Source organism: Perna viridis, chromosome 9, assembly GCF_037379345.1.
Source record: "Perna viridis isolate PV_CMFRI_1.1 ecotype Kerala chromosome 9, ASM3737934v1, whole genome shotgun sequence".
NCBI lineage: Eukaryota > Metazoa > Mollusca > Bivalvia > Mytilida > Mytilidae > Perna > Perna viridis.
Genome location: NC_142453.1, coordinates 42,483,437 through 42,547,473, shown reverse-complemented (window position 1 = coordinate 42,547,473; position 64,037 = coordinate 42,483,437). Strand labels below are relative to the sequence as shown.

General features: G+C 33.5%; 2 protein-coding genes and 1 pseudogene across 5 annotated transcripts; 1 reads left to right on the top strand and 2 right to left on the bottom strand.

Annotated features, from left to right (window-relative positions):
* Positions 1 to 3,511: 3,511 nt before the first annotated feature.
* Positions 3,512 to 6,949, bottom strand: LOC148608611 (uncharacterized). Its single transcript, XM_088543608.1, is given in 6 exon segments — positions 3,512 to 4,934; positions 5,212 to 5,280; positions 5,283 to 5,342; positions 5,458 to 5,655; positions 6,135 to 6,350; positions 6,893 to 6,949. Coding segments are annotated over 5 exon segments (768 nt in total). The 5' UTR covers positions 6,331 to 6,350; positions 6,893 to 6,949; the 3' UTR covers positions 3,512 to 4,689.
* A 7,629-nt stretch (positions 6,950 to 14,578) lies between these two features.
* LOC148608609 (uncharacterized) lies at positions 14,579 to 50,030 on the bottom strand. 4 transcript variants are annotated; one of them, XM_088545471.1, is made up of 12 exons: positions 49,987 to 50,030; positions 32,851 to 33,016; positions 31,340 to 31,410; positions 30,514 to 30,810; positions 21,839 to 22,120; positions 20,853 to 21,125; positions 19,874 to 19,981; positions 19,620 to 19,647; positions 19,023 to 19,063; positions 18,439 to 18,645; positions 18,009 to 18,076; positions 14,579 to 17,798 (listed from the first exon to the last, which is right to left on the bottom strand). In XM_088545471.1, the coding sequence occupies exons 3-12, from the start codon at positions 31,389 to 31,391 to the stop codon at positions 17,574 to 17,576; spliced, it is 1,581 nt and encodes a 526-aa protein (XP_088401597.1). In that variant the 5' UTR covers positions 31,392 to 31,410; positions 32,851 to 33,016; positions 49,987 to 50,030; the 3' UTR covers positions 14,579 to 17,573. The 4 variants fall into 4 exon arrangements, with proteins under 4 accessions (XP_088401597.1, XP_088401598.1, XP_088401596.1 ...); XM_088545472.1 differs by lacking the exon at positions 32,851 to 33,016 and having other exon boundaries at positions 49,987 to 50,014; XM_088545470.1 differs by lacking the exon at positions 49,987 to 50,030 and adding an exon at positions 49,465 to 49,968 and having other exon boundaries at positions 31,340 to 33,016.
* On the top strand, positions 40,109 to 41,101 carry LOC148608610 (uncharacterized; annotated as a pseudogene).
* Positions 50,031 to 64,037: the final 14,007 nt, after the last annotated feature.

Sequence of the window (64,037 nt, the reverse complement as noted above, 5' to 3'; positions counted from 1 at the left end):
AAAAAAGGGATAAATGATACCATCTCCAGGGTAACTATTATTCGGCAATTCGTTATGTCGGAATGTGTAGAATAGTGAATGTAAACTATTACGAGTTAAAAAGAATTTATTAGTTGCTATAAACAGATAGTTAAATTAGTTAAAACAAGAAGCTTTAAATGAAAAGTGATATTATTGTCATGATTAATTGTTGCATGATATTCTTAAAAAGTGAACAATCTGTTTATATGGTATCTAGCTTTGCATTTAGAATAGTACAGTCATATAATAAATTCATGGCATTTACATTTAATGTCATATTCAGTGCATAAACTAAGTTTCTCGAACTTCTTATATTTTTTTCTTGACAAAATTTTATTAAAAGTTCTTGTATAACAACAATTATCAGATAATATGATAATCTGTTCATTTGAGATCTACATTTATTTACCTTCATTTCTATTGAGCATAAAATCAATTTTACCCTGTAAATATATGATAACGTCATTACATATCATTGCATGTGTACCTATACATAACATATCTACCTTTATTGTTAACTATGAGTTTTGTTTGGGATCGGAGTTAAATGTTTTGGCTTTATTTTAGGAACGGGAATACCCGATACTAACAAGTTTATAAGAGTGGAATTAACATTATTTCGTGTAAAATAATGTTTATACACACTAAAGTGACTCCTAAGCTGATAAAATCAAAATGGATGAACATATGGAAAGAACTGCTCAGCAATTCGGACGATACTTGAGGCGTTATGGAGATGACTTGAATGAAAGAGCAGAACAGCGACAGAACTCTTCATTTGTGTTATTTATTGTTGAGATCGTACACAAAACGTCTGAACAAGTTCTATATATGGCTGGCATTTTTGCAGAAGTCTTGAAATACGCATGAAAGTGGAACCAATGAAAAATTACATTCACTAAACTGAGGCAAGAGTGTATTCTAGAAATAATGGTTATCATTGAAACAGAAGACTTGTAATTATTGTTCTTAAAAATGGATACGTCACAAACAATTGCTTCCGCTTCATCTCAGTGACTCGGAAATCTGACCACATTACACGGATAACAAATATAGTTTATTCTTATAGATCAAGTGCTTCCAAACCGATAAAGACGGCTTTGTAAACGAAAGAAATAAGAAAAAATAAACGGACTTGCCAGTAGCTGATGACACTTAATATACTGTCACAAAATAATAATGGAGATATTATATTGCACTTCTCAAAAAAGAGTTCAACGCAAATTACGATTGGTTTTGCAATCATATTGAAGAAAAACCTTTAGCTACGTTAGTATGACATTTACTGTTCAATATTGTTCTTGTTAACTAAGTTATTATTGTATTCCAAATGATCTCATTAAAGTAGCAGGTATGTGTTCTATCTATGTGTTCTAAAAGACATATTGTCCAACTGCATGTAGTGCACTTGTTGGAATGATGTGATATATGGTGTACCGTACTGGTCATATTTTGATGTTTTTATTAATGCTGTAAACGATCAACTTCAGTCATACTATGTTTTTGTTGACTATATATACATATGTGTGTGAGTGTACCTCGCTTTGTTATTTATTATATAAAATTATTGAAAGTTTTTATTTTCTCACTTAAATGGTTGTCTGAAAAAATAAGAGGTTAATAAAAATATCGGAGGTACCAAAGAAAACGGGGAATAACAAGGAAAGTATATCCATGGGAAGGGCAGCATGAACCTCAGCAAAAACGAGGTATAAACTCAAGTACAATTCATATCTTAACAACTTAACAACAGCGACTGTAAATAAAAGAAAAAGTAAAATGGAAGGGCAATCTGATCAGCGAACTACAATGTACGTGTGTTCATATATGTACAGAGTAACTGCACAGAAAGAGTAATCCAAGGAACCAAGATTCTAGCGGAAATCAAAAGAATGAAATCCAGGTACCAGACGTGAAAAACTGACAAACACAACAAATGAATCAAAGAACATGAAATAATCAAAACAATACATACAAGGTAACAAAAATAAATGAGAAACTCAGAATCCACTAAAAGCGGAGCATGGACCAGGTGCACTGGTAGGGTAAGCGTCCTCTGCTTTTCTAGACAAATCAGCTTTTATGGTGAAGATGGATACACCGAGTTCATGAAGACGACCCTAATTTTCTGTAGTGATTACTTTAATCTTGTAGTAACATAACCCAGTTCGTGAACCCCAGTTGTAAGAAGTCTAGCGCGATAAAAACATCTGTGTACTTACGGCAAGCTCTGGCATAACATATAAGTTATGATATGAAAACTCCACACCCAGGTTTTGAAGGGATGTGGCCATAGACGAAAGGAAAGTTGACGATACGGAACAAAAAGTCATCGCTTTTGTCGTATAGTTTGGTCGATAGTTTTACTTTCCCATCGATCTCTTAGTGTAGATCAGGATATGGGGCTGACTTTACACTGTCTGTAGTATCCTTTATCTCAAGTTCTTTTGGGTAGACACGATGTATAAAATCCCCAAAACTAGGATTGTTCAAAGATAATACGTCATCCATATAGCGGAAACTGAGATAAAAGGATGTAGCTAAACGATATTCCTTCTTTCCTTTGGATAAGATCAGCTTTAAAGCCAGCCTGATAAGAGTGAACGAATATGTCAGCAAGTAGAAGAGTGCACCTAAAAGACACCCTAATCTATAGGCGCAACCTTGGCATACGCATATACATTAATTCAAAAGAAAATTCAATTTAGAAATTAGACTCTACAAATCAGGAGGTTTCACGAAAAAACACTTCCTACAGTCCCTGTATTGGATAAACTTCCCACTTGCCCCATGCCCCATTCCCCATAGCCCACCCCCATGGCCCCATCCCCCATTGCTCCATTACCTTATTCCCTTTAGCCCTATTCCCCATCGCTCCATCCCCCATTGCATCGACTTATTTCCCGTTGTCAAATGCCTTTCCCTTAATCTTTTTTGGAATTCGGCGCTGGAGATATTTTTTGTTTTGACCACCACCGAATCCCTTAAAATGCCCTATATGTCGTATTCGGGAAAATTCGACCTCCCCTCAAACCGGGACGGATTGCGCCGACAACAGCACGCCAAGGATCCAGGATGGTAAATGATTCGAAAGTAGACATATTTTGCTATGTAAGTTTATCAATTTGAATACCGAAGTCCACCTTATTCGTTAGCTACAGCGCGTTTTTCTCGGACGACCGCTTCAAATTGTCTGGTCGTCTGAATATAGCTGGCTGAAATATTGCTGCTCGGACGTTAAACCCCAACAAACAAACAAACAAACAAACAAACAAATTGTCTGGAGGCCGCCATCTTTGTTTGTATTTAAAACTGATCATGTGACAAACATTGTCGTAATTTAAATATTATAGTCTGTTTCATTACGGGAGTTTTCTCCTACCAAGGCGACCGAGTTTGGAAAATGGATTTTTCGCATTAAACAACGGCATATGAAGGATTATAACATTTTAATGTTTCGAACTTAATTCTACAAAGGAGAAAAAGAGGCGACATCATGACTTTTTTTTAATTATGAAGTGAAAAAAGAAGTGTCCATATATATTAAATGAAGTCATTTCCACATGAAATGAAAAACAAATCATGTAATAAGGTGTTCAATATTTATATATAGATGACAATCATGTTCTTGCTCAAGGTAAAAAGTATTATTAAATAAAAGTAAGATATAATAGGTAATGTCTACGAAAACATTGTTTTCTGTCTGTTCAGAAAAAAAGTCTGTATCTTTTGATTCTAAAACTTTACATAAAAAAGTAGGAACTCCTACTTACACATGAATAAAATCAAGGAACAGAATATTTGACATAAAGAAATATCTTCATGGAAGGAATATTGGTAACTACGTATATACCAGAACTTGAAATAAAATCTGCATGTAGAATTGTTTTACCACTCCAATCTCTAAATCAAAACTATCTATTCCAGTCTTGATCTGTCCACATATACATCTGTATGCTCTCTTTTCTATTGCTCAACATCTCTCCAATTTCCCCACACCCTCTCATATGTTTATAATCCATCCATTAATATGTTAAAAAGTAACAAATAATTTATGATAAAATGGTCCCAAAGCTGTTACTACATACTATTGGATAAATATGGAAAATTTTGTGGATAATGGGGAACATAGATATGTAAAGTAAAAGAAATTAGACCTGCATATGGGATACATTTTTGGCTTTAAATACCAATACCTAAGCAGGAAAAGTTTTACACCTTTTGCAAGATAATTTAAACCATCTTCTTTTCAAACACTTTGTTAATTTTTCTTAACAAACAAGCATATTTCAACGGTGATTATAGGTATACACTGACATTGCAATATAACATCTGTATCATATTTATTTTTAGGTACAGGTAACATAATTAACAAGTGTCTTAAAATTTAAATGAATCAATAAACCAATGCAAAACATACATAAACACATTTTTGTACATAAAGGCTTAAATCAAAATGATGTTAGTTTACCACTAACCAAAGGGACAAACATGTTTCATCAATTTCTTTAGGCTAACAAAAGATTTTAAACACAGATAATGATTGCTTTAAATAAATAAATTGCATTCTGATTTGTAATTAAAATAGTTAAGAGGCTGAAAAAGGGCAATAACTAACATTTTAATTTTAGCCTAAAAATAAAGTTCATCACTCATATCACTTATGACTTACAACAGCGTCTGATTTTGTCTAACCCTCCCTAGGGATAAACTAAGTAAGTTCTCTTTCCCGACAAGTTTCACAAATGTTTTTAAGTCTTTTGACATGTCAAGTTTATTTCTTTTAATGAGGTCTTTTTCGTGCATCTCTAAAGATTGGGTAAAGATCCTGACTTTACCCATGCTGCCAACCATCTGGCTGTGGTGGGTAACTGTTTCATCAGTTTTATTGCCCATGGCATCTTTCAGTGATTCTAAAAAGAATGACAAAGGTTCAAGAAACAAAGGCAAATTCTGTGGAGTGCATGTACATGTGCTTGTAAGCAAATATTTTATATTGTGTTCAGAGTAAAAGCATCTAAGTTACAGTGTCCATGACTTTTTCCACCAAAAATCAGTAGGAAACAGAAAATAACACTATAACATCCATAATAACAGGAATAAAAATTTATGAGTTCCTTTAACAAATGAACTATTCCATCATTTTATACTAAAACAGTTAAATCTACTTTGTTAAGGTTGTTCGCATACCTTTAAATTCTTTATTTGTAAATTCATTCACTAAGTCCGCCGGTAAACTTTGACCAGGACCCCAGCTATATTGACTGTTCTATTCCATATTTAATCATATTTAAGTCTTTCAGGTAGCCATCCTGCTACATCTGAAAATGAAGGAAAATTAGTACAAATTACTTTGTCTTTGTCATTAAGAAAGCTGAAGTAACAAATTGATATTCATTTGCAAGTACATGTTATTGAAATTGAATGATATCCTACCTGCCAACAATCTGTATCCCAACAAAACATACTTGGGATGATGTCTGTTATGGAAGAGGGGCATGTCAAACCTCCAATGGTTCATCATAGCATTTCTATCATTTTCTCTTACTGCATCTCTTCGTACCAAGTCCATTGCACCACAGAAAGTCAAACTGGTGACATAATTGTACTTGAAGTCGTCTTTTGCACTGTTGTCTGATTTTCCCTATTTTCCCTCTTTACAGTTTGTGCAGAACCATTTGCCACCCAAGAACATTGGGTCATTTTCAGTATAGAATTTTATATTATCTTATATTAACAGCATGTTATCCTATTCAATATCAGCTGTATCTGAATTATAACAGCTTGAGTCATCTCAGTGACATATAAACAGGACGAAAAAAGAAAAAAAAACATCAAATCAAACAACTTGAAACAAAATGTAAAACAAGCAAGCATCTCAACAACATACATGTAACATTTATAACAACAGATTGTTTAAATTGTAGGTTCATGTATTGTTATAAAAAATAACTTTCATCTATTTCATTTTTATACTGACAGCGTGTATAAGCAATTGTTTCTTTTAAATAATTAATGAAAGTATAGTTTTTTTCATGTATCAATCATGTAACAAAACATACGTGGAACTCTTTTCCACCCTACACACTGCATGTGAAATCATTCTTGTGGGCAACTTGGATTGTCACATGCAATCATTGATTCACTGTCTCCCATGTCAACATTACAACAATATGTATAAGTCACCCTCCTTCTACACTCCGTGGGACAATAGAAATCATCATCAGGTACCTCATCCTCATCCATTTCAAGGCACTCCAGATGGAACCAGTTGTTCCCAGGACACCTGAATCCCGTACACTCTATCATTGGTGCTTCATCACCTAGATCTACAATAAGACAGAGGAGGACAAATCAAATTTCATGATTGATTCAAAATCTGATGATGGCTGACTTTATCACTTATTGAAGGATTGTTCATTGGGAGGAACAATATGACACTTCTAAATATTTGTTCTCCTGTACAACGCATAAATTAATTTTGTATTCTATATTTGGTGGACTGTACTGTTTACAACTGATTAAAGAATAGACCATGAATTAATGTAAAACAATTTTAAAATATGTCATGAAGTTGTTAAGATAGTCACCGTCTTTGCAGTTACAAATACTGTTGTCTGTGGGCAGGTAACTAGTATCTTCTAATATATTTGTGTAGTCCACATTAAGCCAGAATAGGCCCACAACCTTTTTAGCCACAGTTTCTAAGTAAGCATGCCTGTCTACAATAGCAGTCAGACCAATAGGGTTATTATCGATCGTATCCATGGATAAAACTTTCCTAGCAGTCAAAATAGTGTACCCATATGTAACAAATCTCTGAAATTCTGAAGCGTGGTTAAAAGCCTCACCAATATCTTTCTATACAGACCTGTGACAGAATACAGTTTTAAGTGTCCCTTTATCTATGGCTGAACTGCCACTAAAGAATGTGTCCCTAATATTCTAAAATGAGATATGCATGAGAAATAAAATAACATATCATATGACACGATATACTGGTATGTGTAATAAGCTTATTCTTTAGATGTACAATTGATTATGATACCATGCACAAATTAAATGTCGCAAATGAAAGTGCTCCCTATCTCCTAAATGCATCTAGCTAGCAAAATAAATCTCTACCTTGCTTTTGGATAACCAGGTTTTATATTACAAAAAATAGTTATGTCACACACAACCTCTTTTTAGGGTGTCCAGAATATACAAAATAAATTATTACTGCCTGCACAAAATTAAAGCTTTATAAATTATAGATCATAATAGATTTTTATCAAACCATGTGATAAAGCCATGCTTTTTTTCTCAGTATAGGTTAGGAATCCACCCACCAAATATGAAAATTTCTGGATTTGCAAAGGTTGAGTTCTGGTGTTATACACTAATAACCATATTTTCATGTACTATACCACTTTTTGTAGCTTGTAAAAAATACCGGTAGTTTGAAAATCATTCCAAATGACAAGAAGCAATGTCCCTCTCCACAATTGATATCAATGACATTTTTAATTTTGGCCTCCTATGATTATAATTTCTTACAGTTGAGTTATGTTTTCCAGTTAAGTAAAATATTTACTCACAAAATTGCTTTCTTGAGAAGATTCTCTCCAATGTTGGTGCCTGATATGATTTATCACAATAGAGAAGTTGTCTTTAAAAAATGGCACTTCTTCCAAAATAATTTTAGAAACAATTATTGTCATTCTTTCCTTAATTTCTGCCAGATCGTTTTCCTTGCAATGAAATTATATATTGGTATATCAGCAGCCAACGTTACAGTTCTGTCATCCAGGTGACTGGCGAATACTCTATTCTCCAATGCTTGACTAAGTGCCCAAAGCAACATCTTATTCTGTCTCTCAGAACTTTGATGTGCAGCCTTTACCATTTTCCAACATTGTCCCATACCAGTGTATATCCTGGAGATAACTTGTCAGAAGTAAATTGTCCTTAATGAAATATAATTCTTCGGCAAGTGTTTTTTAGTGGAAGAACTACAATGTATGTACAGAGGTGAAGTAATATATCTTATTACATACATTGTTATCACAAACCATTACTTTTAATAATAAACATACCAGTGGACATGGAAACATCTGCTGATGTCGTATTACTGGAATCATCTGCAGCTTGAGTATCTGCTACACTCTCTGATGTTAAAAATTGATTGCATTTCACAGATTCCAGAACTAGTTTCAGTTCCATTGTTTATTTCTTCTTCTTCCTCCGTGATAAAGCCATCTGTATCATCTTCTGCCCCTTCAGGCGGTTTTATGTCTGACCCCACTGCATCCTTCACAAAATAATATGAACGCATATTTAGCCTATAAAATCTGTCAAGATGTAAGACTACATGATTATCGCCGTCCACATAAAGACCTGACAAATAATTTCTTGACTTGAGTCTTTGACTATTTCATTAAACCATTTCTTATTATTTGTGTATTTCTATGGTGTTAACCTTCTATAAATTTAAGATGTATAATGAAATTTAGACTAGTACTTTTTCCTGAAACACAAATCCTAATCCAATAATTTGTCTGGCCTTAAAAATCTACTTGTCTTGATAAACTTAAAATTTACCTGCACATTGCGTCTCCATTGTAACACACCATTATCTGCTAGCACTTTTATGTTGGACAGCAGTTTCTGAGCAGTCGGATAACTGGTGCATAGTCCAAGTTTGTTTAAATGATAAAACAACTGAAATAAAGACAGTGACATAGAGATTGGAAGAAATATTATTCACAGTGTTCGCATTCTCTCCACATATTTAATCATAACCATTCTTGATGATTAACTTTTAAATCATCCTCGCTGGAGATTGTTCTTCATTCCAAATCATTTCTTCTAAAAAAGATGGTACACCTAGATACAAATATATAGTTCTTGGTAGAGATTCCTCATACTTTGTAAGAAATAATTCCAAATCATCTTCCACATATACAGAGGAAGATATTTACAAAACGCTGGAATTTTTTATCGACAACATATTTGTCTAGTGTGGTGGACGTGTTTTTCAACAAACGGTCGACATTCCAATGGGAACAAACTGTGCTCCTTTACTTGCTGACCTTTTCCTTCACTCTTATGAGGCTGACTTTATAGCTGATTTGACCAGAAAGAAAGAATATCGTTTGGCTAGATCCTTCTATCTCAGTTTCCGCTATATAGATGACGTATTATCTTCAAACAATCCTAATTTCGGGGATTTGATACATCATATCTACCCAAAAGAACTTGAGATAAAGGATACTACAGACAGTGTGAAGTCAGCCTCATATATTGACCTACACTTTGAAATCGATGGTGAAGGAAAACTACTGACCAAACTTTACGACAAACGTGATGATTTTTCATTCAGAATTGTCAACCTTCCTTTCATCTGTGGAAACATTCCTTCAGCACCTGCGTATGGAGTGTTCATATCACAACTCATACGTTATGCCAGAGCTTGCCGAAACTACACAGACTTTTTGTATCGCACTAGAACTATAACAAATAGGCTTCTGGAACAGGGTTATGTTGCTACAAGATTGAAGTCATCACTACAGAAGTTTTATAGTCGTCATCGTGAACTCGTGGATCGTTATGGTGTATCCATCTGCACCATGAAAACTGATTTATTCAACGGGTCAGAGTTTTCCTTTCCTCGTTTGTTTACCCCGGACTTGACTTTTTATGAGCAACTCGGCGAGGGTTTCTAGAAAAGCAGAGGACGCTTACCCTACCGGTGCACCTGGTCTATGCTCCCATTTTTAGTGGAGTCCGAGTTGCTCATTTGCTATTGTTACTTTGTATGTATGATTTTAATTACTTTATGTTCTTTGTAGTGTATGTCTGTTTTTCATGTCTGGTCTTTGTCCCTGGATTACATTCTTTTGATTACCGCTATAAACTAGGTTCTCCTGATTACTCTTTCTAAAAGATATATCCGTATTTTCCCGCCAATTATTGAATGACCTTAAATATTGAACACCTGTACTTACCTTCATCTGTGCACCGCACCTCCATAGATATAGTGTTTGCATGCCCTGAACAAATTTTGCTATGTGTGGAGCCCTCGGATTCACCAGCATTGCCGAAGAAAGAGCGATAGCCGGGGTCAATGCTTTGTCTTTGGCCATGCAGAAGTCATCAATATTATACAAACAGAAAATCACACATGTACATTGACTAGGCGTTGAAACAAATTAAATGTATATATAATAACAAACATAAATATTATTATTGAAAACCAACAAGCACTACTGTTATGAAGAGAGGTCTTCAAATGAATACTAGTAAACAACTTTGCCATTAGCATTAGCTGAAATTAAGTACTTACCCGATCAAAGTCTTTTCATTTCCCTCTGTTGTGGCTGCTTATTCAGGACACATTCTTTGTCTTTCAACATAGACCTCACACCTTTTCTAATATGTAGCTAGCTGCATAATGTATTCCACAGCTATTCTGGCACCCGCAAGTTGTTGTAAAGATAGGTGAAAGCTTTCTTATACTCATAATGTTCAATGCATCTTGCTGCATAACCAACTGATATTGTAGGCTGTTATAAAAAACAAAATGAATAAAATCTTTAAATACAACTTATTTTCTAACTGTTTAGTGGAACCTTCATACACCTCACACGTAAATCTTTAACAACTTTAATTAAAGGTCAATGCTAAAAAACTGATCGCAGTTGGGGAGTTTATTGGAATTTAACTTAACTCATTCACTTAATACACATCGTATAGTTGTACAAAGTTTCGTGTAATGCACGTGTGTACTGCGTCCGCCATAAACAGTACCTAAACTTACATATGTCTCTGGTTTATACCAAATATCTGAATATATACATGTATTGTATGTCTCCGAATAAACCTTATTGCAAGAATTAAATTTTCATTAACTTTTCTATCTGCAAATGCTAGAACATAACTTTCCCAAGCCTTTTGTAGATTGAGGCTTCCTCCACTTTCTTGGAGTGGTGCCCGATGGTCTGTATATCTTAATTTTCCTTGGCGTTTTCACTGGCGTTCCCAGTGGTCTTTTCTCGCTCATTTTAACGGCATACAGTTTATCGATAGAATGAACACTGCACGGATCCGTAGGATGAATCCATTTCATTGCGGAGTGTTTCAAGTAATGCAATATCGCTGTATTGCAATAGTATTGAAATCGGTGTTTCTGATTTTAAGTTTTGATGTTTGCATTTAACAACAACATATTGTTTTATTCTATTTAATTTTTGAGACCTTTACTTGGTTTGTTTCCCACCCCTCGGTATGAATGGTTCATTCCTCGCCGATTGAGGAGTCCAATGAGACCATACGATGGAAGAAAAGGATTTATGTGAGTATTTTGAAAGTTCGAAATCTTTCTACCAGCTTGAATTTAGTTTATAGACCGAACAATTGAATGTTCTATTGGCAATATTGAATGGACAGAATGTATTTGCTGTATTGCCAACTGGGCATGGAAAGACGATGTGTTTTCGCTCAATGTTGTTGGTTAAGGTAGTTATAATTTTCATTTTAAAATATTTTTCTTCGTCTTCAGTCAGAATTTGTGGCAACTGACAAATTTAGTTGATACACTTATTATCTGACAGTGTGTACTATTTACTGAATAAACTAATTATCTGTGTCCTATTTGCATTTCATTGAGTGAATTTGGAATTGGAAGGTCGATAAACCACTCGGTAAACCGAAGACGAAAATAATTCATGTTTATGGTTATTTAATCACATGGCCGCAATATATTTCTGTTTTTCCCAAAAAGGCCACCACATTACGTACTCCCTCCTCTCGAAATTAAAAGTGTCATTGTATATCCAAATATCAGTATACTGTAATTTTTAGATGGATTGGATCATAAATCACATCGCCATTGTGATTTTCCCTTTAAAAGCTTTAATGCGTGACCAGGTTGTTCAGCGTGGAAGCTATGGGATTCGAGCTGTATCTGTAGATCCAGAAACAGCAACGGAAACCTTCAATGGTAAATCTCTTCTTACTTTTGTACGATTGTTAAAGGTTAATATTAATAATTATAAAAGACTTCGTAATTAAACTCGGTAGAAAGATGGTATGTCCTCTCTTCGGGCGCCCTTTAATTCGTGATCCAATCCAGAAATTCTTTAATGATGTTCTAGAAGATGTTTTCAGGCTATTATTTGATCTTTTGTCCAAATTTTGGGAAAAAATATATTCCTACGCGTGTCCAGTGCAAATATAAGAAAATGCATGTATTTCCTATTGCAAATATAAGATCTGGCAAGTTTTTCGTTGTATTTCTTTCTCCTGAGATGGCAACTTCCCGACAGTGGCGAGAAATATTTTTGAGTAAGATATGGTGTCAAAGATGTGTTTGCTAGCTTGTGATGAAGTTCATTGTCTCTCTGAATGGTGGGTTCACAGCTATTGTGTCAAGAAATAATGTAATGGCATGTAAATTTTTATCCGAGACTACAGACGCGGTTGTTTGATTGTGGCACGAATGTCAGACAACATGCCATACATTTACAGCACGCACATACAGTATACATAGTGGACACGAAAAGGTGATCTTTATGAATGTATATTTCCACGTTAATTAAATGCTTAGAACTATGTTTATAATTTTACATAAAAGTGAATGATGAATTTATTAATATCAGAGTGTGTTCATTATTTTTTTTTTACACTTTTAGGTCTGTGAACACTGCTGCCAATCTGTACAATTTTGTGAACGATTACCTCATACAAAACAATGATGGAAATGTAATAACCTTGGCAAAAATGTAATAAATGAAAAGCAATGTTTGAGACATGGCATACTGCAGATATTGACAATCAAGGCAATGGCTGTAGGTTTGAAAGAAAACACTGGTTGTGATGGTCTTTGTGTTGACAAATGCTCATGTGACTTATGTAAATGTTATGTAAACTGTTTTGAAATGTGTAAATGTGGCAAAAAGCTGCAATTTTGGGAAATAATTAGAACCCCTCATATAAAATGAGTACATGCTGGATATGATTATTCACGAGTGACTGCTCAGCTATTAAAACAAATGACATTTCATTTCATGCTCCCAGTTTTTAGTGGAGTCCGAGTTGCTCATTTACTTTTGTTACTTTGTATGTATGATTTTATGTTCTTTGTTGTGCATGTCTGTTTTCCATGTCTGGTTTTTGTTCCTGGATTACATTCTTTTGATTACCGCTATAACCTTGGTTCCCTTGATTACTATTTAACAATAAACTTTGACATATTGACCCTATGTGTTGTAAAATGTTTTTCCTCTCACATTTTGTGAAATATTGTGTATATATGGTCGAGATTATCGTGGAAAAAACACTAGAAATTTCGGTATGAGAAAAAACATTGAAAATGACTTCATTTAAGATGCATAGGCACCTTTTTGATCAGTTTTAAATATAAACAAAGATGGCGGCCTCCAGACAATTTGAAGCGGTCGTCCGAGAAAAAAGTGCATTACTAACAAATAAGGTGGACTTCGGTATTCAAATTGATATACTTACATAGCAAAATATGTCTACGTTCGAATCATCTATCGTCCTGGATCCTTGTCGTGATGTTGTCGGTGCAATCAGTCCCGGTTTGAGGGGAGGTCGACTTGTAAAATTTTCCCGATTACTATATATAGGGCGTTTTAAGGGATTCGGTGGTGGTCAAAACAAAAAATATCTCCCGCGACGAATCCCAAAAGGGATTATAGGCATCATATGTTTGGCTGTGATATATTGATTTCAGTTCACTTACCTAAAAATGACACATTTCTGAATATTGTTAGGATGCGAACAGTTTTAATTTCAATAATGGTCTAAAATTCGTGTATAAAATATTAAAAACGGCAAAATTGTTATTCTTTTCGAGGTTGCGACGAACGACATACTTCTGCCAATTGAAAGCTAAGGGAATAAACATTTAAATATTATTTTTTTATAATGGTCTTGTTATTATTGCTTAATGTGTTTAATTTGTCAATATTAAAATCATACGACACAAAATTATTTCAGTATAAATATTCAAAAAAAAAATTACGTTTAGAAATCGTATGAGCACGAACATTTTCAATCAATAACAAATGTACTTCCGGTTAATATTTAAAACAAAATGTCAATGAATAATGAACTGCGACACCTGTAATAATTAAAACATTACTCTAAAACAATCTTGTTTAAAAATTATTTTAATTGCTGTGATAGAATTATGATATGTACGTTGCTTGCGGAAAAAAGGCAGAACAGTTTGTTTGATTGACCAATAAAAATTATTGTCCCATTGCCCTATTCATTTACCCCATTCCCAATGCCACATTACCCATTGCCCCATTCCCCATTGCTGCATCCCCCATTGCCGCATCCCCCATGCCCTATTGCCCCACCACCATTCCCCATCGCCCCATACCCCATAAAATGGGAAGTTTATCCGATACAGGTACTGTATTTAAAAAAAAAAAAACATATAGAAGTTCTTTGGTACAGCCCTACTTGGTGAGAATAAGAAGAACGGAAAAGCCAACAACGAAAGTAATATTTTTTATTTTGCTTAACATATTCAGCACAATTATAAATACTATATAAATATAAAATCATAAGCTTTCAAAAAAAAAAAAAGCTTGCTCACCGTTATAATTTTTTTTGTAGTGCAGGATATGTTTTTACCTGACTTGATGGTGGTTTAGTAAGTCCTATGAGCGTTTGGTCATTTAATTACAAAATGATATACTCAACTGTAGTTAAAGATTTGATGATATTAACAACTGAAAATAGTTCATGAAACCAATTTTCCGTTGTTTTTTTACGGACGACATTTGACGTCAGTTTTAATGATCCATGCACATCTGACGTTACCGTCGAGAACCTACTTAACCAGGAAAATAGGAATCAGTCATATCAACTTTTATCATTCACGTTTTACAATTTTAAACTGCTGTCTAAAATTGGATTAAAGTAATATGACCCTATATTTGAATGTTCTTTTTCCCTTCTCACTATATTATTTTTGTTGTCATGCCAATTTTTTATATATATATGGAGCTGGTTAAACAAATGTAAACTACAGGTTTTGACAGAACGCCAAGAAGTAAAGTGCTATATCATGACAAAGGTGATTAATGAAGTTGAATACTACAACAAAGGTTTTGACCTTTGGTTCTATCATTGTCGTACGTCATTGTACGATGATTCATCTTTTTAATTGTCATTTGAATCGATACTTCTAAACTAAATGCTAACGTTTAAAGTATTTTATCATATTCGAATGTTCTAATTGAGAACTTCCCTTAACAGTTTCTCATCGTTGAAATATATTTTCAATTAAAATATGATATTTTCAGAACTGGCATGTAAACACACTTGTTTTAGGTTATTCGGTCATGTTATCTAATTTCGGTCTATTCTCTTCAGTCTTGATTTAAACATTATTTCAGTAAAATAATGAATAAACGGAATAAAAAAAAAATAAAAATAAAAAATAAAAAAAAATTACAGTAATGTTCAACCTGTCGCATATGGTCGCTTTAATTTATAGTTTGATACTCAGTTTGGGGCATATGCATGACAAATTAAGGGTGTGTAATGTCATGTTGCTTATTCAACTATATAAACTAAATACCAATGACTGAACACGAGTTGTTAAGTTTTCCACAATCTAATCAAATAAGAACATTTTACATTAAAACCTTTAAATATAATTTCAAAGTCAACAGACCGTTACTGCGGGGTTATTTGCACGAAACAGATATGAAACTGTAATTGAGTGATGCCTATACAAATGCGTATTTGATATGATTGACTAGCGTCAGTTTTGGTGATGGGTTTTTCTACACCATGAATCACTTTACCATGGACAGTGTCTGAACTGTAGGTTGACTGGTACTTAACACTTAATTTGAGATGGATTCATTAAAGCACCAACATACATTGGTAAATGTGTAGGTATGATAATTATGTCAACTAACGATGGCTAAACAAAGTAAATACGTTTGACCAGTAATTAGGTTTTATTTACAGTTAAACATTTGGTGGAGTGCAACCATTTATACCAGGTATAGTTAATACAGAACAAAGGATAGATCACAATGTAATGTATTCAAGGCATCGAAAGTAATTCTTCAAAGTGATATTAAATTGTGATGCAAAGTTGAAATCAAATTTTCTGAGGTTTTTCATATTATCATATTGCAAAATAATTTATTTGTAAGCAAATACCACTTCCTTTTTCCCCATTACTGTTCTTGGTATGTCGATGCCCTTTTCTGTGTAGTTTTAATTTAAGACAAATATATAACTATCATGGTATGTCTTGAAATAACTTTTTTTCTATTGAAATATAAACAAACTGCGGAAAAGTAAAAAAAGAAACAATATCGACAGTAGCAATGAAATTCACAATGAATTCTTGTAAAAGTGTAAATGTATGTTTATGAAAAGCATTTAGCGTAACAAATACAAAACTGTTACTTTTAACTCGCGTCACATTGTTATTTATATTGCGTAGAGTTTATCAGTTATTATACTTCATTTAATGTTAAAAAAACAAAACAGTGATAAATCGCATTCCTACAACCAGTATTTATTGACTCTATGAACATAAAATTATTGCTCCATTTCACAACGCAAAACACATGGAACACAATATGTAGCAAATTATCAAAAGAACAGACAAAATAACGAAATATGAGGAAAGACTGAAAAATTGAATCACGATACCCACAGGAAAAAAAAACACACAACACCAACAGAAAAAAAAACACAAACAGAAAACCAAATGAACCAAAAATATTATGATCAGAACCGAGGAATTATGTATTGTTGGCTCTAATTGTTTACATACTAGCAAGCATGATGTTTCTATACATTCAAATGTATCGTTTTCCTCATAGAAGATTTGTGGATCTATATACAACTGTTACTGAACATTTTTCTGATAAAAATATATAAAGAAACAAAAGTATACTGTTGAAGTCTATAGATTATATAGATTTGTACAATGTAAGCCGTTAACTTCGTCTTCAACTCAATACATTGTTGACACTGAAAGTATTATTACGGATGTTTTTAGTTAATATTATATTTTGTTCCGCTTGAGGTCACGACAATTAAAATTTAGCAGATGGCTATTTCAAGTGTTTCCGCCCGTTCTCAAACATCATCATTGCATGACTATAAACCACCAGGAAATTAATGGGAACACATATCATATCCTTTCAAAGGGAATGAGTTTTAAAAACAATGTTCATTCCTTATAAGCAGTGACCTTTTATATCCTGTTTTATTTGATCAATAGTTTCCTCTAAACTACTCTGGCTCTTTTATCGTGTAGTTTTGAATATATTCTATTTATACATATTTTTATTTTATTTACTCATTTGTTTTATTTGACGTTCTATTTTTTCATATGCATAAATAGTTTCTCGTTTTACTCAACCGAGAAAACAAAGGAATATACAATTTGTCAGAATGCACAACAACATGTGCGTACCAAAATAATATCAGTCCTTCAATATTATTTTCACCATGTAAATATAAGACAAAATAACTTTGATTACAATAGCACGGCATCACTCCTGCAATTTTGTCTTTCTTTTCATCTTGTTCACTTCATATGCAGTTTCAAAATCATCATCACTGTCATCGTCATCCTTTGGTTTAGGCAGGTTACGTAACTTTTTTGTAAAATCTATATCAATGTAGTCAGTTTTGGGTTGATGTCCATGAATCCTTAGTTCGTTGGCCTCCGTTTTTGGATCAAACGTCACTTCAACGTAATTCAGTTCGTGAGGTTCCTGTTGAACAAATGCAAATTCAATCTTTTCTCCAAGTGACAAATGCAACAATAAGAAAAATTGTTTGCGCCCTTAAATTGTTTACGCCTGATCAGATTTGTTTTATAGCACAACAAATGCAGTAAGCTAACACATAGGCGGCAAGATATTGTTTTAATATACTAAGAGATCACTGCTTTTTAAAGTAAATAATATTTTTAACAACAATACCTGAGTTTCAATACCACTTGCAGAGTTCTGACCTGTAGTCTTTGTAGAGGGTTGATCATTTTGTTTTGCTGTGAAGGTAAAACGGTTAAAATTCAGTATGAATGCTGGATGAATAAAATGAACAAGACTGAAACATTCCCGAACAGTGGTTGAAACCCCATATCAGTACACATTATGGATGGAGTGTGTGACTATAATATATGAATAACTTTTAATTAAATTACGTGTTTTATTAAGATAATTTAAAGCTGACTATTATTTTCACGGAATAAATGATATCGGTTTGTATTAATGCGTTTTTGGTCAAAAACCATTTCGAAATGCTGAATCCAATCACTGATAAAAAAGGAATGTTGAAAACAACTTATTAAAATGTATTCATTTCTATAAAAAAAAGACCTGAAAAAATTTGTATTTCTAATATGTCTACCTTTTGCTTTTTTTATGCGAGTCCTGTCTGTTCTTGGCTTTGGTCTAACGTCATATGAAACAGCATGAGCATGAGAAGACAGTGTAATGTTGTGCCTTCTGTCGAAAGAAGAGTAAACCTGCACTTCATTATTCTGCTCACGAGGTGGAAGGTTCGGTGGATGCCCATACATATCGGCAATTGCGCCAGGTCCAAAGTTTACGATGCCTATCAATTAAACGGGGAAATATTTGCTTAAACTTATACACATTTATTTTCAGCTACTTTGAAATATGGTTATCAATCTTTTAGTTTTGTTTGAAAACTAACATGACATATAATGACATCGCACCAAAAATCTACGAGGAAAAGCATAACTGGCCAATTATATGTATATCTGAAATATCGTATAAATGTCACATAATTTCAGTCACCCCTTAACCCTTTTGACTACTGTGCTAGTTATTACAGCTATTCGTCCTGATGAGATTTGTATCAAACATGTTTGGTTGAATAAGTCTGTAACAAAACTGTGTGAGAAAATTTATATTTTGTTCACTTTAAGATATTCACTTATTTAAATTTGATCTTAATTTGTAAAATACCATTCTGTTCTTGTTGGTTCTCTTCACCACGTTTCAAACAGCTGCAACACAAGAGAACTGGAAGTTACACTAACAAAGATACCAATAATTATATTAACAACATCACGTAAAATTTGATAGATAATGCAAATAAATAAATTAAGCAGATATTATAAATTAAACGAAAAACTCCATTTTTTGTATTTTTCATCGAAATTGGATAGCATTTTTTCATGTTTATCGGTAAAAGTTTTTTAAATCCTGAAATGAAGACTCACAGAAACATAAACAAGTTGCTAAACAGGAAGAGTAATATGATGTTCAACAAAGGCTAAAAGAGTGAGTTAAAACATATCTTGCTCTAAAATAATTAATATACAGAAAATCTGTATATATATATATCATTAAAAAGAGAAATAATATGTTAAATAATATAATTTGTTACAAGGTTAGATTTAAAAGGAAGAAGTTTTCATACAAACCTCTTATTATGAAAAAAGTAATTTCATTGAATAGGAGAGCTTTAAGTGTTACAAAATGCATATTATTTATAAAGAACTATTCACACGCATAGAGAAATAACATGAAGGAGCTGCCCATAAAGTTAAAGATTTATACCTGGTTACTCTGCATATCAAGTCTTTTGCTGAGAAATTGGTAATGTAATATGCTTTTAAATTCAAACAAAATATCAAAATTTGTGGTGAAAAATGAATTTTATTTGAAAAATGTAGATATTGACAAGGTTTCTCCTACAGAATAATACCAACAGCAAATAAACAAAACAAACCGCTTGAAATTTAAAGTAAAAATATAAGTAATTCCGTGAAATATGACTGTTTGCGTAAGTTATGATAATTTATTATCCTTACCTCGAAGGATAAAATATACAAGTAAGAAAATGATGACCAGTCCAGGAATGGACAGGAAAGCGTAATACCCGATAGTACTTGGACTATTTTCATGTTCTTCCTTTTCCTCTGCAAGCAAAAAAATTTTCTTAAAACGCATACAACATTCTTTACTTTGAATCCACCAATACAACTGAATTATCAAATATTATAACTATCAAGCACATCAGAGATAATATGCAATTTAAATGAGTTCAAGTAACTTTACAACATCATTTACGTTTTAACAAGGGAAACTAAAAAGGTATCAAATATAATCGATTTTTGGTATATAATCTGATCATTTTGTAAGTTAAACGGATCTTAGAGCATCTGATTCCGTAAAACGCACCATCCATAAACTGGGAATGGATGCATCATTATGTGGGTATATATATACTAGGTACAGGTCTCACTAACCACTTCTAACGTTTCCATTAATTTACATGTTAAAAAAGTAATTTTCACTGTGAATTCCCACGACAAATAACATCTTGAAGTTGCATACCGTTGCGAAGCTTGGAAAATAAGGCTTCCAAAATCATTATGCTAATGGTACGATGATAGTAGAGATTCTTCACAAAATTTACTTGAATAAATAATACTGAAAATCCACATTTTTACCTGTTCTGCTAACTGACAGCATGGAGGCAAATTACTCACACATGTAAACAATATTCATACACTTTTGTAGTTAATTACATATATGACTTTAAAGTACACATTCTCAGCTTCATTTTGACTACTTTTAATCATAATACACACAAATAATGCACTTACAATGCATATGTCTAGGTTCAGTGTGTTTTTGGTACTACATAGGGGGTGGCCATTTGACCCGGAAGTGGTTAGTGAGACCACAGGCTAAAATAAAAATAGTGTATATCCGACAGAGATGAGCAACTCTTACACTAGATCTTTAATTACTGCTTTTGATTTCTTTTTGAAACAGTGTACTTACTTGTTCTAACATTCGTTTCCTCAGTATATTCACTTCTATTTATCTTATTATACGCATACATTCTAATAACATATTGAGTCCAGGGATATAGATCTTCGAGGAATATTTCATTTTCGTCAACAGTTTCAATACTCATCCACGTTTTCTCATCGTACTTTCTGTATTCAACTTCAAAGGTCAGCTCATAACATCCATTGTAACCTGGAATCCAGGAGATCTTCACATCTGTAGACGAAGGTTCAAACGTCAACGATGTCGGTTTGAATGGTCTGCCTGTCAAAAGATTTTGCTATCTGTCATTACTTAATAATAATAATTGGTATAAAAAAGCTAGTCTAAAATTAATGTACGTTTCGCGAAACGCGGGCCAAGTCACCTTTCATGTGCATATTGCTTCAAATTTCTGACTCTCCTAGCCACCTAAGACGTCAAAATATTACAATGTCCTCCATTTGGACACGATTTCCTACTCGATCATTCCAATATGGATGCCTTTTTCGGAGTTTTGAAAATTTTCGGTTAATGATTTGTGAAATTCCGTTTCTGAGAAATTTTCCTGAAAAAGTTCATAATAGGAAGCCAGAAGATAACGGAAATATAATAATAATAATAATAATAATAAACGAAGTGGAAGCAATGAGACACCGACATTTCGTTATCGGTAACTTAGTAAAAACTAAGTAAAAACAATGAGTCACAACCAAATCTTGGTCGGTGACTTTAAATAAGTCAGGTAAAAGATCCAATTAACTTGAATTATTATATATTCTCACATTAATAAAACAAATATTTGAGGTGACATACGGTTAAAATATTTATGGCAATGAGTACTCGTAAGTCCGAAGAGATACCGAATGCTGATATGGAAGTGGGTGACATTTTAGTTATATTGATTGCTTAATCATTACGAGATATAGAATATGAACAGTGCAACTCCAATTATTTCACTTATGATCAATCTAAAAAACGTCATTGTTATGACTTACCACAAACTAATAATTTTACACTTTCAGACAGAAGTGTTTCATTAGCGTCATCAATAGCCTCGCATGTATATATAGAACCATGGTCATCCATCGAGGGTTTTAAAGGGAGCTTTAAAATGCTGGTCCCATTCGATACCATCATCGTCTTGTCATGGGACCATTTCAATAAACTTAAAGGCTGTCCTTGTGTTATGGAGCATTCTAGTAAAATTTCTGCATTCTCATTTACTTTGATTAATCCGTTGTCATCTTTATTAGCAATTATCATGTCTGTAGGGTCTACTGAAATATGAATCGATAAACGATTTTACGAAACAAACTTGTCTTTACTCTGCGAATTATAATTACACACAAGCACTATGTAAAATTTGAAATATTGCTATTGCAAACAGAGTTGCATAATAAAAAATTGCGAATTTCAACGAATCGCATGTATTTTAAGAAATTGATTTAATGCAGAATTAAGTTTTGTTGAACTGTATGTACGTCTATTTATACTTTGTAGTAAGAAATTAAATATTGTAGTTTTCGTCTGTTTCAAGGCATTTCAAAATCGTTAAAATTAAGGAGAATTTATATGTTAACAAATCAATGATGAGTAATTACAAAATTACCAAACTGATAAAATCTAGGCCGTAGTAAATAGGAGAGTTTGTATAACAAATGACAATATCAAGACATAAAGGTGCAGTGGTACTGACTTGGTGCAGGCATTTAAACAGACAATAAATAAATAAGTTGAAATAAAATGATATAAATACAATAAAAAAATACGTCAATCCAAGCTACGCTTAAAAATGTCTTGAAATTTATGACGGTGCGTCAAGTTCAAGATGAAAGAATGACCTACAAGTAAGAAATACAGAAAATTAATTTGTAGATACATGAATATCCATCATCTATTATTTGTTTGCAGAATCAGAATACTTTTGAATAAGATATGGATATCGAAAGTAAAACTATTTTAGACAGCATATGAGTCTTTTTTGTTTTTGTTTTGTTTGTAATCTTCCAAAAATCACGCGGAAGGTGCTGCGTCAGACGTCTCTTTAATTTCTAGTTCTATTATTAACAATAGGAAAAGGGACAGATATGGCAACACGTGACAAATGCACAATCATATAACCTATATAAAAAAGTAAATAGACAGAGATCACCGAAAGGTATTCAATAAGTGTAAAAACATCTTGAAGAAAGCTATGAAAAATCCCGACAACAAAAGAAATAAAATACTCGCTAACAGAACGATGACAAGATTTCAAAAATAAACTAAAAAGGCAAATAACATATGGACATGAAGATACATTAATGACAAAATTGAATCGATTTTATAAGGCCTTAGCCACACCCTGTAAGGTCAAAAATGAACTGTAAAGACAAATAAAGACACTCTGAAATTCCCTCATTTATATATCTAATTCTCCTTTATGGAATACTTCAACAAACAACGTAGAGACAAAATGAGATATCCAATTAAGAACGCTCGCACTTACAGAAAGCTAGCTCAGGTCATAATGAAAAATGACAATACCATCAAAATGACTATAATCCATGGGCTTCGAGGGTCCATCGTGCACCCCCATTCCCGAATCATCTACTTCATGGTGATTTTAGGTACTTTTATATCCCCCTCCTCATTACCGAATCAATTTGTCGCCAAAGATTATTCTCGGATTTTTCTAAATATAAGCCTATATTTGTAACCAACTGGGACAAGAAGCCAAGATTTTTTTACTCAGTTGTTTGAGTGTCTATGACTTCCTGGGATAGCATATGAGAACAAACTAAACAAATTTAGGTATCATATGTTTCAGCTTTACAACGGTATCACGAAAGTTGCAATTAAACTTAAGTTTTTTTCGCTTAAAGGGAAAGACCACCTTTGCATTAAGTTAGGCTTTTATGATAAATCATACCCATGTAAACAAAAATGATTAACCTTTAGTGCAAAATGGGCTATGTAAACCCATAATATGTAAAGTTCGAAATCTTTGAAATATATGTGGATAGCCATCTTGAAGAACTCTCCTATCTGACGGAAGATCATAAGCAGACTTTATTGATTTTTACCGATAGCTTCCGATTGGCTCGTGGCGTCACTAAGTTGGTCTGGTACTGATATCAGTACTGCAAATAAAAGGTAAACAGAGAATACTCCGTAAATTTTTCTACGATCATGTTTATCAAATTACCAAAAACATGTTGTCTTGTCAAGCTTACGATTACACGAATTATAAAAAAGAAATATCCTAAACGTTCTTTGACCGGCTACTCGAACATTCCTCAGAAGAAGCCATTAGATTTCCTCCCAAACATACTAGTCTTTTGGCTGCAAATTCCGTTGCTCGTCAATGTTGTCTGACATTTGCTTACATGTTGTGCCTCAATCTCTTCTGTTAATATGGGTTTAAATTATAGGGGAAAAGTCCAAAATTTCCGATTTCTTCGGACATCATAATCAATTACCTATTTACTTTCACTTTACAAACCGACTTCGTGACGTCACAGCTGAACCGATTATGGTGGCACCCATAGTTGCAGGAAATTCAAATTCCCTTATTATAAATCGCGATTAATTAGTTAAGAAAATGAAAATATTTTGTTTCAATGTGATTTTCACTAACATTTAACAGATTAGTTTCGATATTTATGACTTGCACAATAACATGGTATTTTCCTTTAAACTGACATATTTTTCAGTATCTAAACCCCTAGAGTATTAATGCTTCAATAACAAATGGCTTTTATGGTATTCCTGCCATTCGACTCCACTAAACTAACACGTCTCAAATTTGGTATCATTCGATATATAATTTAATTTTCTGCTTAAATGAACCATGCAAACTATAGAATCTACATTGATAACGAGTCGATTATGGAATTTCTCACATCGAGTGAAAATAAATTTTATAGTTTTGATCGCGAGGCTTGCCGAGCTATTCAAACTATAAAATTTATTTTACGAGATGTGAGAAATTCATAATCAATATGCTTTGAGTGTAGATTCTGTTTTTCTTATGCCGTAAAAACGTAAAATAAAAATACCCCAAAAATGCAAAGCGCACGAAACGTTATAATTCCGATTCGTAGGAAACATGTTGACGTCACACAAACGCAATTATTCCAAATAAAAAAAAGACAATGTCAAAGGTTTTCCACTTAAAATCTTCCCGAGTCCCTTCATTAGGTAATTTTAAGTGTTCGCATTCATTTAATTTGCAAAAATATCTCATTTTCAAGAATTTGGTCAAAAAATATGTATTACAGCCATCAACATAATAATGATATAGATAATTTTAACATTTTTTTAAATTAATTTTAGACCAATAGTTATATAAAAGTGTTCTCACACATACACTTTGCAAAAGTATGTCATTTTGAAGATTTTTGACTGAAATATGAGTGTTGCATCCACCAACCGGATACTAATATTGCTATTTTTAATATTTAAAAAAAAAAAAATTGACCATTTTTGAAATTGAATTTATTCGCATCCTTACAAACGGCAAAAATATGTAATTTTTTCGAAATTTGATTGAAATAAATGTATCACAATTTTAACATTTTAAGCAATTATATAAGACCATTAAGGTAATTTGAAGTGTTCACATTCACTTAATATGCAAAAATATCTCATTTTCAAGAATTTGGTCTGAAAAATACGTATTACAGCCATCAACATAATAATGATATAGACAATTTTAACATTTTTTATACTTCACCCATTGCATGCCAAATTTCACTTACAAAAAGCTATTGCAGAACTTCGAGATTGAGGACTTCAAAGCTAAACCACCTGACTGTTCTTGCAAAAACTCTCCATTCAAATATGGTCCTTCCGGTCACGTCGTTACAGGAGATTTGTCCTTCATCGAAAACGAATCTCTGTGTAATATCCTTTCTTAAGGTCACAAGTACTGTGAACTACGCTCCATAAATTGGAATTATAACTTTAAAGTTCTTATGGATGCCGTGGAGGACTACACAAGAAACTTGATAAAACGAGAACAAGAGAACAAGAAGACATTGATTCTCTGTCAGAGTGGTTAAAGACCGTGAGGTCTTTGATTTTGAAACGAAGTAAAGTATTAAGTAGGTCAATGAGTGCCAATGGTACATCATTTTTCAAGGACCTTGATATAACAAAAACATTGTCTACTATACATGACAAATATGTTGTCGTACCAGCAGACAAAGCCTAAAACAGCATTGTTTTTCATCTGCAAAACGATTTACATCCAATGTTTATTATCAAAGGTAGACGTAGAAAATAATAACAGTGATGGAACCTATACTGCTACCACACTCTCCAAAGAAGAAATTGTGGGCAATGTCCTAATTTTGGGGATTTGATGCATGGCATCTACACCAAAGAACTTGAGATAAAGGATACTACAGGCACTGTAAAGTCAGCCTAATATCTTGACCTACACTTTGAAATCGATGGTAAAGGAAAACTAATGACCAAACTTTACGACAAACTTGATGACTTATTATTGAACATTGTCAACTTCCTTTTATCTGTGCCAACATCTCTTCAGCACCTGCATATGGTGTGTTCATATCACAACTCATACGTTATGCCACAGATTGCCGAGACTACACAGACCTTTTTTAACGCGCTAGAATTCTAACAAATAGGCTTCTGGAGCAGGGTTATGTTGCTACAAGATTGAAGTCATCACTACAGAAGTTTTATGGTCGTCATTGTGAACTAGTGGATCGTTATAGTGCATCCATCTGCACCATGAAAACTGATTTATTCAACGGGTCATAGTTTTCCTTTCCTCGTTTGTCTACCCCGGATTTGACTTTTTATGAGCAACTCGGCGGGTGTTTCTAGAAAAGTAGAGGACGCTTACCCTACCGGTGCACCTGGTCCATGCTCCCAGATTTTAGTGGAGTCCGAGTTGCTCATTTGCTATTGTTACTTTGTATGTATGATTTTAGTTACTCTATGTTCCTTGTTGTGTGTGTCTGTTTTCCATGTCCCTGGATGACATTTTTTTTATTACCGTTATAACCTTGGTTCCCTTAATTACTCTTACCTTAATTTCAGACGAATATGTATATTAAAAGTGTTTGCACACATACACTTTGCAAAAACATGTCATTTTGAAGATTTTTGACTAAAATATGAATGTTGCAACCACCAACCGGATACTAATATTGCCATTTTAAATATATTTAACAAACATTTTTGACCATTATTGAAATTAAAATTATTCGCATCCTTACAATCTGCAGAAATATGTCATTTTTGAGAAATTTGATTGAAATAAATGTACTACAGCCACACATATGATGTTTTGTTTTGACAACTTTAACATTTTAAACAATAATTTAAGATAATTAAGGATATTTCAAGTGTTAGCACTCATTTACTTTTCAGAAAATATCTCATTTTCAAAAACTTTTTCTGAAATATATGTATCAAAGCCATCACCATAATAATGATATAGACAATTTTAACAATTTTTAGAATAATTTTAGACTAATTGGTATATTTAAATTGGTCGCACACATACACTTTGCAAAAATATGTCATTTTGAAGATTTTTGACTGAAATATGAGTGTTGCAACCACCCACTGGATACAAATATTTCCAGTTTTAATGTTTTTAAGAATAATTTTGCGCCATTATTGAAATTAAAATTATTCGCACCCTTACAATCTGCAGAAATATGTCATTTTTGAGAAATTTGATTGAAATAAATGTATCACAGCCACACATATGATGCTTAGTTTGACAATTTTAACATTTTAAACTCTTATTTATGACCATTAAGATAATTTTAAGTGTTTGCACTCATTGTATTTGGAAAAAACATCTCATTTTTAAGAATTTGGTTTAAAATTTATGTAAACACAAATCAACAAAAACCTTATCTGGACAATTTGAACATTTTAAGAATAATTTTAGAAACGAAATTCATTCACAATTTATACATACATATATATATAATTTTAAGAATATTGTGCATGATTATTTCTCATGCAGCCCAGAGTGGCGATAACACATGTAAACAATGCAAATATTGCGTGATTTCGGTAATTCTCGAACTCGCCAGCGAGATTCCAAAATCAATATTGATTGTACAATTTTTTTTGCATCCTAATGCATTATATGTGTTTGATAAAACATTTACTTATCTTTTTCTTTTCGGAATGGGGAAAGGCATTTGACAACGGGAAATAAGTCGCAATGGGGGATGGAGCAATGGGGAATGGGCTATAGGGTATAGAGTATGGGACAATGGTGAATGGGGCAATGGGGCATGGGGCAATGGGGTATGTGGCAATGGTGAATGGGAGTTCGGGCAATGGGGTATGGGGCAAGTGGGAAGTTTATCCCATACAAGAACTGTAGTTCTTATTTAAGGTAAGAATACACCAAAATTATCTCATTTAACTGAAACATAACTACAATGGCAATCGAGGTGATTCAAGATGGAGTAAATCGATTTCTAAGCCAATCGAAGTGATCAGAACATTTTTTTTCCACATCAATCAAGCGGTATGAAAATTCAAGCAAAATTAGAGAAACTACTTTCCATTTAAAAGAAAATAAAAATATTACCCCTACCGCTAGAAAACTGGTCTCAGTATCAAACAAAATTGTCATTCACAGGATACTGACATTGTAAAACTCACATTTTAGGAATTCATAATTAAGATAATGATGTTCCTAACATATCTGATCAAATAAGGCGCTTAGATTTTCCTTTTTGGGTGACAATTACTACTAAATCGGAGTAAGGGGAATGTTCAGAATTTCAGAATTTTCTTCTATATCATCCGATATTGTCTTTTGTTCAGATCACGTAGTTTAAACAAGCTTTCGTGTGCTACGGTGTATTGATATAGGGTCTTAGCTTCAAAATGGTCACAAGTAAGAAATATTTGAACTTTTCACAGTCACGTTTGGTGAAAAATGGCCACCCTCTTTTTTTGAAAAAAATGCGTCAACATGAATTAAAATGTTAGTTTTTGGCTGATAAACTGTGCATAACAGATATGTTGGGTACTGTTGTTTTAATTTAACATATCTTGTCATTTCAGGCAAGTATTTTTTCAGTTTCAATGTTACAATAACGAATATCTGTGTAATATCCTTTCTTAAGGTCACAAATACTGTGAACCACGCTCCATGAATTGGAATAATAACTTAAAGGTCTTATGGATGCCGTGGAGGACTACGCAAGAAAATGGATAAAACGAAAACAAGAGAACAAGAAGACATTGATTCTTTGTCAGAGTGGTTAAAGGCCGTGAAGTCTTTGATTTTGAAACGAATGAAAGTTTTAAGCAGGTCAATGCGTGCCAATGGTACATAAGTTTTCAAGGACCCTGATGTAGCAAAAATATTGTCTACTATACATGACAAATATGTTGTCGTACTACCAGACAAAGCCCAAAACAACATTGTTTTTGTTTGTTTTTACATCCAATGTTTATTATCAGAGGTAGGCGTAGAAAATAATAGCAGTGATAAGACGTATACTACCACCACACCCTCAAAGGAAGAAATTTTGGAAAATCACAATCTTAATTTTGGGGAATTAATACATCGCATCTACCCCAAAGAACTTGAGATAAAGGAACTCTCCTTTCATCTGTGGCAACATCCCTTCAGCACCTGCGTATGTTGTGTTCATATTACAACTCGTACTTTATTCTACACTTGCCGAGACTACGCAGACTTTTTGTATCGCGCTAGAATTCTAACAAATAGGCTTCTGGAGCAAAGTTATGTTGCTACAAGATTGAAGTCATCACTACAAAAGTTTTGTGGCCGTCATCATGAACTCGTGGATCGTTATGGTGTATCAATCTGCGCCATTCAAAAGTGATTTGTTAAACATGTCATAGTTTTCCTTGGTTCCCTTTATTACCCTTCCATTTCACCTATAATTGGCAGTTTTTTTTCAAATACCTATCTGAAATAAGCTTTTGTTAATTCTAATAAGTTATATTGTGTCCTAGCTTTATTATGAGCCCGAATAATAAATATTCGATTTTTTCCAAGGAGAGGTTCGTGGAATTAAAAAAAACTTATAAAAACTCTACTGAAATGAATGAAAACAGCAGATGCACATCGGAATGTTACGTGTTTATGTTTACATGATTAAGGATGTGCAGTAATTCATACATTCACAAGCCACGCTGTCCATATACCAATCAAAAATTGACCACAGTTGTAATCTCAAAGCCTGTTAAGGACGTCATATTAGAATATACATTAAGCCCTTTTTTCTGCCTGTATTAAGGTGTCGTTTTGTGCTTAACAAGAGTACTTAGTTGTATCATGTAAAAATTAAAGATATGTGCTAGTTACACGTAATTAAATTTATAGCGGAAGAGCGTCAGCGACGTTCTATATATACAGAAGCTCTGAAACATGAATAGCTCCAATTGTTCTGTCAGGAGTCAGGTATTTGGAAACATCGTATGCAGATAGGAAGTGAATTTTTGATTTTTTACGTAGACGAAAAGCAAATGTATAGCATATGTATAGCATTTTCCTGTTAGGGGAGATATCAGCTATATACCAAGATGACGGTGCTTTACCAACAATGTCGAATTTTATTTGACAATAAAAGATTCGTCCTACTTGTCCAAAGCATAATTGCATAACATTTCATGCATTTAATAAAGATAAGTTCGTACTTACGTCGTTTTGTAACATTGTACAAGGTACCTGTTTCATCATCAAAGCATTTGTAAACGCCTTCATACTCTTTTGCAAACTTAAAAATCGTAAGAATAGAAATTTTATGTTCCATTTTGACTGATATCTCTGATTTTCTGTTTATATCAACCTCCATCCCAACAGCATATATATCATTTTTCGGTGGACCTGTCCATGTCACCGTCAAATTTTGTATTTTGCATCTAAGGTTAATTTCTTCGCCAAGCTTGAAATATTCAGTGTATGGAGTATATGATATGTTTGTAGCAGATAACTGATCTGGAATAAATAAGAAATGACTCAAAATAAATACGAACTTAAGTTTTTTTTTATTATTGACAGAATAAAAACTAGTTCGTCTAATCTGAATTAAGTGATTGTTTTCTGTAAACACTCAAACTGAACTACAACTCGCTATAACACAATATGAACTAAACAGAGATAAGCAAGTATGTAATGCTTGTTTTATATACACATACAGTAACATGGAAATTCTCCTTCATCTTTTTGAAATACTTTCAATCTAACCTTAAACTGAACTTGGATAAAACCTGCATAAACTTTAGTTTTGAAAAAATTCAAATCAAATTATGGAGCTAATTGTAATATTTAATACATTAAGATGCTGTTGATTACAACAGAACAGAACACTTTATTTACGATACTCAAATACTCAATCATATTTGATTTTATAATCTTATCGGTGTGTTTCCTTTATCTGAAGTAAAACATGAAGACTTAATTTACATTTACTTCACATTAATCTGCGGTTAAAGTGAAAAGCAAAACACCAATTACAAATACGTACAGAAATACAGCATCACAAAGATCAACTTTTGGGTAATCATTTTTGTCTTCATTTTTTGCTGGTGATTTATTCTAAAACGAAATGTATCATTAATTCTAGTCAAGTGGGTCTTACCAAAATTACGTAAAACAGGAAATACACAAAATAAGGGAACGTTTTGCTTATAGTAATCAGAAAAAAAAATACTTGCTTTTACAACGATTTAATGATTCTTAAAATATTTTCCATTTTACACCAATTTCATACACTGATATTTATTTATTTGAAAAAAGTCTATCTAGATACACAACGGATAGAGAGAGTAAAGAAGGTGTACAGATTTGACAAAATAAGCATAAGACGATCCGCTGCTTATTATGGATCATACGTTCGATGAATTGTTGCGAACATTCTTTTAATGCAAAAAAAACAAAAACAAAACAAAAAAAAACAAAAACAAAAAAAATTCAATAAAACAATTTGCAATACATGTAATTTTTTCCACGAAATAACACATATGACTTTATTATTTTTATTCTCTCGGAACTTAACTTAGTCGTACTCGTAATTATACTTGCACTTCTACTTGTGACGTATTTCTACAGGGGCATCTCAAAATCGATAATACTAACAAGGTCTGAATAAGACGTGACTAAAAATCTTCATAAGGAAATTTTAGATCGATAAAATGCACACTTTTTACAAGCCTATAATATTTTATAAGTATGATAATTTCCTGGTGATATAAAAAGTATTGACCGGCATATACCATTTCGATACAGAAAATTAATACAATTGTACAACCGTCATTCGTTTCCGAATTTCTGACAGTTTATCAACATTTTAATCAACAAGATCATTCAATCCTTTCTATGAAAATTACCATCTTACGAACAGTCCCATTCCAATAAAAACTATCGTAGGGAAAGAGAGGAGTACTGGATACGCAGACCAGGTACTGCAATACCTTACGTATGCAATGACAACATCAAAAGTAAAGAAAACCTTTCAAGCCAATATAACAATAACATAAATGTGATGAATTCATTTGACAAAAATGCAAGACGGGGAAGGAATCATGACCATTGCCATCATACATCACCTATGTTACATGATGTCACAATAGATGGTCTCCTTCTCCTTCCCTTCACACAAAAACCTCTTGAACTCCACACATTAGAACCAAACTTTAATCTATACCTTTCACTCTATTACACTCCCTTTACAAAAAAAATCTTGACACCTCTGTTTCCGACCCTACCTCTCCATTATACAGACTTCTTTTTGGATATTGTTTTCCATAGACTCTTTAAACCAGTTTGTGTGAAAAGTCAAAAAAAAAAAGATCATTTCTTTCACTACTGTTTGTCAACAAAGGTAAAGATACAATTAATTTGGCTAACATCCTCCATCACAAAAACGTTACCAACAAAATTCCCCCCATATTTCAAAGACAAATCCATACTAATTATTTCATATTCCTATACTTCACTCATAATTGAATTTTCAATTATAAAAGGCTATTGCAGAACCTCGAGATTAAGGACTTCAAGGCTAAACCACTTCACTGTTCTTGCAAAAACTCTCCATTCAAATGTAGTCCTTCCTGTCACGTCGTTCTGGAAGATTTAACCGTCATCAAAAGCGAATCTCTACGTAACATCCTTTCTAAAGGTCCCAACTACCGTGAACCATGCTCTATAAATTGAAATTATAACTAAAGTTCTTATGGATGCCGTGAAGTACTATGCAAGAAAATGGAAAACACGAGAACAAGAAGACATTGATTCTCTGTCAGAGTGGTTAAAGGCCGTGAGGTTTTTTAATTTTGAAACGAATGAAAATTTTAAGTAGGCCAATGAGTGCCAAGGCTACATCTATTTTCGAAGACTCCGATGAAGCAAAAACATTGTCTACTATACATAACAAATATGTTGTCGTACCAGCAAAGCCCAAAAAACAACATTGTTTTTTTTCTGCAAAACGTTTAACATCCAATGTTTATTATCAGAGGTAGACGTAGAAAATGATAACAGTGATAAGACCTATACTGCCACCACACTCTCCAAAGAAGAGATTGTGGTAAACTATAAATCTGTGCTATCCTCTTTTGGTCTTTCTACCAAGGACGATGATTGTGATTTGCCGTCTATGTACTGGATTCCTAAACTCCCTAAGAATCCATACAAACAACGTTTCATAGTTGGATCTGCAAAATGTACCACCAAACCTCTTTAAAAAGTTTTAACTTCTATACTTACAACTGTCAAAAGAGGGTCTGCAGTCCTACTACAACACTTGTTACTCCCGTAGTTATATTAGTTCAATGTGGATTCTGAAAAAGTTGATAGATCTTTTGGAGACAATCAGTTGAAGACTATTATCTGAATATAATAGCATTAAAACCTATGAATTTTCAACACTGTGTACTTCTATTCCCCATACTCAGTTAAAATTCCGACATAAAAACATTGTACATCGTTGGTTTTTTTTTCAAAGATGGTACACCTAGATACCAACATATAGTTCTTGGTAGAGATTCCTCCTATTTTGTAAGAAATAATTCCAAATCATCTTCCAAATATACATAGGAAGATGTTTACAAAATGCTGGAATTTTTAATCGACAACATATTTGTCCAGTGTAGTGGACGTGTTTTTTCAACAAACGGTTGGCATTCCAATGGGAACAAATTGTGCTCCTTTACTTGCAATTTTGTCACTCTTATGAGGCTGACTTTATAGCTGATCTGATCCAAAAAAAAAAGAATACCGTTTCGGTTGATCCCTCAGTTTCTGCTATATAGATGACCTATTATCTTTAAAAAATCCTAATTTCGGGAACCTGATACATGGGATCTATTCCAAAGAACTTGAGATAAAGGATACTACAGAGACTGTGAAGTCAGCCTCATATCTTGACTTACACTTAGAAATCGATGGTAAAGGAAAGCTATTAACCTAACTTTACGACACATGTGATGACTTTTCATTCAAAATTGTCAACTTTCCTTTCATCTATGGCAACATCCCTTCAGCACCTGCGTATGGAGTGTTCATATCACAACTCATACGTTATGCCACAGCTTGCCGAAACTACACAGACTTTTTGTATCACGGTAGAAATCTAACATATAGGCTTCTGGAATAGGGTTATGTTGCTACAAGATTGAAGTCATCACTACAGAAGTTTTATGGTCGTCATCATAAACTCGTGGATCGTTATGGTGTACCCATCTGCACCATTCAACGGGTCATAGTTTTCCTTTCCTCGTTCGTCTACCCCGGACTTGACTTATTATGAGCAACTCGGCGGGTGTTTCTAGAAAAGCAGAGGACGCTTACCCTACCGGTTCAGCTGGTCCATGCTGCTAGTTTTTAGTGGAGTGCGAGTTGCTCATTTGCTTCTGTTACTTTGTATGTATGATTTTGGTAACTTTATGTTATTTATTGTGAATGTCTGTTTTCCTTGTCTGGGCTTTGTCCCTGGATTACATTTTTTTATTACTGCTATAACCTTTGTTCCCTTGATTACTCTTTCTTATTGCCATAATAACGCTTTAAGATTTATTGGAAACATGATGATGCGCCCTAGTTGTATAAAAAAGCAAGGGCTGTGGCTGGGAATTGGTCAAATGACAATTTTATAACATGAGGAAGTTGGTTTGTTGGGCGAAAATTGCTAGAAATCAAAATCATTTTGCATCTCAAATTTTACAGTTTTAATATCGTTGGGAATTTTTCAGACCTTTCTATACGTTTACATATCTTTCCTGTATCAATTTGTTCCGATGGAGCAGTGTGGCGAATAGAGTCGTCACACTCTGAAACGTTTATATATATATATATGAGTGTCAATGCTACATCAGTTTTCAACGACCCGATGTAGCAAAAACACTGTCTACTATATATGACAACTATGTTGTCGTACCAGCAGACACAGACAAAAACAACATTGTTTTTGTCTGTCTGCAGAACGCTACATTCAATGTTTATTATCAATTGTGGACATAGAAAATAATAGCAGTAATAAGACCTATACTGCTACAACACTCTCCAAACAAGAGATAATCGAAAACCATTAATCTGTACTATCCTTATTCGGTCACTCTACGAGCTGAAACAATGATTGTGATCTAATGTTTATTTTGTCCTTAAAATCCACAAGAATTCATACAAACAACAATACACAGCTGGATCTGCAAAATGTACCACAAAACCTCTTTCAAAACTTTCAAAATCTATACTCACAACTGTCAAGGAGAGTATCCAGTCCTACCACGACAATTGCAACTCCCTTAATGGTATTGATTCAATGTGAATCTTGAAAAATTCAAATGCTTCTTCAATTCAAGATGAATTTCAGAATACAATAGCATTAAAACCTATGAGTCTTTACACTACTAATACCCATTCTCAGTTAAAATCTCAACCCAAAAACATTATACATCGTTGATACTAAAAAGACGGTACACCTAATGCAGATACTTTGTACTAGGTAGGGATTCCAAAAACGTTGAAGGATACGATTCAAAATCATCTTCCGAATATACCGTAGAAGATATTTTCAAAATGCTGGAATTTTTTATCGACAACATATTTCCCAGTGTTGTAGACGCGTTTTTCAACAAAGAGCCGACATCCCAATCGGAAGAAATTGTGCTCATCTACTCGCTGACCTTTTCCTTCACTGGTTTTATAACTGATTTAATCCAAAAGAAAGAATACCCTTTAGCCTGATCTTTGGATCTCAATTACCGCTATACAGAATTATCGTTAAATAATCCTAGGTTCGTTATGCCAGAGCTTGCTGTATGCAGACGTTTTTTTATCACGCTAGACTTCTTTCAATTAGGCTTATGAAACAGCATTATGTTGCTACAAAATTGAAGGCATCATTACAAAAATTTTATATTCATCACCATGAACTCGAAGATCTATCCATCTGCAGTAGGAGAATCGATTTACTCAACTTGTCATATGTTCCCCCTCTTTTGTCTACCCCGGACTTGACTTTCATGAGCAACTAGTCGGGTGTTTAAAAAAAACAACTATTGGTGCACCTGGTCAATGCTCCCAGTTCATGCTCCCAGTGTTTAGTTGAGTCCGAGTTGCTCATTTATTTTTGTTGCTTTGTTCGTATTATTTTTGTGATTTTATGTTATTTGTTGATGTATGTATCTGTTTTCCTGTATGGTCTTTGTCCCCCTTTTCTTTAGTCTCCACTAGAATCTTGGTTATCTTGATTACTCACTCACAAAAATAGTTTATTGTAATCATTTCTGTATCATACTTTTCCGCTGACTTAATATCTTTAAAATACTTATGAATGCATCTACATCAATTGGCATTCGTGTATTTTCTGTGATAACATGCGAATATTTCCTTAAGATTCTCTAGAAACCCTTTGTACTATACCTTGATGACCCATGGAGTTCATTCTCACTCTATTTTTATAGCTAGAATTCTAAGCGTGACGATATTCTTTGACTGTTTTGTCCACTATCTGTTTATGTTTACTTGATCTTTATCTTTTGCTGCGTGTTTCTATTTTCTTTGCATTCTTGTGTTTACCACGGTTTACTGGTATTTGTTCCAGTTTTATAATGAAACGGTTTTTTTGCTTATTACTGTCTCACTTCGTTACATACAAAAACACTACAACGATTGCAAAATTTCAGAATATATCTTCCATAATTATTTACTTTACCATGATCATTACTATATAATGAGAATATATTTGGTGCATATGTAAAAGAGATAACAACCTAACCGGGATGACAAATGTCATCCATTGGTCTTCAATGAACGACGAGAAAATCCTCATACCACAGGGCTGGCTGCAACTGGCCCCAAAACACCATTATACTCAGGCATAGCGAAAGAGTTGCCCTATATACTCAAGTAACATAAACAAATAAACTAAAGGTGAAAAACATAACAAGACATACAGAGTCCAGAAATTTCTAACTTTGGACAGGCGCAAAAAAAAAAATGCGGTGGGTTTTAAGTACTCTGGCGTGATCACAACCCTGAATATATATGTTAAACAAATGTACAAATTAGAACTATTAGCAATTAACTGATATGCTAGCTACAGACCAATTTAAACCTACAAAAAATTATGTCTCGATCGTATGTAAAATCAATCCCAATTCTTCCCATGCGGGGTTGAGAATCACGGTACTCCATACAATAACGACAAAACCAAAAACTGCTTTTTAAATTTTGTATTTTCCCGCGTTTCGAATAGTATGGCGGGACAATAATGTATAGTCGGTATGCATATAATAGTATTTGGTGTTTTCGATATTTTCTATTGTCCAGTCAGGTTTGGGTACGTCTCCGTAATGGTAATGTGTGTTTGACAAGTATTTCTGTTTCTAGCCGTCGTTCAAACCGGCAGAATGGACGCAAACATCAAAAGAGCAATTCGATACGAAGTTCAGAATGCCGTACTTTCTACCCAAGACAGTTTGTTAGGCAACATGACAAAACTCCTGGATACACGCCTAGAGGTATTTAGAAGAAATATTCACGAAAATCAGAAGGCGCTCTCGGACACACAGAAAGGATGGTGTGTTGTGGATGAGTATGTCTCCAATACACTAGCAGAATATTCTAAAGATGAAAAGAGAATCTGCAATGCACAGACGCGAGCGGACAACAAGTTAATGAAGGAAAAGTAAAGTTGAAGCGTAGAACTGAAACATCTCGCAAATCCGATCCTTTCCCAAAGCCAGGTCAGGAAGGGAATTTAATTCCAGTTAATATCAATGATGTTCTTCCTTCTGAAACCCGTCCAGGTCTATTTTTTTATTGCATGTGTTTCAGGCATTGGGTTAGGAACTGTCTAAAAACAGCTGCTAATCGAAAGAACAGGAAAAGTATTTTTTCCTCTTCACAAGAATATATCAGAAAAATTTATAAAACTAGGTACAAAAATAAATTCGGATGAGTTCGATTGGAATTCACACGACCAGACACCATGTGATTATTTGCAGTCAATGAACAATACAAATACAATGGTAATAGTCAAAACAGGGTTAACGGTAATGGCGTAGGTTATTTAAAAGAATTTATTGAACGGTGGAAAAAGATTCCTGCAATGAGTTTTATTGTAGATGTTATTGAGAACGGATATAATATCCCTTTTAGTGCAATACCTTGTGAAACCGAGTTAAGCAATAATAAATCCACAAGAGAAAACCCAAAATTTGTTGAGGCTGAAATAGAAAAATTGATTAAACAGGTTGTGTAGAAAAGCGTCAAAGAAACCACTCGTTGTTAATCCTCTTACTGTTATAAGGGTTTTAAATTGAGATTAGTGTTAGATGTAGACATATAAACCCCCATGTTGTAATATATAAGCACAAAGACAAAGACGAAAAATTGCTTGAGAAAGGTGATTATATTTTTTCATATGATTCGAGAAGTGCATATCATCACATAAGCATTTTCCCAGAAGATACAAAGTATTTTGCCTTTTGATTTGTCGTCAAGCGGATATATTTTTACAAAAGTAGTGAGAAAGTTAATCGAATTTGGAGAAGCAAAGGTGTAAAGATTATTATGTATCTAAACGATGGTCTAGAAGGTAGAAGGGATTAAGAAAATGCCCTTTATGTTAGTGATATGATCAAGTCATATTCAGAGAAATTTCGATTTTTGCTAGCGCACGAAAAATTTAGAATGGCTAGGTTTGTTTGGAACAAGACGGGAGGTACTTAAAGAATTACTGACCAGATAATTTAAAAACTGTTAAACGTCTTGTTAATGTTCAGTAGTCAGCACAAATACGGCAAGAGATTGTTCTTTGTTAAATTTATTGTTATTATAGTTGGTCAATAATATCTATGCAACCAGTTTTCGGGGACCAAAATGTATCTTAAGTAGAACGAGCTGGAGAGCTCAAGTATTAGTTAGTGCTGAAGCATTTTTAGAATTGTGAGTTCTGAGAACCACAGGGTAAAAGTTAAAACCCCAAGATTTCCATGTTTTTAGTGATGCTTGACTCAGTGTTTGGTGGTTATGTGACCATGGGTTTAGGAGACGAACCATCAGAGATGTAAGGCATGTGGTCTTTGTGAGAGAAAGTCGTAAGTTCGACATGGAGAGAACGAAGCAATTCGGCGAATACTTCTGAATTTCGAAGATAATCTCGGTAGCAAAATTGTTCGAGTTTTTACCGATAACATGAATATAACGTATGTTTTGAATATTGGTAGCAGAAAAATAGGTCTTCACAAAATAATCATGCTTATACACGAATTTTGTGGCAGGAAAGTGATTAATTTAGGCGTAGCATGGTTACCACGTCAATCAAACAAACATGCTGATGCATTGAGCAGAACGTTTGATTGTAACGATTGGGGAATACATGATGAAATATTTCAATACTTGAATAGTATTTTCGGTCTTCATGATGTGGTCAGATTCGCACACGATTACACTGCCAAATGTACTTTATTTAATTCCAAGTTTTGGTGCCCATAGGTGTAGATACGTTCAGTTTGCAGTGGACTGGACATACCAATTGGTTAGTCCGTCCCTCTTGTTTAATTCCAAAGGTGGTAAAAAATTAGCGTCAAGAACATTGTTATGGTACACTTGTCATTCCCGAGTGGAAACCGGCACCATTTTGGCCTATGATCGTAGACAGATATGACAAATTTCTCGATTTTATTGTAGATTACATCTTAATGGTATCAACTTGACAAAACCGGGTAGAGGACAGTCTTGAAATTTAGATTGTTAGCGATTATAATCCGATTTTGATTCTTTGATACTAATTCTGTTTATTTCATTAACAAGGGTCAAACTAAACTGCACAGTAGAAGTGGCATGCCAGAGTAGTGGTGTTAAAGAAAACAGTTATTTATTTCAACTCTATCCGAAGATGGGTAAATTATTAATTAACTCTAGGAGCGATAATACTGTGAAATCCTATTTTAATTCTTTCAAATGATGGGAGCTATTCAATACTGCACAAGGTCATAATGTAATGCCAGCTGAGTCTGTATATGTAGCACTATATTTGACTCACTTATTGAACAATGGTTCCACTTTTCATCATGCCGTATACAACGAAATTTATGGCATAAAGTGGGCGCATGAAATCAACGGACTCAAAGACCCCACAATAAACATTTTCATAACTTCAATACGCGAATCCAAAAGGGTTGCACCAAAGAAAATTGACAAAAAATGTACCAACTACAACTGAACATGAAATAAATTTCCCAGATATTCTCGTAGTTACTAGGGTTTTCTCAGATATGACGAGGTCAGTTCTCTACGTCTTTCAGATGTTAAGGTTAAGGAATCACACTTGGTCTTAAATATTCAGAAGAGTAAAACTGATCAATACAGACAGAAGTCAAAATTTCTTATTTTATAAGGTCGCACAGTCGCTTGCCCATATAACATGTATTAAAGATATATAAAATTTGCCGGTTTTGAAGTGAGATGATTTCAGAATTTTATTTGTTTAGAACTGTTTATGGATCAGGCACAACATCCAAGCTTATAAATAAGAATGAAAAAGCTGAGTTACACGGAGCTTTGAGAGTCAATTGTTAAGAGAGTGAAAATGGTTTGCCCTGAGTCCAACACTAGCTTTCATTCATTTTGATCAGGTGGAGCAACAGCCGCAGCTAATTTTGACGAGAGCGATAGGTGTTTGCAGAAACATGGTAGGTGGACGTCAGACGCTTGTAAAGACGGTTATATAGTAGATTCCATAGAAAAACGTATGAAAATACCAAATGCTTCGGGTTTGTAACAAAACGTCCTTTCTTTGTTAATCCAACACGTACGACGGGCTGTTGGCAAATTTACAATTTGTGTTGGTTTTTATTACTTGCCATGAAGGACTTGTTGCGATGTAAATGTACATCATTTGCATTTTGTCAATGTTTTGAGTGTGCCATTTGTTGCTTGTAATGCAGGTACCGAAGAGATGTTGCCACAGATGAAATGAAAGTTGACAATTTTGAATGAAAAGTCATCACGTTTGTTGTAAAGTTTGGTCAATAGTTTTCCTTTACCATCCATTTCTAAGTGTAGGTCAAGATATGAGGCTAATACATGGAAGATAACGTAAATTTATAGAAGGGTCTGAAAATTCCCAACGATGTTAGAACTGTCAAATTTGCGAAGCAAATTTTTGGTCGTTTCCTCCGCGGTACCATACATCGTGTACTATGTTACAGCCCTAGATTAATCCTACGAAGAGGAATGACCCGGCCAGTGAAAGCTATATTTTTATATAGCCTTGCTGGACGAGTGGTCTAGGGCGCTGGACGTAGTGCAGACAGTGTTGCCATAGATGTCACAGCAGTACGAGTTCGAGTCCCGCGGAGGGAACCACCAAAAATTTGCTTCGCAAATTTGACAGTTTTAACATCGTTAGGAGTTTTTCAGACCCTTCTATAACATGTATAAGCTTACATTATCTTCCCTGTGTCAATTTGATCCGATGGAGCAGTGTAGCGAATAGGGTCGTCACATTCTGAGACGTTGTATAACATTGATCTGTGTGACATGCATCATTAATTTGATCCTCTATCCTACATAATAACAACTAGATGAACTGTCCTGTACTACCATACATCGTGTACAAAGTTACTGCCCTACTCACGCAAAATTATTTCACATGATTTTCACACGAATTTCACATGATTTTCACCTGAATTGAGCAAATAAACTAAGTGACAGAGTACACGTGAATTCATGTGAATTGAGACTTCACGTGAAATTCACACGAAATGTTCACATGAAATTCGTGTTTAGTGAATTTCACATGAATATCATGTGGAGCTCGATTAACATGAATTTCACATGAAAAATATTTGCCTGTGTAGATTAATCCTACGAGGAGGAATGACCCGGCCAGCAAAAGCTATATTTTTATATAGACTTGCTGGCCGAGTGGTCTAGGGCGTTGGACTAAGTGCAGGCGGTGTTGCCATAGATGTCAGAGCGGTACGAATTTCAGTCCGCAGAGGGAACGACCAAAAATTTGCTTCGCAAATTTGAGAGTTCTAACATCGTTGGGAATTTTTCAGACCCTTCTATATATGTATAAATATGGTTAAATGTACATTGAATATTTCGGATAATTGATATCCTTCTTCAGCATAAAACTAATAAAGTTCAAGATCAAAATAGATTCAGAAGCTGAATCACGTACGCTTTGGGTGATTGTACCTTTATCAAAGGCATACATAAACAAATGATAAGGAACCTAAATGAAAATAACAAAGGTGGGCTTTTTACCTACCACGGACTTGACTTTTTATGAGCAACTCGGCGGGTGTTTCTAGAAAAGCACAGGATGGTTACCCTACCGATGCATCTGGTCCATGCTCCCAGTTTCTAGTGGAGTCCGAGTTGCTCATTTGCTTTTGTTACTTTGTTTGTATGATTTTAGTTACTTTATGTTCTTTGTTGTGTATGTCTGTTTTCCATGATGTCTCGTCTTTGTCCCTGGATAACATTCTTTTGATTACCACTATAACCTTGGTTCCCTTGATTGCTCTTATAAAAATTAAAAATAAAAATTAATTATGCAAAACATTTAAAAAAAAATCGTCAAAATATAGTACGTCGGCGTATTGATGTATAGCATGTAGTGCTGTACCAGCCTTAGACCAAGACCTCAAAATGGATTATTTTTTTCTCGTGTATTCCATCTGTAGAAGTTGTTTGCAATTTTTCATCCAAAAGATTTTCCGAGATATTTTTTTACATTTTGACCAGTTTTTATTATGTTCAAATGGCAAATTCCTTTCCAGTGCAGTAGCTTTTAAACGTTTTGGTGTGCAGTATCTGGGTACAGGTCTTACATCTTTTATCCCCACATGGTCTACACTGGCCCGTTGTATTTTGTTTGGGCTAAGATGAAATCTCTGCTCTTACTAGGGCTTCTCTTAGGCTCCTAGGTCTACGGAATGCCTGGCTGTATGGTATGCTTTTAGTACGATGTTTTGGATGACAACTATTTGGCGATAAATATTAATGACTATCAGTTGGTTTGCTGTGAACATTTAATAACATTTCCCCGTCTTTTACAAACGTAGTAGTATCCACAAATGTGATTTTAGTGAGGGAAATTTCATGGGTGAATTTGATTGATATGTGAACCTTGCTGGCATGTGTGATACAATTGTCTAAATTTTGTTTAGACTTAATCCATTTCACGTCAACATCATCGATAAATCGAAACCAAGAGAGGGGTTTCGATAAAGACGATGAAATTAAATTTATCTAATTTACCCATGAAAATGTTAGCATACGAAGGAGACATTTTCGTTCCCATACCTGTACCGTTGATTTGGAGGTAGTGTGCGTCGTTGAAAGTGAGGTTGTTAAACTTCAAAATTGAAGTGAATAAATTTACTAGGCAGTCAGTAGGGGGGGGGGTCCAACAAAGGATTCATTGATTCCATTTTCCTCGGATAGTAGGTGGTGTCATTTAAATATGACGGGAGCTTTTGAAGAAGGGGTGGGAGATGGTAATCAACAAATTCAGAAATTGTTTCGGTTGGTGACTATTAGCAGAAACTATGGGCCGTCCAGGAACACCTTTTTTGTGAATTTTAGGCAGAAGGTAAACACATCCAGGTCTTGGATCCTCTGGTTTTAGGTATTCTAACTGCTCTTCAGTAATGTGTCGTCCTTGCACATTTTGTCCAATTCTGAAGTGATTGTTTCACTACAAGATTTAGTAGGGTCGCTGGGTAACTTTTTATAAAATCTTTCATCAGAAAGTTGACGCCTTGCTTCTGAGATGTAGTTATTTTTATCCATGACTACTATGGCAATGCCTTTGTCTGCTGGTTTTATAACTATATCATCACGGATTGTCAACGACTGTATTGCTTTTTTCTCATCGGGCGTGATGTTACAAGATGTTGAAGAAAGATGGAATGTAGTTGTTGGATAAGTGTTTGACATCTGATTTTATGTTGTCAATAACAGTTTCTAGCGTGCCACATTTATTCGGTTTAGGAGCCCATGGATTTGTCTTTTTGAATATTTGGGTGTATAGATCATTTTCTTCATGGCCGGAGTCAGAATTGTCAGGGTCAATATCCTGGACTTCATGTTTGTTAGCAAAATGTTATTTGAGCCTGAGGAATCTAGCAAATTTGTCTAGGTCATCTTCAAGTTAAACTTCATCTATATTGTTAGGAGTAGGACAGAAATTCAAATCTTTATATAAAACCCTGGTTTCAGTTTCAGATGAGAGGTTCACAATTGTGGTGGAAATTCGTTTCAAGTTTTTCTGTTAAATCTGCGTTTACCGGACTTTTTAGACGTAGTTTTGTACTGTGACAAAATATCATGTACTTCTGCATTGTCCGAGGTGTTTACACCGTCTTGTGTCAATGTGTGAAGTTGTTTACTTCTTAATTTCTTGGATTGAATAGCTCGGATGTCGACTAATCGTCTTTGAATATTACAAAGTTCAAGATCAGAAAAAAAAAGAACAATCATTTTTCAGTAAATTTTGGTGAGATATGTTGAAATAGGCTAGTTGATGCTTAGCTTCTTGATATAATAAATCCATCGGACTCAAAGAACCATTAAAAAGAATGTGATTCCATCTGTGATGAAATTTATTGGATTTGTCTCCAGTGGTAAGGAGGGAAGCATTAAGTTTTAGGCCTTTAGGAATAATTCCTTGATGTAAATATGTTTCTAAATCTGATATATGATCTTCAGCTTTGATACTTTTCAGAGTCAGAGCTGTAAATTTGTTAAAATAATATTGTAATTGCATATATATACATATATAACGTACGATGTTAGAACTGTCAAATTGATGGTCGTCCCTCCGCGGGACTCGAAATCGTACTGCTCTGACATCTGTGGCAACACCGCCTGGGAATTTTTTTAAGACTCTTCTTTACTTTCATAATCTGCTTTGCTCCGAGTCATTACATTCTGACGTTATACAATATTGATATGTTGTGACATGTATCGTTAATTTGATCCTCTATCCTACATAATTTGATCCTCTTTCCTCCATAATAACACCTAGATGAACTGTCCCGTACTACCATACATCGTGCACTAAGTTACAGCCCTAAATTAATCCTACGAGGAGGAATGACCCGGTCAGCCAGCGAAAGCTATATTTTGATATTTTGCAAAGCAAATTGTTTTGTCGTTCCCTCTGCGGGAACAAGTAACTTCTTAGGAAGACTTGACGTTCCATGGATTACATTCTTTTGATTACTCTTTCACAAAAATCGTGACTTTTTGAGTCAGTGGGGTACACATACAGGCTTGTACTCAAATAGAATCCGAGAATATTTTTGGTAAAACTAATGTTTTAATGGGAGGTAGAAAGGTACCAGAAAATCATCATAAAAATGGTGAGTGGAGGGAGCTGTTCATGGATATATATTGGGAGGGGGTATTAATGGAAATATTTTACACTTATTTCGGTGATTAGCCAAGTATGTATAACCTTTTGGTGAATTGATTTTATCAAATTTATCAGTTTTAGTTTCAACAAAGGTAAGAATATCATGACTTTTAATCATGTTTATCAAATCAGGATTAAAGTTCTTTGATATCGTCCGCTATGCAATTGAGTACGTAAAATTCAGTTTAAAAAACAGTACTTTTTCAGGATCTAACACATTCATAACTCTGCAGTATGTTTACTTTCATACTCTATGATGATAAAAAAAGTCTATTTGCAAATGTGGAAAAAGTGACACACACACACACACACATATATATATATATATATATATATATATATAAGGGTCTGAAAAATTCCCAACGATGTTAGAACTGTCAAATTTGAGAATCAAATTTTTGAATTTTTTGTCGTTCCCTCTGCGGGACTCGAAGTCGTACCGTTGTGACATCTATGGCAACACCGCCTGCACAAAGTCCAGCGCCCTAGACCACTCGGCCAGCTAGGCTATATAAAAATATAGCTTTCGCTGGCCGGGTCATTCCTCCTCGTAGGATTAATCTAGGGCTGTACCTTAGTACACCGTGTATGGTAGTACGGGACAGTTCATCTAGGTGTTATTATGTAGGATAGAGGATCAAATTAATGATGTATGTCACAACAAATCAATATTATATAAACGTCTCAGAATGTGACGACTCTTTTCGCTACACTGCTCCATCGGATCAAATTGATACAGGGAAGATATGTCACAACAAATCAATATTGTATAAACGTCTCAGAATGTGACTACTCTATTTGCTACACTGCTCCATCGGATCAAATTGATACAGGGAAGATATGTAAACGTATAGAAAGGTCTGAAAGATACGAGTTCGAGTCCCGCAGAGGGAATGACCAAATTTGCTTCGCAAATTTGACAGTTCTAACATCGTTGCGAATTTTTCAGACCTTTTATACGTTTACATATCTTCCCTGTATCAATTTGATCCATTGGAGCAGTGTAGCGAATAGAGTTGTCACATTCTGAGACGTTTATATAATATTGACTTGTTGTGACATGCATCATTAATTTGATCCTCTATCCTGAGTTTTGAGCTACCAGAATAACAGCCCTATATTGTGTTCATTTTCCTATTGGATGTTTTGTTATTACTGACCCTTTTATCTTACATATATTTGTATTCAGGCCCATAATTGCAGTATCCTCTTCTTTGAAATTGAAAGCATGGTATGTAACTTGCATTTCGTATAAAATGTTTCTGTTTCTGGTATGTTGATTCCAACTTTGTTCGAATGAGTGTTGCTTTTTTTGGATATGGATTTTTACGATATTTCCTAATCTTTTATGAACAGAACTTAACATAACATAGAGCTGTTGGTATACGGAATCATCTTTAATCATATTTTCTTTGCGTTCATTTTTGCGGTGACATCCAGTGATTAAGACAGTTTAGTGTCTTCTTTGCGTACACATACTTTGCAATCATAAGTTTCAGGTGATCCTCTTGAGTGTTTTGCATTAATGTTTTAAAGTGTCAATCTTCCTTGTAACCTATCAAATACTGAAATAGATTCTGCATTTATTTTCCAAATTTCAGACTTTTTTCTCCAGTTCAGTCACCTTATATATATTTTTTAGATTGTTCTTTTATGTTCAATTCTTTATTTTTAATTTCTTTTTTCAAATCAGTAATGGTTTTATCCCACTATCGACTGTCTTCTGTTGATTTTTTCTAGTTTAGATTTTATGAAGTCCAATTCGTTTTGTTAATTCATCAATATAAGTGTCACGAGAAAATTGTTTAAACCATTTGCTAACGTAGCAGCCCAATCGATTGTACCAATATCCCCCGAATCGTCTTGTTCTGTACCATTTCCATTGTATGCACTTTCATATATAAAGCTGATCGTGTAAGCTAATCTAATATCCTCTGTCCTTCCTCCGCTTCGCGACCGACGTGTATCCATTCAACCTGTAGTACGTTCCTGTGTGAAATTGTTATATTCTCAAACATCACAACTTTTTCTGGTTCAAATATCACTTGTTTCCTTTCATTCGAAGTTTCCATGACGTGAAGTGAGGTCGTTGGCCCGCAAAAGTATAGGTTATAAAGGTCAAAATCCGTGCAGATGTTCCGAAGAGACCAAGAGACTGAGAGTATTGGTAAGGTTGTATCTATTTTAGCTCTCCTAACAGGCCACGTGAGATTTTTCCATCACTTTTTGTCCGTCGTCCGTCCGTTCAGAATAACATAAAATCTTCTCTAAAACCGCATCTTATCCATTTTCATTAATATTTGCTTAACTTCAAAATACAATATTTTTGTGTTTTATATTTCCAGATATGCAAGACAACATATTCGGTGTAAACGCCGCATGTACCAACTGTATATACTCGGCGTCACATAAATAACATACTGTTAAAATTTGAATAAAAATATTTTCTACGACTTTATTGACACCTACCGTCGTTTAAATTGTCTTAAATGACTTGCTCATTCGTTTAGCCAAATGGCTTCTCCCTAAACATTGAATCGTTAAATTACGGTCAGATTTTAATTCTCGGTGCCAATATTTACATTGTAAAATGTCGGCCATGTTTACAGTGATCGGGTTGCTAGGAGATGTTGTTAACGTTTAAATGGTTTGTCCAAAAACCGAAGAACCCAGAATGCATTTCGGCGTTATTTCGGATATCTCGGATTTATTTTACGCGAACAACGTACAATACCGAGAAGTTGATCAAGCAGACGATTGTCACCGGAGTTCGACGGGAACTTACGAACTTCATTTGTAAACAAATCGTCCCGTAGAAACCAACATGGCGGATATTAGTATGATATTTTCCCGTAAGGATTTGTTACGCATGATTTAAGCTAATAAGCGACTTGTTTAGGGAGAAGCCGTTTGGCTAAACGAATGAGCAAGTCATTTAAGACAATTCAAACGACGGTAGGTGTCAATAAAGTCGTAGAAAATATTTTTATTCAAATTGTAACAGTATGTTATTTATGTGACGCCGAGTATAGATAATCCAGGTTTATGTTTTGACAGTCTATGACAGTGGCCGATATTAAAGCATTAAAAATTACTGGTCTAAAAATACAAAAGTCAAGTAACAGCCTGGTTTTCGAAAGTTCTGTCTAGGAACAGATTTCAACTCTTATTACGATGCTTTCATTTGGTAAATTACAAAGCTGTTCCACAACACAACAGTAAGTTTCACGATCCGTCTGTATGGTTTAAACCAGTCATTGACCATGCGAATATTATATTAAAAAATATATAACTCCAGGGCGGGAACTTTCTTTAAACGAATCCCTGATCGAAACAAAAGCAAAAACAGACACAATATTATACTTCATACAAAAATTATTTCAAAAAGTTATTTTAATCTTCTCCCTGCACCTTACTTACCCCGTCCCACTGAACAGTGATTGCTGGATCGATATATCAACCCGACGCCAGCGATAGATCACACGATTTATCACCCTCGCTAAGATATATCACCTTCGACGTCACGATATATTACACTCTCGTATTCAGTATAATATAACACATAATGCCTGTAGTAGAGGGTTTAATGCATCGCATCACACTCCGTAAATATATCACCCTCGACTTCGTCTCGTGTGATATATTTACCTCGTGTCAAACTACATCGTAACACCCTCTACTACAAGCAATATGTGTGTAATATATACCTAGTAAAAGCAGCAAGTACGGCATAAAGCCATTGAAGTTAGTAGAGGCGGCATCGGGATACATCATTCCAGTTCTTCCTCTTAAGGGCAGGAGATATGGTCCGTTTCCAAACGGAGAACAGCAAGGTAGTTATGTAGTTTAAACTTAAATGAGGAATGCCGAACTCTCAGGGAAATGGTACCACATATTTTGTGATAACTTTTTTTACGTCAATCCAACTTGCGATGCGTTTGTTCCTGCCTAATACAAACATCACAGGAACTATCCGAAAAAATGGCATTTTCCTCAAATGACCAAGGCACGAATGAGTCGGCGATTGCTAATCATAAACACTTTCTATCAATTCAGCTTAAAGGCGAATTCTTATCAATAATTACTTCCACTCTTCTATTGTAAATATTGTTTTGATTTGTTGATGTTTCTACACGTTAACAAAATACAAAAATAATGAATATTTGTCAACCATTAGACGAGGAACTTCATTCGAAGAACATGGATTGAATTGATAACGATATACTGACCTGAAATAAAAACTGTTCTGTGGGCTTGTCCAGTATGATAAATGTAATACTTAAAATTTCCTGTTATGATGTAAAATATTTCAATGAATTTCGGATGAGACGAATTTGATTGATCAATCTAACATCCAATGTTCTCACTTATACCTCTCAATGTAGATCATTTTATTTCGAAACTAACATGATTCATTTCATACTCCTTTTGGAACAATAAAGCATACTGCGATTTACGTATAATACTTACTGCTTGATGTTACTCCATCTGAATATAGAATTACGATGGGGATCAAGTTTTGGTATATGCTTAAAAACTGTTTTTCCTCTATTCAAATGATACCGTATTAACGGCTGATTCAATTAAAAAACCGTCTCTATTGGGATATCTGGAAACTAAAAGTAAATGATGATAAAACAAGTGTTGGTATTAGGCATTGGCTATCTCTCAAATGATTGGAACATCTATTCTTTATCTGTTGTGACGATTACCCGAAAAAAATAATGATCAGGACTGACAAATTATTTGATAAAAACATAAGTAAATGAGTTTATGTGCGGTATGGGGAACGAATTTGAAAGATTGCGCATCAAACGTTTAAAGGGATTTTGTTTAAGTTGGATAACTATTGCCGTTAACCGATTTGACGGTTAGTATATAAGGAAAATACACGGGTTTTTAGTTATCGAGGACTGGGAAGTCACCACACAATCGCAAATAATATATATATAAAGGTCTGAAAAATTTCCAACGATGTTAGAACTGTCAAATTTGCGATGTAAATTATTGGTCGTTCCCATTCGCTAGCCGGGTCATTCCTCCTCGTAGGATTAATCTAGGGCTGTAACTTAGTACACGATGTATGGTAGTACGGGACAGTTTATTTAGATGGTATTATGTAGGTTAGAGGATCAAATTAATGATGCATGTCACTACAAATAAATATTACGTCTTAAAATGCGACGACTCTACTCGCTACACTGCTCCATCGGATCAAATTGATATAGGCAAGATATGTAAACGTATAGAAAGGTCTGAAAATTCCCAACGATGTACATCTATGTGTACTAAGTTACAGCCCTAGATTAATCCTACGAGAAGGAATGACTCGGCCAGCGAGAGCTATATTTTTATATAGCCTAGCTAGCCGAGTGGTCTAGGGCGTTGGACTTTGTACAGGCGGTGTTGGCATAGATGTCTTAGCGGTACGAGTTCGAGTCCCGCGGAGGGAACGACCACAAATTTGCATCGCAAATTTGACAGTTCTAACATCGTTGGGAATTTTTCAGACCTTTCTATACGTTTACATATCTTCCCTGTATCAATTTGATCCAATGGAGCAGTGTAGCGAATAGAGTCGTCACATTCTGAGACGTTTGTATATATATATATATATATATATATATATATATTTGTATTTTTCATGGACTTCATTTTTGTAGTTTGATGAAACACAAAACAAAGTTTTTAGCACAAAAATACTTTATGTTTGGTTAAACAAAGTGCATTAAAACACAAATGTAAATCGTATGGTATTTTATATCATATGTTTTATGCTTTTTAATTCACGAAACATATATTTCCATGTCAGTCCTAAACATATGTTTGCATATGTATTAAAGATTTGAAAAATATGTTGCATTTTTCCCTAATAAGAGTTCAACCGACAAAGCTAAAAAAGCAATGTATGAAGTACCAAAAAAAAAAAAATAATAAAAAAAAATAAATAAATAAAATAAAATAAAAAATAAAGCATGCCCTAAATATAAAGCTACAATAATGCTTTTATCTAAATGGTAAAATCATTTTTTTTTAAATGGTCGTGGGATCTGGGGTTTTCGAAAATCGATATTTTGATAAAATTTTGTAATATATTTTTTAAATCAAATCTTCTTCTCCTATTTTATTATCTATGGTGAACTTGGTATATACTTGAACCCAATTTAAATACAAAGACTTCTGACCCGCAAGCATTTCAAGGATCATTATTCTGATACGAACTTGTGAGAAGTTTAGCTCTTATCTGAATTTAGTAAAAAAAATTCTTTAATGAATGTGGCTATCTAAATATTTTGGTAACAGAATTGTTTTTAAAAATGGTATGCAATCAAATAGAGATAGATAAACCAAACAATTGGTTGTCGACACTGGTTGTTTCGCCAAACAGATTAAGCAATATAATTTTCAAAATAAACGGACTGCTAGTATTTTACTCATACTTAATGTTTTGGCTTAAGTCACAACATTATCAACATTACAGATAATTGACATCTGTTGATATCAAATTTATTGGTTACATGAATCTACAAAGTAAGTAGTATTGGTACAGTTTATTCAGTAACTGGACACCACTTCTTATATATGACGTTAAATAGAATAAGACACTTCTTTGGCCTTTTCAATCAATTTAATTTTGGGACTGTGATTCCTTCAAATGACTTCAACTCATATAGTTCACTTCTTTTTGTTGACTGTGGGATCCAACGAGATTTTATAATTTATCTGATTATATTTTGAGTAACCAGGCATTGTCCAATATACAGAAGTTGGATTTTAGGTCTCAGCCCTTTTTTCTTAATTTTGTTTAGTTAGCAAATGTGGTCTATCTCTGAATTTATTTATATGAAACCATGTTGGGAAGGATTTGCTTTTCCAAAAATGAACATGAAATATTTAGGTTCTCTCATTGATAACGGGAATCTGTTACAATTAAATTAATGACCCTATAACACAACAAATATTATACGTACAGAGGAAAGGAAGATAACTCCATTTCAAAAAACGAACATATTCTGTCCACCTGTACAATATTGTTAGAATAACAAAAATATGTTTTCATGTATTTGTATGTCTCTAAGACTCAATATATTTGCGTCTACATGTATGAATTATAATTATTTATGTTTGACATAAATCTCATATCAATAATACTGTGTAAATTCTGATATAAGGCTTTCCTGTACAGATCTCTTATACTCTATTAATTGTATGCAACATGTAAGTTTTAATGTAACAGCACTTATAAACACCAAAAACATTGAGATCATCATTAGATTAACATATCATTTAACTTATTAAAAGTTAACCATCTAATCGATTATTTATTTCCTATTTATCTATAAGAAATTACATTCATTCAAGAGTTGTCTCTTTTGAAACCTTTGGTTTTAGGGACCGGTCAAAATTTACCGCCACATAGCACCAGTGCAAAAAAAAAACAAAAAAAAAAAAAAAAACAAACAAACAAACAAAAAATTAAGAGCCTAAGTTGCAAACCTATGGCTATCTGACTTGAAAAAAATGATGTCCTATGTCAACTTGGTAAGAAAAAAAGTCCTATCATGGTTTTCTTGTAAAGTTTTTATTTGAAAATATTATATTAAAACATACATTGTATTAAAGATCTCACAAATGAGGTAATGATATAAAGCTATTTCTATTTAAATACATATAGTTATTCCAGTTACAATGGATTATGTTAAATAGTTGTGTTTTCTACTGCATTTATATGTTGTAGACTATTTTTGATATAATAAATTGTTTTTTTTTAAAGTTAATAAAAAAAATAGTTCTAAGTATTTGTTCGTAAAAAAAACTGTGCCCCATGGATATTATCAGTAAAAACAGTGGTGTCCCAACAAAAGCATTACATCAAAAAAGTCTACTGCTGTTTGCACTGGTCCTATGTGGCGATAAATTTTGATCGGTCCCTAATAGCTCAATTATTAACTATTCTAAATATTTATAATCTTTTATCTCTTTTAGTCTCTTTTAAATGGTTTTAAATAAATTTTACCCATTCACTCAGTTCATTTTCATACTGCAAATTCATTCTCAAATTCAAACTAAACAAACATTCAACCTCATACTAGCTGCCCAGGTAAGTCAAAAATATTTTAGTGGGATAAACTGCTACAAATTTAGAAACAAACCTCAAATGAAAGTTTCAGAAAATCAGCAATACAACTAAACTAAACAAGTAAATCTATGTTGAAATACTGGGCAGAAACCAGAGACAAAGTTATAAAAATTCTAAAGAAATTAATATTTCTGCCATCCAGCTCAGTAAATTCAAAGAGAATAATACTCACATTCCAAAAGAAACCCCAAAGAGAATTTAATGTAAATGTGACCTGAATTGACCAATATATAAGACAGAAACAGAGGGTTCTATAAATAGCTCATCAAGTGATAGGTAAATCCAGCAGTAAAGTGACTAAAGTTACATTGTACAAAGGGGTCCACTTATGTTCATCATAGGTTGACCGCCTAGTCCCGACAGCATACATCTGATATCTATTATCAGTTACGTTATCTGTGACTTTTCATTTTGAAATTAAAAAACAACATAGCATTCAATGTCAAAAGCTAGAATCTTACATTTGTATCAAGGTCCTTATTTTAGGTATTCAAAGGCATAAAAGTCTGAGCAGTCTGAATCGTGTGAGTTACAATGTGCTTTGGCCAAGTCGGTATGCAACTGAAAAATTGAAATCTGCAGATAAGATCTCTAGCCATCAGGCTATTCTTCCCTTTGCCTATTTTTACATATGAATGGTGTGCAGTTCTAACGACGAGGTCCTACCAAGCACATATTGTCGAAAATATTCAATGAAATACCAGCTGCCAATAACTCTTTATCGGTTCTACAATATTATTTCTATGTTTTATTTAAGGTCCCACTACCACATTCAATGACCTTTATTTTAGCCATCTTAAATTTGACTGGGAACAACACCTATTGTACCATATGATGCATCAGTGTCGATATTATATAAAACTTTATCTCGAGGAATGGTAATCATGTCTGTACTAATAGAAGATTCTTTTAATTTTTTCATGTGCATTTTGGCACTTTTCTGTCCAAAGAAATTTGTTCATACTTTTGTGTAAGGTCTGTCAGACGTTTTACAATGTCTGAGAAATATTTAATGAACTTTCGATAATAACTTCCGCAACCAATTAGGAATCTTACTCCAATGACAGATTTTAGTACTGGCCAGTTCTATCAGGATTTGGCTTTGAGAGCCTTTTGGCCTTATCTTAGATAACAAGTCCAATCACAAGATCACAATTTTCTGGTTACAGTTTTAAAGCGGCATCTAGACAAGATCTAGTCTGTGTATATGCTCCTCAAAATTTCTACTAAATATAATTATCTCATCTAAGTACATCAGACAAATCAAATCTGCCATTGGAGACAACTTAATACTAGTTCTATTAGGTATTGGCATGTGGCTAGGCCATCATAAACACCGAATTACATTTTCTTAAATTCATACAGTCCATATTTAGTTATGAACCCTTTTTGGAAGTATAAAAAGCAATGACAGAAATTTGATGGTAACCACTGGTTGGATCAAAGTTGGAAACAAAAAACGTAGCCTGAAACACTATCGAAATAATCTTGTACACTTGCTAGAAAAAATGAGTCTGGAATAGTAAGTGAATTTGTGAATTTTAGCGTCGATTAGCAACACGTAAAAAAGTTTTAAAGCACTTGCCCAAGGCGAGCTTGACTTTTGTATCGTATTCTTATCATTTTGCATTTCGGGTTCAGTTTCAATCAGTGATATGTTTTGTTATTATTTTTTCTCTGCCGAACCAATGATGGAATCTTGGAATAATTTTATTTCATAGTCACATGGATTGAGTAAGCCAATTTTGTTTCTTACATTATTTCTTGTATCAACAAGGTATAAGCCATCATAAGAGAACTTTCTAATAATTAAGTGTGGGACTCAACCAAATAAGATTGGGGAAACTCATTTGGGTCAGTCTCCAATCTATCAATAAATACATAATATATGGCTTCACATTTGGGAGGTTAAAAAACTAGTTTGACTTTTTTTAACTTTCTCATTTTGACCCATTTGAATGCAAGGAATCATTATACCATTAAACGCATTTGTCTTCGTTTAATTTTATATTTGCCGGACCATTTTTCCCATTCATTCAAATATCAAGTCCCAGAAGAGAATACTATTTATTTTGCAACGACTAGTTCAAGGTTCAATGTCAGTTTGCCCTATTTAAGTTCCAAAACAGCTACCTAATATATTTGACTTTATCAAAACTGGTTTTAGTTTTTTATTAAAAACTTTGTTGGGAATAACAGTTCTAATAGCATCAGTATCGGCAGTAAATACAAAGTTCACACCTTGAATGCTACCTTAAGCCTACATTCTTTCACTATGGAAATATGTCTACCTATTAAATATAATACTAGTATTATTGAGATTTACCAATACTTCAAAATGCTGCTTTACAATGACTTAAGTTGCAAATCGACAAACTTAATATATGGATTAGAATGCAACTTATGCGGTCTAGTGTATATCGGTGAAACACAAGAACGATTAAACAAACGAATGAGTCGTCATCGTTCGGGAATTAATACCACGAAATTCTCGACAAATTTTCGACATTTTAATCAAAAAGACCATTGAAGTTCGTATTCTTGAAAAAAATTACTATCAAACAAACAGTCCCGTCTTAAGTAAAACCTATTGTAGGGAAAGAGAGGAATACTGGATACAAAGACTAGGTACTGCAATACTTACTGGTGTAATGACGACATCAAAAGCATAGGGAACCTTTCTAATCAATATAATAGGAGCATAAATGTGATGAATTAATTTGACAAAAATCCAAGACGGAAAAGGAGTCATGGTCATCGCCACTATACTTCACCTAAGATGCATGATGTCTCCATAGGTGATCTTCTTCCCTTCATGCAAAAAACCTCTTGGACTTCATTATAGGTCGTACTGTATTCTAAACCTCTCATTCTACTACACTCCTTTTACGAAACAAATCTCGACACTCCTGTTTCTGAACCTACCTCATCATTGTACATACTTGTTACCATCATTTTGCATATTTGTTTCCACAGACTCTCCAAACCAGTTTGTGTAAAAGTTAATATGAAGAAAAACTACCGTTTGTCAACAATGGTATAGATGCAATTAATTTAGCTAACATCCTCCATCACAAAAAACGTAACCAATGAAATTCGCTCATATTTCAAGTACAAATCAATAACGATTATTCCTATTCTTCAGCCTCATATCTTGACCTACACTTAGAAATCGATGGTAAAGGAAAACTATTGACCAAACTTTACGACAAACGTGATGGCTTTTCACTCAGAATTGTCAACTTTCCTTTCATCTGTGACAACATCCATTCGGAACGTGCGTATGGAGTGTTCATATCACAACTCATACGTTATGCCAGAGCTTGCCGAAACTACGCAGACTTTTTGTATCGTGCTAGAACCCGAAACAAATAGGCTCCTGGAATGTTCTTTTTTGCGGATGTCTGTTTTTCATGTCTAGTCTTTGTCCCTGGATTACATTTTTTTATTACCGGTAGAACTTTGATTCTCTTGATTACTCTTCTGTATATTTGGAAGATGATTTGGAATTATTTTTTTAGGTATAAGGAATCTCTACAAAGAACAAAATAGAACAAAGTTAACACATTATAGATCTGGTGGTATAGCCTTGGAATATGAACATTATTAAAGTAATTTCATTAAGCCTTTACAGACTTATTCTCAATTTGTGTTTTGGTTCCATGTTGATAGAAAACTTTTCAATGTGACAAAAATTTGATTTTTGGAATAGTTTATGTACCACAAGTTAATACTGCCTATGCATCGGACTATGCTATTTCTGAAATTGAAATACAAACCTTTAGTCAAACCACAAATAATATTGTCCTGGTTGGTGGCTTTAACAGTCGAACAGGAAACTATTTTGAATTTGAGTTTGAAAAAAAAAACATTCTATTCTTCTTCGGAGAAAGTTGTTTCTCAGAAATGAACTTTCTGAACCAAATGTTTCAAATATTTTAGATACTGTTGGAGTATTGAAGGTTAAAGAGTAATCAAGGGAACCAAGGTTATAGTGGTAATCAAAAGAATGTAATCCAGGGACAAAGACCAGACATGGAAAACGGACATACACAACAAAGAACATAAAGTAAATAAAATCATACATACAAAGTAACAAAAGTAAATGAGCAACTCGGACTCCACTAAAAACTAGGAGCATGGACCAGGTGCACCGGTAGGGTAAGGGTCCTCTGCTTTTCTAGAAACACCCGCCGAGTTGCTCATAAAAAGTCAAGTCCGAGGTAGACAAACGAGGGAAGGAAAACTATGACCCGTTGAATAAATCAGTTTTCATGGTGCTGATGGATACACCATAACGATCCACGAGTTCATGATTACGGCCATAAAACTTCTGTAGTGATGACTTCAATCTTGTAGCAACATAACTCTGTTCCAGAAGCCTATTTGTTAGAGTTCTAGCGCGATACAAAAAGTCTGCGTAGTAATGAAAATTAATCATTTTTTGCAAACTAAATAAAATGGTTATTTTAAATGGAAGAATGGGAAATGATAAAGTAGGTAACCCTACTAGTAGAAATAATAGTGTTATTGACTATGCAATTTGTCGTTATTGCTTTTTTTTTATATGAACTGAAGGACATAGTTTCTATCCTTGAACAAATCATTGACACTGTCTGCAAAAACGAAATAAATGAATTCTTTTACTTGACTCAGCAAAATCTACTTTTAGGACTTATTCATATAACCTATACAAATCAGATTTTGATATAATTACCATATATGATGCTGATACTGAGCAAAATATCATTTTAAATGGTATTATATCTCCTGTTTAAGTCCATAAAGCAATAAAAAAATGAAAATAACAAATCACTAGGTGAAGACAAAATCATAAATGATTACATTGCATCGACAGGTGACTTAATGATTGATATCTATGAAAACATTTTAATATATTAAAATTATATTTTTAATATTGTACTTAATAAAGGTATTTCACTCTACTCTTGGCTCATTGGAAATATCTTACCTATTTTAAAAACAAAGGAAGTAGTGCCGAAGCTAAACACTATTGACCTATCACATTACTAACATGTCTTGGAAAGGTATTTACATTTATCCTTAATGATAGATTAGGAGAATTTACCAAATATTTAGAGATTTTACATGAGAATCAAAGCGGTTTTAGGCAAGTATACTCGACAACTGATCATATTTTTAAATTATATGCTCTTTTGAATTATTTAGCGTTAAAAAAAGTTACATTGCACTTTTATTAATTTTGAAAAAGCGTTTTACTTTGTGCAAAGAAATTCACTTTTACATGAACTTGTCTTATATAATATTAATGGCAAATTCAAAATATGTATGATGATGTAACGTCACGAATTATTTACAACAGTGATGTTTCAAATATTCTTGCTTGTGATATTGGAGTCAGAAAATTTGTCATCCTTGCTCTTTGCATTATACTTAAATGGTCTCCAACTTTTCGCAAAAAAATGGCACAAAGTGTCTTGAATCAATATCTCATGATCTTGGAAATGAATTGTTTGTATTCCTAAAAATATCTCTATTATTATATGCAGATGACACTATTCTGCTAGAGGAATCTGACAAAGATTGCAAGATTTATTAAATAAATTTACAGAGTATTGTCACATATGGAAATTAAAGATTAATATTAACATAACTGAAGTCCTTATATTTTCAAAAGGATAAGTTTCAAAGAAATTCATAGTTTTATATTGAAGATGAAAAACTTAAAATTGTATCGAAATATAAATATCTTGGTATCTTTTTGCGAGAAGTTTTTCTTTCAACAAACTCGCAAATATCTGAGAGAGAAAAAATAAAAGCTGTGCATATTATTATTAGAAAAAGTAGGCACAACATGTAATCAATATGTTATCTGCCTATAGGCATTCAATAAAAAAATAAACACATTTTGCATTTAATAGTCAACGCCATTATTTATGGTTTACGGAGAACGTTTTTTTCTAATTTCTATCAAAATAAAGCTGCGTATGATTAATTTTTGGTGTAGGCTCCAGAAGATGATACTAGAATAGCAACCTTTTTCTTGAAATTATTGTACATCAATTTAATTAAATATAGTTCTGAAAAAAAAGATTATCTTTTATCGAAAAGATTTTTTGATGATTGTGGAATGTCAAATGTTTGGCAAGCTGTAGACGCATTTCCTTCAAAGTGGATAACATTAAGCATTGAACAACATTTTAAAGACTAATTTTGTAGAGTGGTTATCAAACATTAAAAATTCTCCAAAAGTATTATGCTATAGACTGTTTAAATCAGACTTAAAGCTTGCAAATTACTTATCAACGTTACATTTTAATCTTTTGTATATATTTTGTAGATTTAGATGTGGCAATTGCTTTCAACTCATACAGTCAGGAAGGTGACGAAACCTACCTCGTAACAAGATTGTTTGTAACCTTTGTGACTCTATGGATATCGGTGATGAATTTCACTATATTCTATCATGCATTTTTTCACAAAAGATAAATTAAAGTTATTGACAGAATATTGTCAAGACAATGTAAATATAAATAAATTTTGCAATTTATTTTCTATTTCTTCTACTGTAGAATTGCACAAATTGGGTAAATCATAAAAATAAAATCTGTAAAAGACATTCCCCAGGGCTGATAGTGTTAACTGTTTATACATTTAAGCTATGTTTGTTTTGTACCCTTACACATAAAATGAATTTGTTATGTTGTATATGTTAACATCTCTGTAACTATGTATTCACTTTATGAGAGTAAAGGTTCATTCACAGAGCTATTGTGACATATTAAATGTCCAGTTGTTTTTGTAAAAGCTAATGAATACGTGATCACTCATAAGTGGAAAATGTACATTAACAATTGCCTATTATTTGGTTTCTATAATGTGTCATATTATTATCACATATATGTATATGTTTAATTAAAGAATGAAGCATTTGGACCCGTTTTAAATGGCAATGATCTGTTAGGGTGTGTCTCATCATTTTGAAAGATTTTATCTTTTTTATGGTTTTTGCATAAAATTAAGAAACCAATGTACGTAGTGTGCTTTTCATATTTTTAATGACCGAATATTTATAGGTTATAACTAGTGTACAGTGCATACTTTGAAATGATATTTTTCAGCCCGCACATTTTGACCTACATGTATACCACAGGCTTGATGCAATGATAGATAATCACATCGATGACATATACATAAAGCACACAAACACAAGCAATATGAAATAGAAAGCTGATAATTCTTTAAGGGTAGTTTCTTTCTTCAATTTGAAAAATGAAAAAAAAAGAATAATTCAAGAAGTGGTTCTTTGAACCATTTACATGCAAATATTTATGAGCCAAATAGGGTCCATGTTAGCCCTAGTCAAATTACAGTATGTTAATCATGGTTGTTTAGGTTAACCTATAGCTACTACATCACATTAAACAATTACACTGAGTCACTCTAGGTATTGTTTTAATGTAATCTAGAGTGTTGAAATATTGGACCATACCATTTGTAAAAATAGAGGGTGATAATGTGCTTTATTGCAGGTCAACCACTCAACCTGTGAAAATTTTATTAAGAAACCTTCAACCCTCTATTTTGGCACATGTTGCTCTAAGATTTTGACTATAGAATGTCACCGGAGCAATGCAGATTTTCTAGTACTATCCTGTATTAATCCTTTACTGTGTGTTGATCACGAATATTTGGGTTTACTGACAGCTTTTTGTATCACTTCAACAAATTTCTGGTCATAGTAATTATATTTTTAGTTTTACAAAATTGTTTGATAAAACACATTGAAATGAGAACGAAAAAAACACTGTTGTTAATTTTTTTTTTCAGTACCAACCTTGTCATTAAACACATATTTGTTTTTGTTTTACTCAGAGATTATCTCAGTGAAACAATAATAGCAATATGTTTTGATTGATTGATTGATCGATAATTAGTGTTTAACGCCTGTGCAGCAACATTTCATCTATTTATAGGCGATGAACATGAAATGGATGATAAAATGAAGATGAAATGTTGGTGAAATGAAAGAGTAATCAAGGGAAACAAGGTTATAGCGGTAATCAAAAGAATGTATTCCAAGGACAAAGACCAGACATGGAAAACAGACATACACAACAAAGAACACAAAGTAACTAAAATCATACATACAAAGTAACAAAAGTAAATGAGCAACTCGGACTCCACTAAAAACTGGGAGCATGGACCAGGTGCACCAGTAGGGTAAGCGTCCTCTGCTTTTCTAGAAACATCTGCCGAGTTGCTCATAAAAAGTCAAATCCGGGGTAGACAAACGAGGAAAGGCAAACTATGAAAATTATACCATTTTTTGTATATATAAAAAGTTTTTTTTTAATTACCGAGAAAATTCATGGTTGTTAAATGTTCCAATCAACTTCAGGTCATTTCTTTGAAAATGGGAAAAAATAATCAAAATAAGCAATTAAGAATAAGGCATTTAATAACATATATTGTGCAATAATCTGGATTTAGTATGGACTTTAAAACCATAGCCGAAACCATGTGATTGACCTATCATTGACTAATGTCATTGAATGCATCTCATTTTTAATAAAAAGAGTAATCAAGGGAACAAAGGTTATAGCGGTAATCCAAAGAATGTAATCCAGGGACAAAGACCAGACATGGAAAACAGACATACACAACAAAGAATATAAAGTAACTAAAATAATACATACAAAGTAACAAAAACAAATGATCAACTCGGACAACAATCAATTCATCTACATGAGATAAAGAAGGACTTGTAGATTTAGGAATATGTAATGTCTTTTCATCCCATTGGGGTTGTTATCTCTTTAACATATACCCCATACTTATCCTCGTTATATTTTTGTCTGTAATTCACAGCTAAGGCGAAATAGCAACACATGCACCTGAATATACACCCAATAAGTCCTGTGTAATGCTAATTCCTGAGCTGTAATTTATGGCCTAATTAATAACAAGTCTATGGTACGGGTAACATTTACATACATGCAGTACATGATATACAGTAGGGGGATAAATATTCAGGACGGTGCTTCTGAATTGAAAATGTACTAGTCACATATTTTTAAACACAGTCAACGAACGATCGATGAACCTACATTCAAAGTTTTACGGTTGTCAACAATACACACTTTAACTTTAGAAGAAAGTAGTACTACATGTAGTTATATATGACAATAAATATTCCAGGAGACCAATGATTTAAACAATTGTTACTCACTGGGGTACAAACTTTGCCACAATAAATCGGGCAATCTTCCTTTGCTCCTAAAAGGAACCCTATTGTGCCAGTTTATTTCTGGAATTTCGTAGTTGAATTGTGCCAAAATAAATGTAAATTTGCAATTCAATATCATTATAATGATAAGTATCGAAATAATTTAATTCAACATATCTCGAAATATAAAAATATTTAAACATATGAAAATGGTGAACATTGACTCTTCTCCTTTCATCCAGAGTTGGGACCCGTGAGTTATCCTGACCGAATTAATGTTCATTTAAAAGATTTTTCAATACTAGATCCAATACAAGGTAAATCTATTTAAGTGTAGATTACATCTTTTTGGCATTTTTGGGACATATTCTTAACCTCTCTTTTATTTTCATATTTTTTATGAAATATTTGATATCACTACCTTTTACAGGTAGACTGACACAATTAGTGCCAGTCTTTTTAAGCGCAATTCAACTACGGGGGAAATATGTTGGGACAATTAAACTAGTTTTTATCCAATTGGCGCAAAAGTTGAATCGTATAACGCGCAATGTACACTTTCATTAAACTTCAACGCGTAGACACTTGGTAACCAATATGTATTGTACAAAATAGTATGTTCAGTGTACACCAGGTATGGATTGTACATATAGATTCCACCGTAGTGTTTCGAAAAGTAGAATGGGTGAATCTTATTACACGTATGTACAATACAGTTTAATGCATATCATATAAATTGTAGCTATAACCAGAGGTATGACGAGCTTTAGAGCTTTAGTTTCCCTACATGTGTAAAGGCGATTTTGAAATATTGCTAATACTATAAACAATTAAGGATTTTTACTGTAATGTTAGAATATACTAGTATACCTTTGTCATCATCTCATCTGTAAAAGCTTCTTGTACTTAACAGGAACGCACTTTTTTAC

Excerpts from the sequence above, each read along its gene's own strand:
- LOC148608609 (XM_088545471.1), bottom strand. The coding sequence starts at position 31,391 with ATGAAGACAAAAATGATTACCCAAAAGTTGATCTTTGTGATGCTGTAT. Across the intron at positions 22,121-30,513 it reads GTACAATGTTACAAAACGAC|TAGACCCTACAGACATGATA; the intron begins GTAAGTACGAAC and ends TTCATATTTCAG. Across the intron at positions 21,126-21,838 it reads TGTAAAATTATTAGTTTGTG|GCAGACCATTCAAACCGACA; the intron begins GTAAGTCATAAC and ends ATCTTTTGACAG.